General features: G+C 37.8%; 1 protein-coding gene across 1 annotated transcript; it reads left to right on the top strand.

Moving 5' to 3' along the window:
* Positions 1-17,303: 17,303 nt before the first annotated feature.
* On the top strand, positions 17,304-70,921 carry MTMR9 (myotubularin related protein 9). Its single transcript, XM_045799403.2, has 10 exons — positions 17,304-17,977; positions 30,520-30,628; positions 35,259-35,384; positions 42,743-42,916; positions 45,451-45,668; positions 46,516-46,677; positions 49,272-49,413; positions 51,184-51,404; positions 61,105-61,256; positions 66,562-70,921. Exons 1-10 carry the CDS (start codon positions 17,796-17,798, stop codon positions 66,723-66,725), a joined length of 1,650 nt encoding a protein of 549 aa, XP_045655359.1. The 5' UTR covers positions 17,304-17,795; the 3' UTR covers positions 66,726-70,921.
* The last annotated feature ends 1,168 nt before the right edge of the window (positions 70,922-72,089 follow it).

Genomic DNA, 72,089 nt, shown 5'->3' with positions numbered 1-72,089 from the left:
TGGCTGCACCAGTTTACATTCCCACCAACAGTGCAAGAGGAGTTCTCCTTTCTCCACATCCTCTCTAACACCTGTTGCTTCTTGTGTTGTTAATTTTAGCCATTCTAACAGGTGTGAGCCGATATCTCATTGTGGTTTTGATTTGTATTTCCCTGGTGATGAGTGATGTTGAGCACCTTTTTATGTTACCCATCTGGTTGTCTTCTTTGGAAAAGTGTCTATTCGTGTCTTCTGCCCATTTCTTAACTGGATGATTTGTTTTTTGGGTGTTGAATTTGGTAAGTTCTTTATAGACTTTTGGCTACTAACCTTTTATCAGACATGTAATTTGCAAATATCTTCTCCCATTCCATAGGCTGCCTTTTAGTTTTGTTGATTGTTTTCTTCACTGTGCAGAAGTTTTTGTCTTGATAAAGTCCCAATAGTTCATTTTTGCTTTTGTATCCCTTGCCTCCAGCAATATGTCTAGTAAGAAGGTGCTATGGCCCAGGTCATAGAGTTTTCTGCCTGTGTTCTCCTCTAGGATTTTGATGGGTTCCTGTCTCACATTTACGTCTTCCATCCATTTTGAATTTATTTTTTATATGGTGTGAGAAAGTGGTCCAGGTTCATTCTTCTGCATGTTACTGTCCAGTTTCCCCAACACCATTTGTTGATGAGGCTGTCTTTTTTTCCACTGGATATTCTTTCCTTCTTTGTCAAAGATTAATTGACCATACAGTTGTGGATCCATTTCTGGGTTCTCTGTTCCATTCCATTGATCTATGTGTCTGTTTTTGTGCCAGTATCATACTGTCTTGATGATTACAGTTTTGTAATATAGCCTGAAATCTGGAATCATGATGCCTCCAGTTTTGTTGTTCCTTTTCAGAATTGCTTTGGCTGTTTGGGTTTTTTGTTTGTTTGTTTGTTTGTTTGTTTGTTTGTTTGTTTGTTTTTTGTGGTTCCATACAAATTTTAGGATTGTTTGTTCTAGCTCTGTGAAAAATGCTGGTGGTATTTTGATTGGTATTACTAGTACATTGTTTCCTTTTTAATCAAGAAAGAGTGTTGGATTTTGTCAAATGCTTTTCCTGCATCTATTGAGATAATTATGTGCATTTTGTTTTTTATTCTATTGATACAGTGTATTACATTAATTGATTTTCAGGCATTAAACTAACCTGTTCCTGGGATAATACCTACTTGGTCATGGTGAGTAATCTTTTTTATACACTACTAGATTTGGTTTGCTAGCATTTCGCTGAGGATTTTTGCATCCATATTCATAAAAGATATTGGTCTGTAGTTTTCTTGTGATGTCTTTGTCTGGACTGGGTATCAGGTAATACTGGCCTCATAGACTGAGTTGAGATGTATCTTCTCTATTTTCTGAAAGTTTGTAAAGAATTGGTGTTAATTCTTCCTTAAATGTTTGATAGAATTGACCATCTGGTCTTGAGCTTTTTTGTAAGTAGTTTTTTTATTCCAATTTAATGCCTTTATCTGATACAGGTCTAGTAAAATTTTCTATTTTGCTTTGAGTTGTTTTCAATAGTTTGTGTTTTCTAGGAACTTGTCCATTTCATATAAGTTATCTATAGATCGGCATACAATTGTACATAGTATTGCTTTATAATCTTTTTTATTTTTGTAAAGTTGGTAGTAATGTCCCCTCTTTCAGTCTCATTCTAGTAATTTGAGCCTTCTTTCCTTTATTCTTAGTCAATTTTTGTTGATTTTGTTGATCTTTTAAAATGATCTACTTTTGGTTTCATTGCTTTTCTCTATTTAGTATTCTCTATTTCATTAATTTCTGCTCTAATATCTATTCTTTTCTTCCTTCTGTTTGCTGTAGGTTTAGGTGCTCTTTCTCCAGTATCTTAGGATGGAAGATTAGGTTATTGATTTGAAATCTTTTCTTTTTTTATGTAGACATTTACAGCTATAAATTTTCCTCCAGGCACTGCCTTAGTTGCATAAGTTTTGGTGGATTGTATCTTCATTTTCATTCATCTTGAAATATTTTTTTATTTCCATTTTTATTTATACTTTGATCTATTGGTTATTTAGGATTGTGTTGTTTAGTTTTCACATATTTGTGAGTTTTCCAAAACACTTTCTGCTATTGATTTCTAATTGAATTCCATTGTGATCAGAGAACATACTTGTATTATTTCAATAATTTTAAATTTATTAATGCTTGTTTTATGGTCTAACATATATAGTCTATCCTAGACAATATTCCTTGTGCAGCACCTGGGTGGCTCAGTAGTTAAGCGTCTGCCTTCGGCTCGGGGTGTGATCCCAGCGTTCTGGGATCGAGCCCCACATCAGGCTCCTCTGCTGGAAGCCTGCTTCTTCCTCTCCCACTCCCTCTGCTTGTGTTCCCTCTCTCGCTGGCTGTCTCTATCTTTGTCATATAAATAAATAAAATCTTTAAAAAAATGTACATTTTGCTGTTATTGAGAGGAGTGTTCTACAGCAGATTCTATTTTTAAAGTCATTACGGAAAATTTCAAATGAATACAAAAGTAAAGACAGCTTATGACGAACTCTTCATGTACTCACCACTCAGTTTCAACAACCTCATGGCAACTTTTAGTAGTTTTGACAGATAATACCTCAGTGGGTCTCAATCACTGCAACAATTTGGATTCTCTGACCAGTGATGGCTTTTCAAGGTGAGAAGGTCAAGAGGTATATGGACCTTTTGGCATATGGCCAAAATGTCCCCTGCTCAGAAGTTGAGGGGCAAGCTCTGAGTAGTAGGTGATCTCTGTTGGACTTCCAAAAACATTAAAGACAAAGGGACAATAGAATTGAGACTTGTCAAAATTTTATGGTATGTAAAGTAGATAGTCAAATAACAGATTCCCTGATGATCTTGGAGGAAAGATTTTTAATGCAGAACCAAGTTTTATATTAGGCTGTTTGCTAAACTAATTGCTTGTAAAGTGTTATCTTGTCTAAACAATAGTTAAGACTTTATGGCCATATCTTAGCATGTCTTTGTAGAGTGTTAAGCAGATACTCTGTAGTTTTTGTTTGCGTACTATCAGTTAAGTACGAATCTAGGCAGGTCTCAGTTACTGCTTATAAAGCTGGCAGAATGCTTTCTTATTTCCTCCAAGGTCATACTTCTAACGCCCCTTTTATTTCAATAAACATATTACAATATTTATTTTGCTTTATTTTCTAACATCTTCAGTCTTTTTTGAATGTTTCTATGGCTTCTTTTTTTCTCCTGACTCCTGCTCAAGTGACTTATTTCCTCATGTGTCTTATAATTTATCATTGTGAGATTGTGTTCCATGGACCCTATCTGTAATAGTTCTTTGACTTGGGTTTAAGGTATAATCCTCAAGTGAACATTTACATTTGCTTTTGCAGGCACCTAATATATTAGCAATGTAGGATGTCCTTACGGTAAATTATCAGTTTGGTGCTTCCAGGATTCTCAGACAGGATTCTGATCCTAAACCTGTGTGAGGGTAAAAATGCAAATTCTTTTTTTTATAATAATATTTTTTATTATATTATGTTAGTCACCATACAGTACATCCCTGGTTTTTGATGTAAAGTTCCATGATTCATTAGTTGCATATAACACCCAGTGCACCATGCAATATGTGCCCTCCTTAACACCCATCACCAGCCTATCCCATTCCCCCACCCCCTCCCCTCTGAAGCCCTCAGTTTGTTTCTCAGAGTCCATAGTTTCTCATGCTTCATTCCCCCTTCTGATTACCCCCCCTTTCTTTATCCCTTTCTTCTCCTACCGATCTTCCTACTTCTTATGTTCCATAGATGAGAGAAACCATATGATAATTGTCTTTCTCTGCTTGACTTATTTCACTTAGCATTATCTCCTCCAGTGCCGTCCATGTTGCAGCAAATGTTGAGAAATCGTTCTTTCTGATAGCTGAGTAATATTCCATTGTATATATGGACCACAACTTCTTAATCCAGTCATCTGTTGAAGGGCATCTTGGTTCCTTCCATGATTGAGCTATTGTGGACAATGCTGCTATGAACATTGGTGTGCATATGGCCCTTCTCTTCACTACGTCTGTATCTTTGGGGTAAATAACCAGTAGTGCAATGGCTGGATCATAGGGTAGCTCAATTTTTAACTTTTTAAGGGACCTCCACACTGTTTTCCAGAGTGGCTGTACCAACTTGCATTCCCACCAACAGTGTAAGAGAGTTCCCCTTTCTCCACATCCTCTCCAACGTTTGTTGTTTCCTGCCTTGTCAATTTTTGCCTTTCTCACTGGCGTAAGGTGGTATCTTAGTGTGGTTTTGTTTTGAATTTCCCTGATGGCTGATGATTTTGAACATTTTTTCAGGTGTCTGTTAGCCATTTGTATGTCTTTATTGGAAAAGTGTCTGTTCATATCTTCTGCCCATTTTATGATTTGTTTATTTGTTTCTTGTGTATTGAGTTTGAGAAGTTCTTTGTAAATCTTGGATACTAGTCTTTTATCCTTAGTGTCATTTGCAAATATATTCTCCCATAAAAATGCAAATTCTTAAATGTATTTGTCTCCTCTTCACTCAGAGGAAAGGTCAAGAGAGACAAGTTTCCTTAACATCTCAGGAGAGAAAGGGTGTTTTTTCCCTGGATTACCCAATTAGGTGTGGCTTTCAGAGTCCCAGCCTTATATACAAAGGTCTCCAGGTAGACTTCTCACTTGTGTGGTCACTAGACTTTGCCTCCCTTTCCCCTCAACCAAACTACTTAAATGGAAACTCCAGCCCCCAGATAGGGGTTTATATTTTTGTTGTATTCCTAAGAATGGAAAACAATAGTCTTGGTTTTTTTTACACTTAGAATTTTATTTCAGCTATGGGGTGCCTGGGTGTCTCAGTCCATTAAGTGTCTGCCTTTGGCTCAGGTCATGATCCCAGGACTCTGGGATCAAGTGCCGCATCACTCTCTCTGCTTAGTGGGGAGCCTGCTTCTTCCTCTGCCAGCCACTCCCACTGCTTGTTCTCTCTCTCTTTCTCTGACAAATAAATAAATAAAATCTTTTTTAAAAAATTTCATTTCAGCTAGAACTTATTTTTGTGATTAGTTCGAGTTAGGGCTAAATAGTACTTATGTAGACTCAAGCAGCATAAAAGGAAAAATACAATAGATAATTGGCACTGAATGAGTATACATTAGGAACTTTGATGAGTTCACCTTTAGGGACAAAAGCAAATATCGGGTAATACACAGATTGCCTTTATTCTTTGGTTCTGTCTGCTACCCACCCCAGTCCTCGTTCCTTTTGATGCAAAAGGTTGAAATGACAGTTGTTCTTTTTTTTTTATAGTGCTTTGCTCACTGCATTTCTTCTGTTCTCATACGCTAGCTTTTTCCTGATAAGCTGTCCTGTTAAGAAAAACTTCTACATGTTCTTCATTGTTTTACACCTGATTCCTCCAAGAAGGTGGGACCTGAATAAAAATGGGCAATTAGGATGGTGGATAGATCCAAAAATTTTAGACTGAGTTGGGTCCACATAAAAGTAATCTGAAGCTTCTGATAAGAGAGTAAATATTGAATATTCAACCCCATATAAATACAGAAACTTAGAACTCAAGATAAATCCCATTGCAATTAACTTTGAAGAAGCATCCTAATTCTTTGATATATCAAATATGTACTAAATAAACAAATCATTGACTAGAATGTAAAGGTGGTCTTGTTCTAGAGAGATTTAAATTACAATGCACAGCCTTTTCAGAAACAAGAGAATGCTAAAATGAAGACTATCTTCTGTTTAAAGATTAAAATATCCAACTTTGCATCCCTTCCTACCCTTTGATTGGAATAGAAATGGTTGCTCTCTCTCCTTTTCGAGGACACCCTGTTTTATTACATCCTAAGTATTATTATAATTAAGTTATATCTCTGTGATAGAAGTTCTAATATTCTATTTTTATCTTTTCCTGCAGTGAAGCCTAGATCCCCTTTCTTATTCTCTGCCTCTCTACTCAAAAGTTTCCTTGTTTACTTATCTCCACCTGGCTGGTTGTCAGAGAGCATTTGTCATTGTGTTTTCATAGTCCTAATTTACAGACATTCCAAGAACTACATACTCCTGATAGTTCTTACAGTTACTATTACAATAATTCTTAACTCTCTTTCCATGTCCTATATCTGTGCTTTGCTGGGCACCCCTGAATCATAGCAACTTCAGAGATGTTATCTAATAAGAAGATGACTTTCTCCCCTCCGGCTTTATGGAGTCATTAATGACATATAACATATGCAAGTTAAAGGTGTACAATACGATGACTTGATGCAAGTGTATATTGTAAAATGAGGACTGTAATAAGTTTGGTTAATCCCTCCCAGGTATGCCTTTTTAAGGCTGACTTTGAGATCTAGCCTAGATGTTTTTCCTACATAATCTTTTTTACTGAAATTGTGCAGAACTACAGTGAGGCCTCTAAATATAAGTTGCTGCTCTTATCTCAAGAATCGGCTTAGAGGGATGTTTGGCAATCACCTATGTCTTCTCAAGGTGTTCCAAGAATTTGGGAAGGACCTGACTTATCTCTGTCTATAGCCTGTCTTGTGATAACTCACTCAAATTCAGAAGCTGGACTTCTCACCTGTATCTGGGAAAGAAACTGAGAATGGCATCACGTTGGGACATTTTAATGGCCATCTCAGACATCTGAAAGACTGATAGGCTGTGACTAGTAGGATTCCTTTGGCAGGATTTATAGTTCAATCTGATGCAGAGCAAGGATCACAGGTCTTAAAACCAGATGGTCTTGGGTGCAAATCCTAATCCCTCTACCAGCAGTATGGTTTGCTACAAGTCCCCCAAAATATCCAGGTCCTAATCCCTGGAACTTGTGAATGTTACCTTATATAGCAAAAAAAGAGATTTAGCCGATGTGATTATTGGAGGGAATCCTTGAGAGGATGTGAGCCCATTAGCTGGACCCAGACAATCAGAGGGTCCTCACCCTCCCCCCACCCCGTGCTTGGAATATACATTCTGTCCCCATTTCCACAGTGGGAGCCATTTTCAAGGATGCAGCTTTGACAGAATAATGTGTTTTTGAGACCATCTGAATAATATATGTGATCAAACCCAGTTAAGGCCTCTGTATAAACTTTTTTTTTTTAAGATTCTGGTAGGCAAGTATAGAGATCTATCCATCTTGCAGCTGCTTGAAACAAGTCTTGTAGGAAGTTCCCTTGTTTATTACACTGTCACCTACCAATCTGGAGCAGTCTGCCTTTTTCTTTGGTCTCTCCTTGCCCTCTACATATGGGGACAAATTTGCAAAGCAATGGTAATTAAGTCAAAGATCTTAAGATGGGGAGATTATCCTGGATTATGTGTGTGGGCCCTAAATTCAATCATTAGTATCCTTATGAGAGGGAGGCAGAGAGTCGACTACAGAGAAGGCAATGTGGTTACTGAAGCAAGATGCTTTGCAGATGGAGTCAGGAGCCACAAGCCAGGGAATGCAGCTCTAGAAGTATAAAAAAGGCAAGGAAACCATTCTCCCCAAGAACCTTTGGGAGAGTGTGGCTCTGCCCACAAATACTTTGATTTTAGCTTAATGAAAATGATTTCAGAGTTCTGACTTCCAGAACTCTTAGAGAATAAATGTGTGTTGTTTTAAGCCACTAAGTTTGTGGCAATATGTTACAGCATCCATAGGAAACATATGCATCATATTAGGTCCTGGAACATAGCAAATGTTTGATAACTATTGTTGCCTCCTCACCTTCCCTGTTACATACATATACTAGGCACCATTAGTTGAAGACTCACTGTATCAAGGTAATAGCACCTGCAGCTTCAGAATCACCTAGGGAACTTGTGGAACAAGCTTAAGTTCCCAGAGGTTCTGATTCTGTAGGTTTGGGGAAGAGCCTGGGAATCTGCATGTTCCCCTATGAACCCCCACCCCCCAAAATTCTGATTAAATGTTTTGTACTCCACAGTTTAAGAAACACTGCCTATGGCCAAAAATGATCTGCAGTCACGGCCAAGGTAACCCCAAGGGGATGAAGACAAGCAGGAGGAGGCTCTCAAACAAAGGCAGGTTAAGAGCAAGCTGTAGAATCTGTCTTCTGTATGGGGATCCTCCTATATTCCAGACCTGCCTTTCTAGAGGACATATATGGGACACCTGGGAATGAAGTGGACCATCAAAATGCCCTTTCCTGGAATCTATAAAAATGGTCACAGGCAAGGCGTTGACAATCCTCCTAAGAACAGATGGAATCTACATTTCTTATAATCACAAACATAATTAAAATATATGAGAACAGTCCTAGGAGTCAAAGAGAAGGTGCCGAACTGAATTGCAAACACCAATGCCCTGTTTTCAACTTTATGACTTTATTCCTACTTGAGATTAGTTACATGGGGTGCCAAGAACATAGCCTGTACTGGGCACTTTATGTACTTTAAATAATTATATAATTTCATTTAATCTTCTTGATAGCTGGGAGGTTGGTTATTTTTCATTTTATAGGTAGGAAAACTGAAGCTCAGAGAGGTTCAGTAAATTGCCTGAGGTTACACAGTTGATAAGTGCTGAGGCAGAGCTCCACATTTCTTCTATGAACTGACTGCCCATAGAAGAATTCTGGATCACCACAAGGTACAACCTGACCCACACAGTGGCATTTCTCTGCCGCTGGCACCTGGTGTCCCTGGGGAATGCCTTCTGGTAAAGTAGCATGGACCAAGGGTCCAACCTCTGCTAAGTCCGCAGTATTCCCCAGGTTCCTTTATAGATTTGCTTCTCCCCTAGGGGACAGACATGGAAGTTTGTGTCCAGGATAAGACTACTGCCAGGATGGGAAGCTGTGAGGACAAACTGATGAGCTATGGCCCAAACACAAGACAGATACGAGAATCATGTTGCATGGGGAACCATGATGGAGGAGTGAAGGACACCAGAGCCATCTGGGTTTGTCAATTATTTCTTAATCTTTGGTGTTATATAGTTTCTGTTTTCAAATAAAAAGATGACCATCTGTATTAGTTTGCTAGGGCTGCCACAATGAAATACCCGAGTGGTGGGCTTAAACAACAGAAGTTTGTTTTCTCATAGTTCTGGAGGCTGGAAGTCTGAGATCAAGGGGTCAGCAGGGTTGGTTTCTGCTAAGGCCGTTCTCCTTGGCTTGTAGATGGCCACCTTCTCCCTGTTTCAGCACATGGTCTTTCCTCTGAGTGTGTCTGTGCCCTAATGTCCTCTTCTTATAAAGACATTAGTTATATGGAATTAGAGCCCACCCAATGATCTCATTTAAATTGAATTATCTTTTAAAAGACCTATCTCCAAATACAGTCACATTCCTAGGCACTGGGGTTTGAACTTCAACATTTGAATTTAGGGAGGACACAATTCAGCTTGTACCTGCCTTTGGTCCTATTCAAGTTTCCTACCTCCCCCACCAGCCATTTCTCCTCCTTATTCCCCCATTGTCCCTCTGAAATGCCCAGTCACCTCTGAACAAACTGAACTTGAATTCCATTCACTCTGGACACTTCCCTACTGCAGTAGTGTATTACTGATAACAATCTGTCCTGACCACTTTAACTCATGTCTAGCTTTTTAAATCTTTGACACTGATGATGACAGAATGTCCTCTTAAGTCTTAGGATAGGGGATGTTCTCAAATTCAGTCATGAAAAATAGATTTTCATTGCTCCTTAGAAACAAAATCCTGAGGGATACACACACACACACACACACACACACACACACACACACACACACACTGAAACTTTGAAACAAGGGACCAGAGACTTTTCACTAGGGAGGAACTGATTAAAAATTCAGCAGAAAACCAGCAGAGGAGGGAATTACCCCATCTTTCCTGGTGTCTAGTCACATTTACCTCCATGCCCCTGGGGATGAGCAGGTGGAGGAAGTGGAGACCAGAGGCCAGACCAAGAGACATGCCCTGGGCCATTAGCCAGTATCTGTAGACAAACTGGCTTTTCATTCTTTCTCTGTTCCCCATCTATCCTACCTCAAAGATTAAAAACTAAACTAGGCTTAATAAATGATGGGGAAGGAAGCATTGGCAGTAGAAAGATCTCTTATCAGAAAGTGACAAGGAAATGGATTTTCCTTCCCAGTCTGCCAGTCACCAACCATGTGATTTTAGGTAAGTTGTTTTGCATCTGAGCCTCAGTTTCCTCATCTGTAAAATGGGAGGGTTGGATTAGAAGATTCCGTTTCATTCAGATGTATTTATCAAATATTTATTATGCACCCATTACAGTGCTCAACTCTGGAGCTACAAAGATCAGTAGAACCCCTGCCTTCATGCAGGTGTGGGAGTGAGTGCTAGAGAGTCTCATGGAAGCTACTGGCCAGCGCATGGGGCCTGAGCACAGAGGGAGGTGAGTTAAAGAAGGCAAGTAGGGACTCAGAGTCTACCCGAGCAGAGCAGGGTTAGCGTACATGAAGGTCAGGAAAAGGAAAATGTGATCAGAAGGGGGAATTTCAAGATTTGAAAATTTCAGGTGTAGAGAAATTCTGGCTGGTGACAAGATTACATTGCATGGACTTTAAATTTTGAATGTATGATTTAGCAACTCATATTTGAACTCCTACCAGTAACCCTTTATAATAAAACAAAGTTCACAGCAGTAGCCACTGGTGGCCAGTCTTTCGGTGGTGTTTGATGAACTTTCAGAATCTAAACTTTCTCGGAAGGGTCTGCAGTTATGCTTCTCTGTGTCAGAGCTGTATTAACATTGAATTGCCCATCCAGGCCACTCCAGACTGCATATGATGCTAAGCCACAATGGCTGATGTGTTTAGCTGCCAGAACTTGCATTGATGACCCTCATACTGCCGCAGGTCCTTTTTATTTTGATTCTTTCAATCCTAATTTTGAAAAAATATCCAAATATAGAAAAGTTGGAAGATTGGTGCACTACACATCCTAAACCCTTCACCCAAATTAACCAATTATCAATAATGTGCCACTTCCATGCTGTGTGTGTGTATTCTCTATGTATGTGTGTGTTCCATGTGTATACATATATATACACACACACACACATATATATAATCAGTATATATTTTTCTGAAACATTTGAAAGCTGCAGACGTTGTGACACTTCATCTTTAAATCTTTCAGCATGCGTCTCTTAAGAAAAAAGACGGTTTCCTTTTATACAACCACATTATTATTATCCCATCTGAAAAAATTAACTCAATAATATCATCTAGTATACAATCCATGTTCACATCTCCCCCAAAATGTCTTTCATAGTATTTTTCTTTCCTGATCAAGGAGTTAATCAAGTTTCTTGCCTTGTGTTTCGTTATTACATCCCTTTAGTTTCTTCGAATCTGGAATGGTCCTCTTGCCTTTTGCTTCTGTTTTGGTTTTCCATGGCACTGACATTGTAGGGGAGTCCAAGCCAATTGCCTTGTAGAATATCCCATTCTGTGGATGTGTCTGATGGTTTCCTCATGCTAAGCATGTCTGGCTAGTGCACACCCCAGGTGAGGTTGTGTATCCGTTATTGACTCACATCAGGAGGCACAGAATATCTGAATGTTGCATTGACAATCATTTGATTATAGGGATGATCACCAGATCTCATCCATTGTAAAGATATGCTTTTCTTTCTGTAACTACTTAGTCATCTGGGGGGTGACACTTGTGGATCTGTCCTCTTCAGGTGGTCGTCTCTGAGAGAAACGGATGGGGGGTGAGAAGAGCAGAATAGGACCAGAAAGGAAAGGACAGTGGAGGAACGTCAAAGGAAGAAAAGTAAGGGAAGACGCAGGAGGGGAAATTGGAACAGTTGTCATAGTCTATTAAACAAATTAAAGGATTGAAAACAAAACTATTATGTCTCATTTAAAATTATATGTAAAGCTCCCTGTAAATAGTGTGGGGAAAGAAAATATGGAAGCTAGGGAGCTATGAATGAAAGAGCTGAGGGCAGACTGAGGTTGCTTCCCTACTTTACTGGACACTGACCCTGACTTAGGTTCAGTGATGATAAAATAACTCCAACAGCAATCACTGAATTAGCGTTGTTGACATTCCCACCTAGTAAATTTTCCTACTTCTTAATCATGCCTTTATTTTAGATGTGACTCTTTATTTTAATTATATCCAATTATATGTAATTGCATATTCTTAGTTCATTTCATTATGGCTATGAGCAGAGAAGCACTTTGCCAAAAAGAATGTGTTGACTTTCTGAATATTCTCTTTATTCCTCCTTCCAGCTGCCAGTGTGTGCAGGGGTGGTTGCGTTCATACATATATGTTTCCCGCTATCAAATGCATCCCTGTGGAATACATTCTTTGACATTGCTCCTATTGAGAGGTGAGATCCATGTCCTCTCCCCTTGAAACTGAATGGGTTTTTGTGACTGTTTAAAATCAAGAGAGTACAGTGGAAGTGACATTATGTGACATCTGAGGTCAGAAAAGTTGATGCAGCTTCTGCTTTGCCCTTGGGAATATTCATTCTTGACATCTTCAGCTGCTTTGTATGCCGCCTGACTGCCCTGAGGCCACCGTACTAACAGGAATATCAAATAAACTTGTGAGGAGACCATGGGAGAGACCCTGAGATTGCAGAGAGGGGTGTCTAGGCAGCCCCCAAATGTTTCAGCCTCTCCCCCTCCTACTACTCCAGCGCTAGCTACCAACTGTTGGATGTTGTTTTAAGCAATTATGCTTGCGCTGATTTATTTTATGTGCAATAGCAACAGTCCCTTGCCTTCCAGTTTGTCACCTTCTGATTGGTTTCAAAAACTAAAGTGGCCCAGACATAGGCAATGTGGCTATTACAATATTTCTGAATACAGGTCCATTGATTAAATCATTGTCCCCAGAGCTCTCCTTCGTGTTGTGGCTGTGTCTTGAAACTTTACCTCCCCTTTGCTTACTTAGCATTGGCTATCTTCTCCTAACACCCACGGGTCAGAATGTGAACAGACCGAAGTACTGCAGACTAAGTCTAATTTAAATTAGTGTGATGGCAAGGGCCTGAATTTTGGGCTCAGAAGGTTTGCCTTTGGGTCTCTGCCTCTCTGCTTGGTTTTGCCATTGAAAGGACATCGCCATCCCTTGAGCCTCAGCTCTTCCTCTCTGAACTGGGAACAATGCCTCTCCTATCTATTTCACCAGGTCATTGAGAAAGGTATATGTGATAATGTATTTGAAAATATTTTGCAAATTGTAACATAGTGACCAAACATAAGAGATGATCATCATTGCTGACAAGTTGTTCATCTGCTTTAATTTCCTCAGCTGCAAGGTGGGAGTAACATAGCATCACCTTCCTCCTCCTCTTATCATAACGCTGCTACAAACAGCTGCAATAATATCTAAAGTCAGTCAGATTGGGGTGGTGAGAGGAGAGGCCTGGGTGAAATGTGTTCAATAAAATACAGGGTGTCTTTCAACAAATGTACATTAAGTGGCTACTATGTTTAGGCACTAAGCTGGATGCTGGGCATACTACAATCAAGAAATGGTACTTTCTCTCAAGGAGGTCATTGTCTAGTGGAATGTTATGACCCATAAGGAGTCTATTTCAATATAGTTTATTAAGAGGTAAGATTAGAGAGAGCAACCAAGGAGGGCTCAGGTCTCATGGGTGGCAATGTAGCATGGCGGTGAAGAGCTCAGAGTCTGCACCCATCTGCTTGGGTCTGAATCCTGCTTCCACCACTTATTGCTCTCCAACCTTGGAAAAGCTATTAAGATCCTGTGCCTCCATGTCCTCATTGGTAAAAGGAGAATACTAGCTAATCTCAGAGAACTGTGCAAGGACTACATGGGCCAGTGCATGTAAAGCATTTAGCACAATGTCCAGAACACAGAGTAAACACTCAAAAGTGTGAACTATTATTATTTTTTAAAAAGATTTTATTTATTTATTTGAGGTGGGGGGAGGAGGAGCAGAGGGAGAGGGACAAGCAGACTCTGTGCTGAGTGCAGAGCTCAACACGGGGCTCGATCCCAGGACCCTGAGATCATGACCTGAGCCGAAATCAAGAGTTGGTCACTTAACAGACTGAGCACCCAGGCATCCCAGAACTATTATTGTTATTACATAGTGCTGTGGAGCCTATATAACGTGGAGCCCATGAGGTGTGGAATCAGGAGAGGCTTCCTAGAGGCAGTGACAGCTCAGAGAAGATCCGAAGGATGATAGAAATTAGGAGGTCAAGGGACAAGGTATTGGGAGTGAGATAGATGTATACCAGGCAGAAAGAACACCCAGATTCTTTAGAACAGTGCTTTCTCAAACTTTCATGTTCATAAAAATCATCTGGGAATCTTATTTAAGGGCAGATTCTGATTCAGTAGCTCTGGAGTGAAATATTTCAACAAAGTTCCCAGGGAATGCTAATGATGCTGGGCCCTGTTCTCCACTCAGTAGCAAGGTTCTAACTGGGTGCAAAATCTCAAAAGGAAACTGTGAGCTATTTAGGGAGAGCTGGTGTGCAAACTGCTGGAAATGGGAGTTGGGAGCTGTGGTGCCAGCTAGAGAGAGACAGCAGGAAAGATGAGATCTGTGATACTTATCACTGCCTAAGGGGCTAGATCACAAAGGGACTTACAAGAAAAGAAAAATGAAATTTAGAACAGTATAAAGGGCTTTAGCTGCCAGATGGAAAAAGTCTGGAGGGAAACCCTATTGGAAGAAATGAGACCAACTGAGAGGCTTTCCCCCTTAAGTACGGCGAGAGATGGTGGTGGCCTGAACTATGGCAATGGCCTTGGAGATGGAGAGAGGTGGGGGATTCAAGAACTATTAGAAGATGAGATCAACAACTTGGTGATTTATTTGCTTGGAGAATGAAGGGATGAAGAATACAAGGAAGACAGGCATGAGGTTATCAAGTTCGATGCGGCTGCTACAGTCAAGCACATGGAGAACACCTGCTCACCAATGGCACATACGGGCAATGTCTTCTCCATCTTAGATGCTCTTACTACTTTTGGCAATTGTTGACCTGCTTTCTTCAAACTACCTTCAAACTCAATTTCTACTAACTGCTCAAGACCTGGTAGAGAAACACAGAGCCAGGAAAGTAAAACTGCACTTCAAAATTTAGCACTTTCTAATTTTTTGTTCCTTAGTTGTGTAGGGTGTGTTGGCCTTCCCAAAGTAGCTATTACTTTTTAAGGGCAAGAGCTGTGTCAGATCTATTGTTTCTATTCCCCACGATGCTGATTTCCAAGTAGGCACTTAATACATGCTAGATGATTATTTGATAGAATAAGATGATTACACATTAATGCCATTTATTATCTCATAAAATAATGATGAAAATAATAATACCTGTAAGGTGTTGAGTGTTTTACATGCATTATAAATGCCATCATTGGGTTGCCTGGGTGGATCAGTCGGTTGGGTGGCCAACTCGTGATTTCAGCTCAGGTCATGATCTTGGGGGTCCTGGGATGGACCTCGAGCCTCACATTGGGCTCCATACTCGGTGGGAATCTACTTGAAGATTCTCTCTCTTCCCTTCCCTCCTTTTTGCACGCTCTCTCTCGCTCTAAAATAAATAAATAAATCTGTAAAAAGAAATAAATGCCATCATCTTCTTTTATTTACCTGAATCTTCTGAGACCCTTGCATCTAGGCAGTTTGGATAGTAAACTTGTTTGAGTACGGTCTCATCTAATTAATTAATAGAATGGAAGCCTACCCTATTACTGTCAAGCTCTACTGCCATCTACTGTTCATGTACTTATTAAGTTCACATAATCTGCATCCCCTCTATTCTTTGCTATTGAATATTTGTTTTCTGCAGATCTCAGGGGCTTTCTTTGCTTTGAGCTTCAACTCAGAGTAGATATAATTTTCTGATAGTTCCCAGTGTTTCCTTATAGTAATCCAGCATGATATTGACAATTTTCTCTTGAGGGCAAAAAGTTTATGCCTTTATGGAATATTAAACGTTTTTAAATGTAATGACACAATGGTTTTTTCATAGGCTCTTTTGTTTGTTTGTTTTCAGTTAAACTAAAAGAAAAGGTCATGGAATTTTTGGAGAATTTATCCTTACCTCTATCAGACATCATTAAATTAAGACAAGACATCTTGGCTACATTCCATTCAGGGTATAAATCTTACTCATCCTTCAAGGTCATTGTTTCAAATGATACCTTCTCCATAAAACTTTCCCTGATTCTTTATTCTGGAAGTAAATTCTCAATTGGTAATTGTTATAATGAGCCACAAGATGGAAGGACAACAAAAATCCCAATTAAAAAAGTAGCTTTATAGACCAGTTCCCTCATCTCCCCTTTCTGTTGGTTCCTTTTTTCTTTTGCAGACAAATAAAGCTGGACTCTCCGCTGTAACAATTTTATAAAGTGTTTTTGTTTTGATAAGGGAACATTTTAGGAAGGGCAAGGGCAGAAGCAGGGACACTGTTGGTGGGTGATGTGGTGAGATTTTAGGCAATGAACTTTGTCTTTGATTGCTGTGAGACTTTAGCCTTCTAGCTGTCTTTAGATACTAGATGGTGGAGATTTCAAAGTTTAATGGACTGACAGCAGACCAGGACTCAAACCCTTGCATATTTCCCCTCTAATTCTCTATTTTATATTGAAAATAGTTTGGGAGAGGGCACTAAACGAAAAGAACTTATTTGAGTAAATTTCTGGCATAATTGGGGTATCTGGGAGTAGTTCAGTGCCAATGTATCTGATGGGCAGGCTGTGTGGTGGTGTCAATGCCCCAGTACCTTGATTTCATAGATCTAGATTGAAGTTCCATCTCTGCCACAGATTAACTGTTTTAGCAAGTCACTTGAGCTTCCTCACTGGATAGGATTAATCTTTCCCTCTTCTGTGCATTGTATGTAATTTGTACCCAGGTCCCTCTCATAGGTGTTTGCATGCTTTTCCTTTTTCTTGCTCAAGGTCACAGAACCTTGGAGTGCCGCTGTCTGGGAGTCTGCGGCGCTCGGCCCTGGGTTTCTCCCTTACACCTGGAGAATTCTCTACGGTCACAATCAGTCATTCGATCCAACACTTGCCATCTCACGGCGAATGGACGAAAATCATCACAATTTACGACAGTCCCACCCTATGAAGAGCTCTTGGAGGAGGGATTACGACTCAAGTGCGCGGAGGCGGACAAGACCTCTTCTCGTCGTCCCATCTTCCCCGGCCTTTTCTGATACGGATATTTGAAGCGGGTGGAAGGTACGGCAGTGAGCATGAAGGTAAAGAAGAGCCTTTTCCTAGTAGGAACACAAACCTCGGAGGTCTGTGTTTCCGGAAGCACCCTCTTCGGAGAGGGGACTGACTTCCGGCTCTGACTTCCCTGGCTTCCGAGTTTCGGGCTCCACCGCTTCCGCCCGGAGTTGCCCTAGGCTTCGGCTCCCAGCAGCTACTTCCGCCAGGAGTTCCTAGCAGCTGGGTGTTGGAAACTGGTCCTAAAGCGACCTCCTCTTTCTCCCTTCAGCCTGTCCAGCCGAGGCCGGGTCCCCAGGTGGTGGCGGCTGCTGCTGGGCCTGCCGCGGAGCGTTCTCTCCACCCGAGACCCGGGCCTGGAAGGACCGGGAGTGCGAGAGAGACGCCCGGGCCTGGCCCAGCCCCAGCTCCAGCCCCAGCCCTTGTTTTCCCGCGGCCAGTGACGGTGACCGCAGGCCTCGCCGCGCCCACCGGAGCCTGGGGCGGGGCGCGGCCTCCCCGCCCCGTCCCCGCCCCTCCGGCCTGCCCGGAGCCGGGTCATTCTCCACCCCAGCCCTGCGGCGGTGTGACCGCCTCGGCCCTCCCGGACTCGGCAGTCCCGTGGCTGCGGCCGCGGGAGACCATGGAGTTTGCGGAGCTGATTAAGACCCCACGGGTGGACAATGTGGTGCTGCACCGGCCTTTCTATCCCGCCGTCGAAGGGACCTTGTGTCTGACTGGTCACCACCTGATCCTGTCCTCCCGGCAGGACAACACGGAGGAGCTGTGGCTCCTCCATTCAAACATCGACGCCATCGACAAGCGGTGAGTGCCCATTCTACCACCTTTCCGCAGGGAACCTGGGGGTCCTTAGGTGGACGTCTGAGGCCACGCGTCGCACTGTTTTCCTTGCGTCCCATCGCCTAACCCGCCAGCAAAATGAGCCTTCTCCGGCCTAGACTGAAGATACGAATTTTAGAAAGTAGAAAACCATCCTGATGAGTTGCCTGATTTCCATTAAATCTGGATGGAATTCTCAGGGTTATCATATGGTGGTTATTATCAGCCTGATTATAACATCATTTCGGTGGATTTTTACCTTTTTAAAAAAACATTTCTTCTTGCACCATCATATTCCTTGGATTATTAATTGCCCGCCACAGTTCCATGAAGTGTTTGAATGTGTTTAGGTACTTGCCTCTTTTGAGGAAAACTCAAAGAACTTAGTATGTAGTGTCTAAATGACACAAAATTTTTTTTTCTTTCCTTCAAAAATGTTTATCATGTTTCTCCTTTTTTCTTACCTTCTGAATCATCAATTGAATACTTCTACTATGGAAGATTATAATATCTTTTATTTTACTTTTTATTTATTTATTTATTTTGAGTACGTGTATTATTTTATTGCAGCACTTTTTTTTAGGGACAAAAGATTGGAAACAAAATGTATGACCATCACTAAGGAAATAATTGACTAAGTGGTGCAATATTCACGTCATAGAAGATTAAGCATATAATATCTTTTACTTATCCTTACTAAGGTCTGCTTTTGGGGAAAAAAAAATAAAAACAGAATTGCTCTTAAGCAAAGGTATTAAGTAGTTAGCCTCCTTTTTTTTTTTTTCACCCCAGACTCTGTCTTTCCAAGGTGGTGTCTCAGAGTCAAAAATTTATACTTCTGGGGCGCCTGGGTGGCACAGCGGTTAAGCGCCTGCCTTCGGCTCAGGGCGTGATCCCGGCGTTATGGGATCGAGCCCCACATCAGGCTCCTCTCCTAGGAGCCTGCTTCTTCCTCTCCCACTCCCCCTGCTTGTGTTCCCTCTCTCGCTGGCTGTCTCTATCTCTGTCAAATAAATAAATAAAAATCTTTAAAAAAAAAAATTTATACTTCTATCTGCAGTCAAAATTCTTATTGCCCCAATGGCTCTGTGTACTTAACTCTAGCCAGGAGAAGGTGAATTGATTATCCAGTTTACACTAAAGTATAAATGAATGACAACAGCTTTTTAAATTATCTCTCAGGAGAATTTGGATATTAAGATTCCTAGAGAGGTTATGCCTTAAAAGACGGTATTTACCAGTGGTAGAATTGGAAACAGTATTATGAATTGGTGACAGATTTATTTATTTTTTCAAGTAGAGGCCTCCTACTAGACTCCTCAGATCATCTTCTCCTGTGTAAAAGTTTTCAGCGATCTCTCCTGGCCTGCGCAATAGAGTATAAACCTTCTACTCTGTCATTCATGGTACTCCATCTGGCCCTAACTTTTTTTTCCCACCTTAGTTCTTGCCATTCTCTTTCATGATCCCCCCCTTTTTTTAAAGATTTTATTTATTTATTTGAGAGAGAGAGCTTGTCCAATCAGGGGTGGGGAGCAGAGGGAGAGGTAGAGAGAGGCTCCCCGCTAATCGAGGAGCCAGATGCCAGGCTCTATCCCAGGACCCTGGGATCATGATCTGAACCGAAGGCAGCTGCTCAACTGACTGAGCCCCCCCAGGTGCCCCTCATGAACTCTTTCCATTACCAGTCCTCACTCTTTTATTTTTGCTCACTATGTCCTGCATTCCCATGTCTGTATCTTACCGATGCTCTTCCTTCTGCCTGGAATGCTTTGTTCCTCCCAAGTTTGTTAAAGATTTATTTAATGTCATTATGTTCTTGGCATTTTGTGCGGCATGAAGAACACCAAGATGAATAAAGTGTAGTTCTTATCTTTCAGAAGTTCATAGGCTATCATCCAATTGCTACTCATTTATCAATATGTAGTATAACCATTTTAACCTCCCCCTCTTTTGTAGGTTCTTCTGTTAATTTCCACAACTAGAAGTAATTCTCCTCACCTTGAAATGTTATAACTCTTTAATTATGCCTCTTTGATAAGGATATATTTAATTTATATATTAAAATTTGTATTTTGATATTTACCCATATGTTAGATCCTTGAAGCCAGGACTTACATTTGGTTAATTTCTATCTCTTTCAAAACTCCTAACTTGGGCAGATAGGCACATAGGAAGTATAAGAAGGATTGACACCCAAATGATCAGTGATGCCACAGAATACAAAATAGAATTTCTCCTTACCACCAACTCCCTTTTCTTTTTTCTTATTTTATGGATGCTTTTCATACTTGCATTTCATATTTACCCAGCATTTACTACATGCTAGGCCTGGCAGGGCTTTAAAAAGTATGTAAGACATGACCTTTTAATCTGTTAGGGGAGAAGTGACAAACTGTGTATATATTTATCTTTTTCCCAGAAGCAGCATGATGTGATGGAAAGAGCATGAGCTAGGTGGTCAGATTAGAGTTTAGTTATTGCTCTCAAGAAATACTTCCATGTGTCTTCTGTGTGCTGAGCACCGTCTGGGCTCTGCATGACTAAGAGGGTCGAAGAGCTTGTGTACTAGTGGAGGAGATAGACATTCAAATAAATCAACAAATAAGTAAATAACAGTGTCAGGTAATATGTGCCAAGAGGGAATGGGATAGGCTGGTGATGGGTGTTAAGGAGGGCACGTATTGCATGGTGCACTGGGTGTTACACGCAAGTAATGAGTCATGGAACTTTACATCAAAAACTAGGGATGTACTGTATGGTAACTCACATAATATAAAAAATTATTATTAAAAATATATATATGTGCCAGGAGGGAAAATAGAGGAATAGGGGAGGATAGAGAATGCTAGGAAGCAGTGTTCTTAGAAGGAATTTCAGAAAAGACAAGTATCATTTAAATGAATGACATCTGGGACGCCTGGGTGGCTCAGTTGGTTAAGTGTCTCTTTTGGGCTCAGTGCGATTGAGCCCCACATCGGGCTCCCCGCAGAGGAGCCTGCTTCTCCCTCTGCCTGCCGCTCCCTCTGCTTGTGCTCTCTCTCATTCACTCTCTCTCTTTCTCTGTCAAATAAATAAAATCTTTAAAAATAAATGAATGACATCTGAAGGAAGAGAGGAAGCTAGCAATGTGTATATTAGAAGAAAGAGTATTCCAGCCAGAGGGAACAACCAATGCAGAGACAGGAATGGGCCTGCCATGTACTGGGAAGAACAAAGAGGCCAGTGTGTCTGGAGGGCAGTGAGTAGGGATAGAGGCTAGGGGTGTAGCAGAAATTGGTAGGAGGGATAAGCAGAGGGCAGATGGTCTAGGGCTTTCTTTGCCATTGTGATGGTTTTCAAAGGAAGCTCTTTGGAGAGTTGAAAGCAAGGAAGTAAGAGCCGATAAGACTTTTTTAGAAGCTGGTTCCAGCCATGGCAGAAGACGGATTGCAAAGGGGCACCAGTGGAAAGCAGCAGGCCTCGTTAGGAGACTGTTGAGTAGTTCAGGGAGAAGGTGACGGTGACTTAAGAGTGGAAGTGGTAGAAGTGAGCTCAGAAGCGGTTAGGTTTGGGAGGTATTTTGAAGGCTGAGCTGCCATGCCTTGTTAGTGAATTGTAAACGGTTGTGAGAGAAGTGCAGTATTAAGGATGACTCCTTTCGTTCTGCCTCTTGTTACACAGGTGTCCTTGGGCAAGCCGCTTAACCTCTCTGAACCTCTCAGTTCTATGACGTAGAGGAAGACAGCCCTTCTCATATCTAGTAGTAACTTATATTTGAGTGATGCTTTACAGGCTCATCGCACTGCATATATAATTTTATTAGATCCTTTCAGCACACAAGGTTTTACAAAAGTTTTACAATTACACATTTTTCTTTTCATGGGCCCCAAGATGTAGAAAGCTGAGTTAATCCTACTCATTTGATAACTTGTCGTTTTCATGATTGATTCATTGCAACGTTTTCTGGTTTTATTACATTTTATTCTTCTTCAAGTGCTAGCCTTCACCCCTATTTTCCACCTCATTCTCAATCCTTTCAGGCCAGTATGTTAAGTGTTGCTATTTGTCCTTAGATAAATGTATACTCTGTAAAATACATAGCACTATCATGTGCGAGTTTAATTTTCCCCAGTAGGATTATGTTGCAGATCTTGTTCTGTTTCCCAGCATTAACTCAGTCCTCTCCCTACTACTGCGTGTATATCATTTCACTACTTCTGACTGCAGCATAGAATTCCAAATTGTCTACAACATTTTACTTTTCTGACCCTTTAGATAACTTCCAACTCCCTCCTATCACAACATACTGAAAAAATATACTTGTTTGGGTCCACTTATAGTTTTGTACAAAAATTTCTCTGAGATTATGTCTAGCATGGGATCGAGCCAGAAAGCAGATACATAAAATTAGGTCACTTCACCAAGTGATGCTAAGGACTCTCCAAAATGACTAGTCCCTTTGCCCCTCCCACTGTGGTCCCTATTTCCGCCACATTCTTACCAACATTTGGAATTATTGTCTTTTTAAGTTTTGCTAGTCTGATGACTGTGAATAGTATCTCTTTGTTTTAGTTTGTATTTTTCTAATTACTGATGAGTCTCAGTATCTCTGTATAGACTTATTAGCAATTCAATAAATTTTTTTTCCTTTCTGTGAATTTTTTGACCCACTTTTAAAAATTGGGTTTGTTATCTTTCTAGCATTGATTTGTACCAGCTCCTTGTATACTTTCTAGGTTTTAATTCTTTACTTAGACATTGCAGATGTCTTCTCTTAGTCTCTCACCCATTTGTTGATTTTTCTGTGGTGGTCTTTGCTGAGCAGAAGGCCTTAATTTTAATTCAGAATTCATCGTTTTTTTACTTTATTGTTTGTGCTTTTTTTACTTTATTGTTTGTCCTTCCTCATCCCAAGATCGCTAGGATATTGTCTACATTTTCTTTCGTATTAGCTTTATAGTTTTACCCTTCACTTTTAGGTCTTTAACTCATTTAGATTCTACCTTCGTTTCAAGTGTTTTTCTTCAGGTAACAAGCCAGTTTTCCTAATACCATTATCTAGCAACCCATTCTTGATTGATCCATCATTTATCAAGTGATTTCATATGTGTATAGCTTTCTCTGTGTCCCATAGGTTTTGTAATGTGTTTGTTTCCATTTGTCTGTGTTTTCTAATTTACTTGTGATTTCTTTGCTCCCTTGGTTGTTTAAAAGTGCATTGCTACTTTCCATAATTTTGTGAATTTTTCAGTTTTCCTTTTGTTGTAGATTTCTAACTTCATCCCATTCTGTTCAAATATCTATCTTTTTAAATCTACTGAGACTTTGATTTATGACCCAACATACAGTCTGTCCTGGAAAGTGTCCGATGTGCACATGAGAAGAATGTGTATTCTGTTGTTGTTTGGTAGCTAGTGTATGTGTCTGTTACATCTGGTTGGTTTATTGTGTTAAGTGTCTATTTCCTTATTTATCTTCACTCTGATTGTTCTAGCTATTATCATGAATGCGGTATTAAAGTCTCCGAGTATTACTGTAGAACTATTTTTTCCTTCAGTTCTGTCAGTTTTTGCTTCATATATTTTGATTGCCTGTAGTTAAATGTGTAATTATTTATAATTGTTATATCTGCTTGCTGTGTTGAATATTTTATTAGTATATAATGTCCTTCCTTGTCTCTTTTAACCATTTTTTATTTAAAGTCTATTTTGTCTGGGGGCGCCTGGGTGGCACAGTCGTTAAGCGTCTGCCTTTGGCTCAGGGCGTGATCCCAGAGCTCTGGGATCGAGCCCCACCTCAGGCTCTTCCGCTGAGAGCCTGCTTCTTCCTCTCCTACTCTCCCTGCTTGTGTTCCCTCTCTCCCTGGCTGTCTCTCTCTCTGTCAAATAAATAAATAACATCTTTAAAAAAGTCTGTTTTGTCTGATATTAGTATAACCTTACCTGCTGTCTTTTGGTTACTGTTTGCATGGAATATTTTTTTCCTATCTTTTCACTTCTAGGTTACATTTGTGTCTTTGGATCTGGAGTCTCTTGTAAGATAGCATATAGTGGGATCATATGTTTTTATTCATTCTGCCAATCTCTGTCTTTTGATTGGACAGTTTTTTTTAAATCAATTTGCATTTAAAACAATTATTGATAAGGAGGGACTTCTGTTACTGTGCTATTTGTTTTCTCTATGCCTTATACCTTTTCTGTCCCTTAGTATTCTGTTTTGTATGTAATTGATACTTTAGTAGTGAAATGTTTAAATTCCTTTCTCATTTACCTTTATGTATATCCTATAGCTATTTTCTTTGTGATTACCATGGGAATTACATTAAACATCCTAAGATTATAACACTCAAATTTGAACTTATGCCATTTAACTTCAATAACATACAAAAAATGTGCTCCTTTATAGCTCTGTCCCTACTGTTTTTCATTATTCATGTCACAAAGTTACATCTTAATACATTGTATGCCCCCAAACATAAACTAATAATTCTTATTAATGCATTAGTCTCTTAAATTATGTAGTAAACAAAACTTGGAGTTATAATCCAAAGTTATAGTAATACAGTTATAATAGCTTTTATAGTAATAATTTTTTCTTTGAATGTATTAATCTGTTAAATCATGTAGAAAACAAAAAGTACGTTTACAAACCATTGTTACAATAATATTAGCTTTTATAACCACCCATGTATTTACCTTCATTGAGATCTTTATTTCTTCATATAGCTTCAGATTACTGCCTAGTGTCCTTTCATTTAACCTTGTGGGACTCCCTTGAGCATTTCTTGTAGGGCAGCTCTAGTGGTCATAAGTCCCTCAACTTTTGTTTATCTGGGACTGTCTTAATTTCTCCTTTACTTTTGAAGGACACTTTGCTGGATAAAGGATTCTTAGTTGACAGCTTTTGCTTTTAGCACTTCGAATATATCAACTCACTGTTTTGTGGCCTCCAAAGTTTCTGATGTGAAATCTGTTTATTATTTTATTGTGGCTTCCTTGTTGTATGTGACAATTCTCTTCCTTCTTGCTGCTTTCAAGATTTTCTCTTTGTCTTTTGAAAGTTTAATTAAAATGTGATTTGGTGTGGTTCTCTGAGTTTATCTTACCTGGAGTTTGTTGAGCTTCTTGGATGTTTATGTTCATGTCTTTCATCAAATTGGGGAATTTTTCCACCATTATTTCTTCAAATATTCTCTCTGTTCCTTTTTCTTCTCTTTCTGGGACTCCCGCAATGTGTATGTTGGTTCTCTTGTTGGTATCCCACAGGTCCTTAGGTTCTATTCACTTTTTTCCAATCTTTTCTCTTTCTGCTTCTCAGACCCAATAATTTCCATTTTATCTTCAGGTTCACTGATTTTTCTTCTGCCTTCTCACATCTGCCTTTGAATCCCTCTAGTGAATTTTTTCATTTCAGTTATTGCACTTTTCAGCTCCAATTTTTTCTTTTTCTTTTTTTCTTTTTTTTTTTGGTTTCTTGAGGTTTTCTCTATCGATATTTCCATTTTGTTCACACATCACATTCTTGACTTTCTCCACATCTTTCTTAAGTTCTTTGAGCATCTTTAAAATGATTGTTTTAAAATCATTATTGGGTATATCTGCCATCAGGTCTTTTTCAGGGAAAGTTTCTGTTGATGTATTTTTTTTCCTTTGAATGGTTCATACTTTCCTGTTTATTTGTATGCCTTGTGATTTTTTGTTTTTGTTTTTGTTGGAACACTGAACATTTGATCTAATGATGTGGTGACCAACTCTGGGAATCAGATTCTTCCCTTTCCCCAGGGTTTGCTGTTTTTGTTTGTTTGTTTTTAATAATTGTCATTTGCTTATTATAATTATTGTTGCTGTTGTTGTAAGTTTTCTCTATGCCAGAGATCAGCCTGAAGTGCAAATTTAAGGTCATCTAATAGCTCTTTTCTGAGCTGTTCCTTGGGCATTGATATAATATTCCTCATATATGTAATTGTTTTTGAGTGTCCTAGTCTTTAATGTCTGTCTCCTGAAAGGAGAAAAGGGAAAAATGAAATGAGGATTGGGAGGGGAAAGGGAACTGGCCTTTAAATTCCCTGGAAGTCACTTGTGGAGGAGGGGCTTGCAACAATAGGAAGAGGTGCAACAACAGTGGCTGCTGGCCTTTGCATTTCTGTGATCAGAAGCAGCAATCAGCGATCAGAGCATAGATCCCTGATAGTTGGAGGACAGGATCTTTTTTCTCTGATACTTGGAGGACGGTGTCTTTGTCCAACTTGGCTTCCTCAGGCTGTGCACAAGCTGCCCCAGGAACATGTGCATAGCTGCCCATCACATGGCTAGGATGTGTAGCTGCTGTTTTGCTAAGGTCTGAATTTATCCAAAATTGATCATTCAAGTCTTCCCCCTGGAAGTTGCAAGCCAATAGATTCTAGAGTTACAGAATAGTCACATCAAACAAATCGTGCCGGTGAAATTGTTGTCTAGGTGGGGAGACAGATTCCTGGTCCTTCCTACTCCACCATCTTCCCAGAATCCTTTCCTTTATTGAGTTTTGAGAGGTTTTTTTTTTTTTTTTTTAATATTCTATATACAAGACTTTTATCAAATAAGATTTGTAAATATTTTCTCTCAGTCTGTGGTTTGCCTTTTCATTCTCTTTAACAGTGTCTTTCAGAGAGCAAATGATTTCAGTTTTGAAGAAGCCCAGTTTATCAGTTCTTTTATAGATTGGGGTTGTGGTATCTTATCTTAGAAATCTTTGCCTAACCCAAGGTCACAAAGATTTTTGCTCATATTTTCTTCCAGCAGTTTTATAGTTCTGGGTTTTATCTTCAGGTATATGATCCATTTTGAGTCAGTTTTTATATATAGTTTATGGTATACATATATGTGTGTGTGTATATTGCATATGGATATCTGATTGTTTTACCCCTTCTTCAGTGAATTGTCTTTGCACCTTTGTCCATATATAAGTAAAACTATTTCTAGACTGTCTTTCTGTCCCTTTGATCTGTTTATCTTGATGCTGTTACATTACCACAGTCTTAATTATGGTAACTTTTTAAAAAAGATTTATTTATTTATTTATTTATTTATTTATTTAAGAAAGAGAGTGAGCATGTGAAGGGGGGAGGGATAGAGGGGAGAGGGAGAGAAGCAGACTCCCTGCTGAGCATGGAGCCCGACTTGGGGTTCAGTTTTACAAACCTGAGATCATGAATTGAGCCAAAATTAAGAATCAGGTGCTTAACTAACTGAGCTACCCAGGTGCCCCTACAGTAGCTTCATATTAAGTTGAAATTATGTAGCGTTAGGTCTCCAGGTTTGTTCTTATTAAAAGTTGTTCTGTCTATTTAAGGTCATTTGCATTTCCATATGAATTTTAAAATCAGCTCGTTAATTTCTTAAAAAAAAAAAACCCTATGTGATTTTCATTGGAATTGTGTTGAAGCTGTTGATTAATGAATTTGGTGAGAGTTGACATCTGATATCTTAATATTAAGTCTTCTGTCCCATGAACAAAGTACATCTCTCCAGTCATTTTATTTAGGTCTTCTTTAATTTCTCTCAACAATGTGTTATAGTTTTCACTTATAGATCTCAGACATTTTTTGACCGATCACCCCCATTTATTACACATTTTTTGATGCTCTTTCAAATGGTATTTTTAAAATTTCAATTTCTAATTGCTTTTGTATTAGTCCCGTTGTTTACTTTCTATATTTTATGGTACATTGACATCTTCAGGAGATTGACATCTTCAGGTACATTGACACCTTCTGGAGAGGGACTCCCCCTCTCAGAGTTAGCTATTTACTAGAAATAGCAGGAAACTTGCCTGCATGCACACCAACAGATCTTAAGTCCATACCCTCATTTACTTCCTCATATCAGGCTTCTGCATTCAGGACTACTATTCTTCTCTCCTAAATTATTCCAGGGCCAGGTATAGACAACCAGGGATCACCTGTATAACCCAGTGGCCCTGCATGACATAGTGTGTCCCCTCCTTTTGAGAACTGTGAGTCACAAACTGTCTTTTCAGTGACAGCCATCTCCTGATCTATCAGCCTTTCCGTCCTGAATAAAAACCAAGGCCTGAATATTTTTAACAATTGTTGCAATAGTATATAGAAATACTATTGATTTTTGTGTATTGAATTTGTATCCGGCAGCCTTACTAACCTCACTTTTTAATTCTAATAGTTTGTTGTATTTTTCATTAGTTTTTCTAAGTAGGCAATCATGTCATCTGCCACTAAAGACAGTTTTATTTCTTCTTTTCCAATCTGGATGCCATTTATTTCTTGCCTCATTGCACTGGCTATTGACTATCAGTACAGTATTGAACAGAAGTGGTGACATTGAACAATCTGTTATTCCTGATACTAGTGAAAAAGTATTTAGTCTTTCATCATTAAGTCTGCGATTAGTGGTAGATTTGTTTTGTTGTTTTTGTTTTTTTGTTTTGTTTTGTTTTGTTTTTGGTAAATGCTGTTATCGGGTCGAATATGTTTCCTTCTGTTCCTGGTTTGCTGAGAGTGGGGTTTTTTTGTTTTTATTTTTTAAGATCAGGAATAGATGTTGAATTTTGTTAAATGCTTTTTCTATATCTATTGTGAGGATCATATGGTTTTACTTTTTCAGTTTGGCAATATGATAAATGGCTTTGCTTTCAAATGATAAACCCCAGTTGTTCATTATGTATTATCCTTTCTATATATTGTTGAATTTAATTTGCTAATATTTTGTTTAGAAATTTTACATCTGGGTTCATGAGGGATATTTGTGTACAGTTTTCTTGTCGTGTTTTTGTTTGGTTTTTGTATTAGGGTAATGCTCACCTCATGGAATGAGATGATAAATAATTGCCTCTTCTTCATCTTTCTGGAAGAGTTTGTCCTGAATTGATAGTATATTTTCCTTAAATGTTTTATAGAATTCATCAGTGAAGCCACCTAGACCCAGAGGGGTTTTTGGTGGGGAAGATTTTCATGAATATTTCCGTTTATTTAATAGCTATAGAACTAATTATGTTCTTGAGTTTGTGTCTTCTGAGGAATTGGTCCATGTCATTTACCTTGTTGAATTTATTGGCATAAAGTTATTCCTGGTATTTCCTTATCTTTTTAATGTTATACAGTCTGTAGTGATTCTCATTTCTCTTATTTCTGATATTGGTAAATTGAGACTCACTTTCTTTTTGCCTGATTACTTTGGCTAGCGGTTTATTGATTTTATTATTTTCAAGCAATCATCGTTGCTTTTATTATTCCCTATAGTTTTCTTTTTTCTGTTTCATTGATTTTGGCTCTGATATTTATTTAATTTCTTCTGCTTTGAATTTGACTTGCTCTTCTTTTTTTTATCTAAATCTGAAGTCACTGATATGAAGTCACTAACATGAAACTTTCTTTTTTAATGTAGATGCTCTCCTCAGACTATCAGCCCCACCCAGCTTCCCTCTTCTATAGCCTGGCATCTCTCAAAACCCTAAACTCAGGCAATTGTAGGATTCACTTGTTTCCCATCTCCCAGAGATCTCTGTTCTTTGTTGCTGGATGTCCAGTGTCTTGAAAACAGTTCTTTCTTTTATATTTTGGCCAATTATTTTGGTTTGTTTCAGGTGGGAGGGTAAATACAGTCCCTGTTATTCTACCTTTGCCAGAAGTAGAAGTGCTAAGAGTGTGAGTTTTCCAAATAAATTTTATAAGAGGCATTCCAATGTGTTGATAGGTTGTGGATTTTTGGTAGAATTATCTTTAGTAGGATTTGACCCGTGTTCACCTGTCCAAATTAACAAGGCAGTGATGTGAGGCATAGGGAGGATTAGCAATTGAGATGGAGCTCAGGAAGAGTAGCTGTAGGAGTGGTCTTTCTAAACTGGACAAAATGTAAGTAAAATGAACAGCATTTGGTCAATCTAAGAATTCCTAGTTTAGGGAATACTCAGAAGTATTAATGGAAAAGAAAGGGGCCAACCAGTGGCAAAGCAAAAGAAAACTCAGAGCTGTCAGAAAGTATAGACAAAACAAAACAACAGTAGTATAAGGAAGACAAAAATTCCAATTAAGGTTAAATTACATTTGTACAAAATTTATCGATACAAAACTTATGAGTAGATATGCCATTGATTTAGAATAGAAATTGTAAATTAATAGTGTTTGAAGACTGAAAGAAAGATACTTACATTTAAAATCAACTACAACAAGCTTGGAAGTAAATAAAATCTGAAATGAAGTGTTTTCCTATGCTATATAAACACTTAACATGTTAATTACAGATCTTTTTTTCTCTATTCTTTGAAGTAAGACCCCAAATAATCTTCATTAAATGAGTTGGCCTAGTACGAATTACTTTATGAATTTGAAAAATTTTAAGTATATGTATTTAAAATAATTTATGGCTCACATTTTAATAACACAGTCTTAACTCTTCCTTAATTAGACCATAGGGGAGAAGAAAGTTGACTATAGATGGTAATTACAACTACATTCTCTTTTCACGGAAATAATCGTATGTTTAAAGATAGAACTATGTATGTTCCTAAGCATAATTTGTAATTTTTTACAGATTTGTGGGACCACTGGGTACCATCATCATAAAATGTAAAGATTTTCGAATAATTCAGTTGGATATTCCTGGAATGGAAGAATGTTTGAATATAGCCAGTTCCATTGAGGTAAATATTTCAGAAGCAAAATCTGATGAAAATAAATAGTAACAAAAAACAACCTTATGTTCCGACTCAGTAGAGCTCATATGTTTTTTTAGTAGATAGTTGGTTATGTTTTGTGACTCACATATTGAAAATTGACAGGAAAAGCCTCACCCTGATTCATTGTTATAGGAGTGTAATAGGATTTTATTGACTTATAACAGTTTTTAGTGTTCCTTTTTCCTCTAGGTTCACTCGCTGTAGCATTTGACAGGATTTCCTTCTCTTTTAAGACTCAGTAATAGTCCATTGTATGTATTATAGGGTAAGGCTTTTCTAAAAAGTTATTTCTTTTATAAAGTAAGTGATTATCACAAATAATTATAGTCTTTTGTTTGTCTTTAGTAAGTCTGAATTTTCCGTACATTAGGTTTGTTTAAGACAGGGGGGTGTTTGCATGAAAAAATGTTCAAAATCATTAGCCATCAAGGAAATTCAAATCAAAACCACACTGAGATACCACCTTACGCCAGTTAGAATGGCAAAAATAGACAAGGCAAGAAACAACAATTGTTGGAGAGGATGTGGAGAAAGGGGATCCCTCCTACATTGTTGGTGGGAATGCAAGTTGGTACAGCCACTCTGGAAAACAGTGTGGAGGTCCCTTAAAAAGTTAAAAATTGAGCTACCCTATGATCCAGCCATTGCACTACTGGGTGTTTACCCCAAAGATACAGACGTAGTAAAGAGAAGGGCCATATGCACACCAATGTTCATAGCAGCAATGTCCACAATAGCTAAATCGTGGAAGGAGCCGAGATGCCCTTCAACAGATGACTGGATTAAGAAGTTGTGGTCCATATATAGAATGGAATATTACTCAGCTATCAGAAAGAACGAGTTCACAACATTTGCTACAACATGGACTGCACTGGAGGAGATAATGCTAAGTGAAATAAGTCAAGCAGAGAAAGACAACTATCATATGATTTCTCTCATCTATGGAACATAAGAACTAGAATGATCAGTAGGGGAAGAAAGGGATAAAGAAAGGGGGGGTAATCAGAAGGGGGAATGAAACATGAGAGACTATGGACTATGAGAAACAAACTGAGGGCTACAGAGGGGAGGGGGGTGGGGGAATGGGATAGGCCGGCGGTGGGTAGTAAGGAGGGCACGTATTGCATGGTGCACTGGGTGTTATACACAACTAATGAACCATCGAGCCTTACATCGGAAACCGGGGATGTACTGTATGGTGACTAACATAATATAATAAAAAATCATTATAAAAAAAAATAAATAAAGTGGAGATAAGAACTAAAAAAAAAAAAAAAAGACGGGGGTGTTTTATATTTGTATCAACGATATTGAATATCTGTTCAGATTACAAATAATAGACATTTTACTTGGATAATTTAATATTTAAATCGAGGCGCTCACACCATTTTCTTCCTCACTCAACCAAACTATTTTGATTTATACTCAAATTTTAAATTGCTTTGTTTTAAATCATTGCCACTAAATTATAGTAATTAACTTTATGTTTATAGTATTATCTAGATAATTATAGACACATTGATTTTTTTTCGTTGGTCTTTGAGTGACTAATCTGGTCTTTGTATCCAAAACAAATGCTATTGGCTTAACCATTAAGAGGAGGCAGAAAGGTTTAAAAATCTGTAATTAGGATCTTGTTTGGTTTTTAAACAAGAAAGAGAAACAAAACAACTGTTGTGATGAGAAAAATGGCATAGAACTGGTTTACTTTCTGCCTTTGCTAAATTTTACTTAGAGGAAATGAGAAGATGAGTTGAACTATTTGTCTTACATATCTTGTCATTTGGAAGTGATGTAGTAACGTTGATTTGGCCAAATTTGCTAGCATGGCTAAGAAATGCACTGTGGTTTCTAGGCTGTTCAATTGAAACAGTGTCCTGCTCTTTGGGCAGGGGAATGCTACTGACCCATTTCATTTGATCATGGGTTTGTTTTTGTTTTTCCAGTTGTGGGTTTGGATTTTCACTGAACAGTCTGCATTTTTTTTCTTAGCCCTTTTATAACTTACAAGATAGCTGGTTGGTGGGTGTTAGTGAAGTTGCATACGGTGAGGGATAACAGTAAAGGAAATATAGGGCAAAACCTGTTACCCACGTTCTGATTGCATTTGCTTTGTTTCGTTAGCATCTGACACCAATCAGTTGTTTATTTGGCCGTATATAGTACCTAAAGTACTTTAGAAACTGAATATATGGAAACCCTTGACCTTAGGAAGCAAATGCTCTACTGATTGTTTTACAACATAGTAAATATACATCGTGAACTTGGCCTCTTGCCTTTTCCTGGTGTCCAGTTCCTTCCCCACTTCAGCTGTACATCTTGACATAACTTGGGAATAGTAAGTGAATTTCTTATATAAAACAGTTGAGCTATTCTTTCTAATCAAGAATCCACATACCCTAATATATTCTGCTGCCACAAATAGAATCCCTTTGGAAGAATAACTGGCAAGTGCTCAGTTTTCTAAAATGTAGCAGAAAGTCTGATGAAGCTTTTTTCAATGTAGTTTCCACTGTCTTTTGGAATTAAAATGTTTTCAGTTCTTTCAGCATCAGTGTGTTTAAAGGAAAACTCCTGTCTCTAGTGACATAGTATGTGATCACAAGTCAGAATATGAGTGCTTATTACCTGCTAAAGTGGCTGCTAACTTGCATTTAAAATCGTGGTTGTACCAGGCACTATGGAAAACAGTATGGAGGTTCCTCAAGAAATTAAAAATGGAACTGCCGTATGACCCAGCAGTCCCATTTCTGGATATATATCCAAAGAAAACAAAATCATCTCAAAGAGCTATCTTTACTTCCATGATCATTGCAGCATTACTCATAATAGTCAAAATGTGGAAATAGCCTAAGTATCTGTCAACAGATGAATGGATAAAGAAAATGTGATGTTTATCTGTACATACAATGGAATATTATTCAGCCTTTAAAAACAGTAATCCTGATATTTGTGACAACAGGGTGAAACTGGAGGGCATTATGCTAAGTGAAATAAACCAGAGAAAGACAAATATGGCATGTTACTGCTTATATGTGGAATCCTAAAAACCAAAAACAAAACTTAGAGAAACAGAGTGGAAAAGTGGTTGCTGGGGGCTGAGGGAGATAGGGAGAGGTTGGCAGAAGTTACAAACTTGCAGTTATACGATGAATAAAGTCTTAGGATCTAATGTAAAACATGGTAACCATAGTTGATAACACTGTAATATTGTATAATAGAAATTTTCTAAGAGAGTAGAGCTTAAATGTTTTCAACAAAAGGCAAACATGTGAGGTGATGGATGTGTTAATTAACTCCCTGGGGCGTCCTTTCACAATGTTTCAAATCATCACTTGAAATATCTTAGTTTTATTTGTCAATTTTACCTCAGTAAAGATGAAAAAAATTTTAAATACTGCGAAGAATATCTTAAAAATAAACCAATAAAAAAAAGTGAACCAATTAAGTAAAATAATGTTTGTACTGAACAGTGACAGCTCGGGCCTAGGTCAGATGTGGACATTGGCCATTCTGCTTCTGTTTAGTGTGATTGGCAGCCAAAGACTATATAGAAGTGGATAATGGATTATACAGCCATGCATCTCCATATTTTCTGCTTTATGAGCTCTGGGGGAAAGGTGTCATGATTTATGGACAGATGGAAGAATAGCTTTGGATGAAGATGTTTTTGTTAAACTGCTAAACTACATATCTAATCTGTTTTTTAAATAAGTCTTGGGCCCATTCTTTTGCGAGCTTGGTCCTTCTGTGATCTAGAAAGGGGTAGCTTTATTCTGAGAGTTTTGGGGAACTAGCATGATGTTGGGCTCCCGCCCTCCTCCAGGTGAGTGTCTCCATGATTACTGAAATTTGAATTATGCTAATTGATTTTGGTACCTTTTTTCCTAGCCATAGAAGTGGTTTTTATAATTCCCCTGTCAGAAGGTTGAAACTGCCCAGTGATGGAGGATGTTCATCTGTCTGTTCCTCCCTTTTAGTCAGGTTTTCCTGGTGTTGTTATCCAGAATTCAAGTGTTCCAGATGATTATAGGCTCATTTGGGGACCACAGAGTTATTGCCCCAACTTGAGAATGGGTCATTGTAGCATAAAGGTAATACGATACCTGGCTACCAAGCTGTAACACCCTTATTTATGGTTACTAACAGACACTGATTTTAAATAATGTACATACGTTGATATAGTCGATAATTGAAATTGAGCCAAGACCTTGCTTTCTAACCAGAACCTGTTTGTTTTCTGATCCCCAGAAATATTTGGACCTTTTTATTAGGCTTTGTTAAGTGGTGTCAAAAGGAGTTATTTAATTTTTCTTCAAGAATAGGTGTGCATACTTTTTTTGTTCTTTTGTTCATTCAGCAAATGTTAATTTAGTATAAGCTATGTGCCAGGTACCTTGTTAGATGCTGAAAGCATGGAAATAAGCTTCAAGAAGCTGTAATTGTATCTAGTGGTAAATACAACGTTAGAGAAACATATTGAATGTGCATCATTATTAGACCATATTTATTTAATACCAATTTGGCAGTTAGAAAGTATTTCAAATTGTGGTATGTTCCTTTTTCTTTCTTTTGTTTCTTTTTTATGCCCTAGGCATTGTCTACCCTGGACTCTATCACTCTGATGTACCCTTTCTTTTACCGGCCCATGTTTGAAGTGGTAGAAGATGGCTGGCATTCTTTCCTCCCTGAGCAAGAGTTTGAACTCTACTCTTCAGCTGTGAGTAACATTTGAGACACTGAGTGTATCGAGAAATAACCCCATACCTTACTTGTTAAATGATCACTTCCTTCTGATGACTAATAAGGTGTTGTTGGCTTATCCATGCCTGAAAGAAATTTCTGTTAGCTGTTAATACTGTAGCTTCTGCCATTCAGAGATTTGCACAATTCGTTTTCAATGCTGTGGCTCAAGGGATTTTTCTTCTAGTGGATTTCAGCTGTATTCCAGATGTTACTCTTTTAAATTTTGAAAAGATCTTGATAAAGATAGTCCTGACCTGTTTTGAGTTCATTGTTGATTGTTTTAAAAGCGTCTCCATAGAAACAACTTTATATGTAGTAATTAGGTTCTGAGCCATCCCAAAAAAGTCTGTTGAACCCACTGTGTGCCTAAGACAGCATTAGAGAAACATAGATCATATTTGTTTCTGTAGGATAATTTTTGTGTTTTTATAATTTGGGTTATTAAGACCAGGTTACTAGAACCAGGTTTTCTTTCTCATTCTTCACAATTTTACTTCATTCTTCTTCCATCACACCTATATAAATGGGCCCCAGTGAGGGGGGGGGTCAAGAAGTAGAGACCAGGGTACTATGTAATTTAAAGAATAAAGATGTCCATGTCAGCAAGGTGATAAAGGAACAGGAAGTTCACATTTTTATGTGTGGGACATTTCTATGTAGTTTGTGAATAACTACCTGTATTTACACTTACATTTAGTGTTTTTATTGCATTAAAAACTGCATAGTAAACATTCTTAAATGCATGATACTTTTTTGTTGTCATCAACTACCACCAAGGGTACCTTAGAGGAATCCTTAATCATTTCCTAGGTGGAAAATGGCAGTCACATGGTGATCAGGAAGGACTGTCACGTGGACATCAGGACATCTCTGGTGATTTGTTTGGGTACCCAAAACTGTCTGTACAAATGACCTGCCTGTGACTTATCTTGGAGTTAGGTGCCATAAGTGAACCAGTCTAAGTCTACATTCTATAGGTTAATATTCAAATCAGTCTCCTATTCTGTGCAGAGATCCCCTGTGCTAAAAACATCCATGATGTGGTCATTTAGCCTCTGCTTGAAATCTTAGTGTGGGAGAATTTGCAAAAACACAGTGGTGTCCCATTTGGGGACAGCTCTAATTCTGAGCTGACCTCTGTTTCCCTGTACATAGAGCCAATGTTTCTGATGTTACCTTGTTATTCAGTTTATCTTATTCCTCTACCATGAACTGTTCTTCAAATTAGGAACTCTTATGTCCCCGTTAAGTTTTCTTTTCTGCAGATTAAATGTCAGTATTTACTTCAGCTTTTTCTAGTAGTGGTGACCTCAGGGCCGCACACTGTCCTGGTTGCTCTTCCCAGCAGGACGTTTGTTTTGTCATTTATTCTTTTAAAATATGGTACCCATAATACACTTGGCATTGATTGGAACTATTACTGATACTTTAAGGCAGCTTAAAGTTGCATTAGCTTTTTTGAGAATTAAGTTACTAATGAAATAAACTAAAATTTATACATCTTCTCATATGTGTTACTAAGGGATCTGCCCTATGTTTTTGTTATTGTATTTACGTACTAATTTTTATTTAGATTCAATACTTTTCCTAGTAGGCATTTTCTTTTTGGTTTAGCTAATTATTTAAGCAATTCGTATATTTGAAGTTCTGGTATTTTCCTGCAAATTCTGTAATCCGCAGATTTAATGAGAACATCTTTAATGCCTCGTTTGAGGTATTCAGGTACAATTACTAGATGATGGAAATTTAAGATGGGCAAAGCATGGTTCCTTCCTTCTACTTGTTCAAATTCTAACAGTTATTTAAGTAATCAAGCACAATGAAATAAATGCTGACAAAAGTATCCACAAGTCACAGGGAAAATGACATTATTAGATTTGTGTTATAGAAAATCAATTCTGATGCAAAATGCTAAGAAACTGCTTGAAGAAGCCACAGTCATAATAAAAAGAAGATGGTTGGATATAATGCAGAAAGATTCAGAAAGTAGAATTAAGAGGCATTGGTGACCCACTCCCTGGATGTGAAAGGTAAAACAGGCAGTGACATCTGGGATGATACCACTGAGATGGGAAGAACAGAAAGAGAAATGTGTTTAAAGGGAATGAGTTAAGTTCAGTTTGGGGGATGGCAATTCAAAGGGCCTGTACAGTACCTGTCATTGAATATCTACAAGAGGTAGTCTAGAGCTTATTTGAGAGGTCTGTGTTAAAAATGAAAAACTGAGGGTAATCAGCAAATACACTGTGGAAACCATGAGGAGAAACCGAGATTGCCTAAGGAAAGCATTTAAAGTAAAAAGGATGCCAAGGATTGAAGGTGAATTGAAGAAAAATCCAAGGGAAGAGTCAGTTTCAAGTAGGAGGGAGTCAGCAGTGTGGAAGACTTCTTATTCATTATTCGTTGTCTCTTTCCTGGGCTAGAATATAAGCTGGAGGGCGGGAACCGTGTCGTTCTTGTTTCCTCCTGTATTGCTAGCACATGATAGGCAAACGGTAAATATTTGTCGAGTGAATGAATGTAGGCGTGTATTTATTCAGGATAGGGCAAAAGGGTGGTAAAGCCTTCTATATACCATTAGAAATCCTCTGCCACGCTACACCTCTGTCACTTAATATTCTTTGAGTAAGGTTTTGTTTTTTCTTTTTTTTTTTTTAACCATCTGAAAAGCTTTTTAATTATAATATTAGCCAGTCCCCCCTTCATTATTATGTCCAAAAGAGATATGTGGTATTGAGAGGACAGTACTAAAACTAGCTATCAAGATATCTTGTGTTCCCAGATATGTTATTGGCTGCTTCACTTTTTGGGACTCCCGTTTCCATGTCTACAAAATGAAAGTGTTGAACAAAACTGGTCTCTATAGAGTTACTCCTACTTTAAGCATTCTTTTTTTTTTTTTTTTAAGATTTTATTTATTTATTTGACAGAGATAGAGACAGCCAGCGAGAGAGGGAACACAAGCAGGGGGAGTGGGAGAGGAAGAAGCAGGCTCATAGCGGAGGAGCCTGATGTGGGGCTCGATCCCATAACGCCGGGATCACGCCCTGAGCCCAAGGCAGACGCTTAACCACTGTGCCACCCAGGCGCCCCTTTAAGCATTCTTTTATTCTAGGATATCATGAAAGATTATTTCAGGTACTTTGATTAAATATTCATACACAATATATCTGTACTTCCTCAATCTACCACTTTCGAAATTATATATAAAGAAGGTGATAAGGTTCTGCTTATGATTGAGTAGCTCCTATCTAAGACTTCTGCAGAGATCAGTGACGAACTATAAATAAAACAAAAAAAAAACTACCACCTGAAAGCTCTGGTAATTGAACAGAACGCATATTTTGGAGGGGATCAAAATGTAGAGAAAGTGAATGGCAGAATGAAATTCCTATTTGGGGGGCTTTGTCCTGAGGTCAGCATAGTTGTGGCATTGAGGAACGGCTAACATTGCAATTGAAAGCCCACTTTCTGTCTGGTGGGAGGAACCAGGTGAATGGGTTGGGGTAACCAGAGAGCTAGAGAAGGGGAACTTTGTGGTATACAACCTTGAACCTCTGGCTGATCCTGAATGTGCTTGCATGGAGCCAACTGAGATCAGTCAGAACCAAGAGCTGAGCTGCCTTGCACCACAGGTGTTAACAGAGTTCGAAATTTAAAGCTAACAAAGTTAATTGCCTACTAAAACAAAAAACATTAGCTCTCTTCAAAAGAGTATAATGGAATGCAGAGTTTCCACAACACAACATTTGCAATGTCCAGGATACATCTAAAACTGAGCCAAGATATTGTGACCCATTCTGAAGGAAAAAGTTGGCAAGTATCAATCCCAAGATGACGCAAATGTTTATATAAAATTTTTTTTAAAAAGATGACAGTTATCTCCAAATTGATATATAGATTCAATGCAAATCCCATCAAAATTCCAATAGGTGTTTTTTATAGAAATTGACAAAACTATCGTAAAATCTATGTGGATATGCAAAGTTACTATAATAGCCAAAACAACTTTAAAAAAAATAAATGATTTTCTTTCCTTGATTTTAAAACTTAATATAAAGCTACAATAATCAAGAGAATGTGGTATGGTATAAGGAAGACCTATACATGGATGAAATAAGAGCTAATACCCTATTGGATGAAATAAGAGCTATACCTATTGGTATAAGGGTAGACATATACATGAATGAAATAAGAGCTAAAACTATAAAACTTCTTGAAGACAACATAGGAGAAAACTTTTATGACCTTGGATTAGGCAAAGATTTTTTTAGATAAACACCAAAAGTGACTGAAAGCAGATTAATGACTTCCTAGTTTGGGATGTGGAGGGGAAGATAAAGATTGCAAAAATACACGTGGCATTTTGTGGGAAACGATTGAAATGTTTATTATCTTGATTGTGGTGGTGGTTTCATGGGTGTATACAACTGTCAAGATATGTAATCATGCACTCTAAACGGATCTAGTTTATTTTTCATACAAATAATAAAATCTGAAAGTTGATTAAAAAAGAAGAGAAAAAACTTAAGGTTTAAGTAGCCGATTAGAAACAGAGAATTAATGATCTGAAATATAGATCTGAAGTAATTGCTCAGAGTGCAGAGCAGAGAAACAAGGAAGGTGGGAAAAATGATAGAGAAGTTAGATACATACATGGATGATAAAGGAAAAAGATCCAACATTTATTAAATGGGAATTCAGGAAGAAGATAATAGAGAAAAAAGAGAGGCACGATTCAAAGCGGTAATGGTCGAGAGTTCTCCAGAATGAACGGAAGTCACAGGCTCTTAGAGTGTCTCGGCAAACACCATGCAAGACAATAAAAAAGAAATCTTTATTTAGTTGTGTTGTAATACAGCTATTAAATAGTAAGGCAAAGAGAATATCACAAAACTAGTCAGAAAAGACAAATTACATAAATGGTGTAATAAAAGTAAAATAGAAAAAACCCAATCGGTTAGAACTAAACATCTATTCTTGATAAGAGCTCTTAGCAGAATTGCATTTGAAGGGAATTTACATGATCTGATAAGTGCTACCTGATACATCTGATAAAGCTACCCAAAGTAAAAACAAACAGCAAATCTTTTATCATTCCCTTTGAGTTCAAGAGTGAGACAAGATGCCCACCACCACTGTTGCTTCCTTGTTCGGTAAGACAAGAAGGAAGAATAAAAGGTATAGGGATTGAAATGAAAGAAGCAAGATTGTCATTGTTGCTTATGTGCTTGAGATTGTAAGCATTTCTGTACACCAATCACAATTTTGAAAACATAACGAAAATGCAGCAAAAACATAAGGTTTCTAGGAATATATCAAAGAAAAGATATGCACGGCTGTTATTGAGAGAATTATACAGCTTTATTGAAAAAATTAAGAAGCTTTAAAAAGGTGAGAGACTATGCTCATGGACAGGGAGATTGAATATTTTAAAGATTTAACTGTCGGGGCACCTGGGTGGCTCAGATGTAACTGTCGGGGCACCTGGGTGGCTCAGCTGTTAAGTGTCTGCCTTCGGCTCAGGTCATGATCCCAGGTCCTAGGATCGAGCCCCACATCAGGCTCCCTGCTGGGCAGGAAGCCTGCTTCTCCCTCTCACACTCCCCTTGCTTGCGTTCTTTCCCTCTCTTGCTGTCTCTCTCTGTCAAAATACATAAATAAAATCTTAAAAAATAAATAAATAAAAATGTAATTGTCTTTAAATGAATCTATAGAGCAATCTTATTAAACTGCAGTGGGTTTTAGTGTGAAATTTGATAAAAGTTGCACAGAGGAGCAGAGGATTGAGAGGAGCCCAGGTACTCTTGAAGAGCAAAAAAAGGGAGAAGGAGACTTAGCCTACTAAGTATGAGGTCTATTCTAAAAGCTGTGAGACTTATTACAAATAAACCAGTGGGACAGAATAGAGAGCCCTCTATGTATGGAAACTTAATATATGCCAGAAAGTGGCATTGCAGGTCAGTGGACGATCAAACTATTTTCCAGAGTAGGAAATCAATAAGTGATGCCTAATAGTGAAATTCAAGAAATAACAGTATAATCATATTATTTAGAAATTTGGAGGTAAATGCCAGAGTTAAAGCCAAAAGAGTTGAAAATGGTTGCCTCTGGGGAAAAGGAATTACGAGATGGAGGTGCGCAGGAAACAGGTGAATTCCTTTTATTAAATAATAAATCTTTTGGAAACTGTCTTTAAAATTGGTAAAGAGAATAACTGAAAAGTGAAAATGGTTTAATTTAAAAATATATCATGTAAAAGGTTTTTTTTTTTAAAAAATTCTCTTTTTCTACAGTATGTTGAACATACTTTGATTTTATCTTCTTGGTACTGCAACCCATGACCAGCATGTTAGGCCAACTCTGATTTATTAGAACATACCAAAATTTGCGTATATGTAATTTTATTTTTTTGACTGTACAAAGCTTTTATAGTCTTCAAGTGGTTTTTATTTTTGATGTTTGAAATAAGTTGTCATTGGGTAATTTTATGTTGTATACTTTTAGTCCTTAGTGTAGTAGTGAGTTAGAAATTATGTCATTGGTTCCTAAGTATAACTTTTTTTTTAGAATTATGTCATTATTATTTTAAGAAATATATTACCAGTCTTTCTCCATTTTCCTTTTTTAATTTTAATTTAATTTAATTTTATTTTTTAAGATTTTATTTATTTATTCAACAGAGAGAGACAGCCAGTGAGAGAGGGAACACAAGCAGGGGGAGTGGGAGAGGGAGAAGCAGGCTGCCAGCGGAGGATCCTGATGTGGGGCTTGATCCCAGAACGCTGGGATCATGCCCTGAGCCGAAGGTAGACGCTTCACGACTGTGCCACCCAGGCGCTCCGATTTTCCTTATTTTTAAATAACAGAAAAGAACAACGGGTTTGATGTATGTAGTAGCTATATTCTCATCTGTTCTGGTTAAGCATTATCTAGAGTATTAATAGTCTTCCTGTTGCTATACTGAAGAGTACCAAAAAAAAAAAAGTAAATGGTACCCAAAAAGGATGAATGGGATGATGTCAGCTAATAGGATGCCATATGAAATAGGAACTTGTGCTGAAATCACAGTAAAAACAATAGAGGAAGTTACAAAGCCACATTTTGCTCAATAGAAGGAAGCACTTTCTAGGAACAGAGGGTCCCTAGCAGAGCAGAAAGCTGATTCTGAAGAATAGAACTCCTTCTAGTATAGGTTAGGTATCCGTATATTAAATTCCTGAGATGGCTTCTTCATTGTATGAAAGTTGATCTCTAAGTCCTTTAAAATTTTCCGATTATTTTGTGACATTGAGATACTTGCTTAGCTTTGAAGTATTTTGTGTTTTTCAGACCAGTGAATGGCGGTTAAGCTATGTCAATAAGGAATTTGCTGTCTGCCCTTCTTACCCGCCAATTGTCATAGTTCCCAAACCCATTGATGATGAAGCTCTTCGAAAGGTAGCTACATTTCGACACGGAGGGCGCTTCCCGGTACTCAGCTATTATCACAAAAAAAATGGAATGGTAAGTGTATGGTACTGCTGCTTGATCCACGGAAAGCCTTAGTTTATGGATCTTTTCTTAGAAATATTCCCTTGTCTGTGTACTTGTTCATAGATGTGACTAGTCTCTCGTGCTAAGACTTCCTTCTTTTAAACTTTAGGGAATCAGGAGTAGTATGTTTTGTGATTAGGATATGATTTTGAATTCTTTTCATAATGTTGCTCAAAATTAGAAAGGCCAGATAGGCTTATCTTCAGGACTCAGTACAAAGGGAGCTAATGTTCATTTGACACTTAAAATAATAGTGTTCAGTAGAAAAATAAATTTCTCCAACCGGAATAATGGTAGGATACTTTATTTTAATTATCTTTATGAAATTTCCCCATAAAAGGTTAATTGAGCAGACATTTTTATTTTCAAAAGGGAGAAGAGTGACACATGTTATTGTTACAACTTTAGTAAACCCAGGAGTCAGTAATTGAATAGGCAAGCATTTGCTGTATGTATGTTTCCTAAAAAAAAATTTTTTTTTTGAGAGAGTACACAAGTTGAGGGTGGGGGTGGAGTAGAGCAGAGGGAGAGGGAATCCTAAGCAAGAGCAAGGAGCCCAACTTGGGGCTCCATCCCATGACCCTAAGATCATGACCTGAGCTGAAATCAAGAGTTGGACGCCCAACCGTCTCAGCCACCTAACTGCCCCCTAAATATTTTCTAAATCTGTTTCTGTTCTCTTATTTTCTCAGTCAATAACTCTGCTTCTCATTTTGAAACCAATAGTAAATTAGTGGATAATTTATAGTCATATTACATTTCTCTTTTTTCCCTGCATAATAAGTCAAGTATGGATATTTAGGATAAAAAGATTTCTAAAGATTTGCTGCTTTGACATCAGGTCATCCTGTTTGCTCAGTAGTATTTCTGTTAATCAGGGTTCATTACAAAGAATTTTAAAAACTGATATTAAATATATTATGTGACCATTTACATGGTTAGCGCGGTCTGGCAGTAAGCTGTTGTCATCTTCTGGATGACTTTTCTTCATCATGTTAAATTTCAAGGTAGTTAAGATAACAGCATATATTATGGGGTGAAATGGAAATAACTAAAGTTCACCAAGGAAGAGACCAGTATAATACCAATTTCTTGAGAAAAGTTTCAAAATCAAACGTTTCTTTTTTTTTTTTTAATTTTATTTATTTATTTGACAGACAGCAGCCAGTGAGAGAGGGAACACAAGCAGGGGGAGTGGGAGAGGAAGAAGCAGGGTCCCAGCGGAGTAGGGAGCCCAATGCGGGGCTCAATCCCAGGTTTCCAGGATCACACCCTGAGCTGAAGGCAGACGCTTAATGACTGAGCCACCTAGGCGCCCCCAAAATCAAACCTTTCAAAATATATAGTTGATGGTCTTTGGAAACAAGTTTCTAAGTCTTGAAATACTGAAAAGGATGAAAGAGGTCCATAGGAGAATAAGTAACAGAAAAACAGCTTTCAAGATATTAAAAATGATTCCCACAAGAAGAAGAATAGTGCATAAACTTTCTTATCTTACCATTGGTCCCTTTTCTCTTTATAATTCTTTTTTTTTTTTTTAAGATTTTATTTATTTATTTGACAGAGACAGCCAGCGAGAGAGGGAACACAAGCAGGGGGAGTGGGAGAGGAAGAAGCAGGCTCCTAGCGGAGGAGCCTGATGTGGGGCTCGATCCCAGAACGCTGGGATCATGCCCTGAGCCGAAGGCAGATGCTTAACGACTGCGCCACCCAGGCGCCCCTATAATTCCTTTTTTTTAAAAAAGATTTATTTATTTGAGGGGAGGGAGAGAATCTCAGGCGTACTCCCCACGGAGCGTGGAGCCTGACGTGAGGCTCCCTCTCAAGACACTGAGATCACCACCTGAGCCGAAACCAAGAGTCAGACACTTAACTGACTGAGCTACCCAGCCTCCTTCATCATTGTATTTTCTATTTTCTTTTTTACTTTTTCTTGTTTTTTAAAGGTATCTTTCTATTTGTCAGAGAAAGAGAGAGCACAAGCAGGGGAAGTGGCAGGCAGAGGGACAAGCAGGCTCCCTGCTGAGCAAGGAGCCCGAAGCAGGACTCGATTCCAGGACCCCGGGATCATGACCTGAGCCAAAAGCAGACACTTAACCAACTGAGCCACCCAGACGCCCCTGTAATTCTTGATAACACCTGCCAGCCCTGTTTATGTAGTTGAAGTAGAAGTTTACCAGCACATAGGCCCTTATTGTTCTATTACAAGACCCTGTCCAGTAAACAATGTACTGACTAAATGAATTGTAATATTTGGTCTCTTCAGCAAATACAATGTATTACGTGGAAGTATTTTGAGATAGTAGGAAAAATAAAACTGTTAAAGTGCAGGGCTTATTTTTGTTTTACAGTTATGAACTATTTTTCTTTTTTTCAGGATCAAATTCATCTTCAAAGTGTCACACGATTATTTTTGAGATACTCTTAATCTAGCTAATTCATTGCTGTTTTCAGAAACTTTCAAAGCAGCTGCTCTTCAATTTTTATCTGCATTGTGCTTCTAGGTGATCATGCGAAGTGGTCAGCCCCTCACGGGCACAAATGGGAGAAGGTGCAAAGAAGATGAAAAGCTCATCAATGCTACCCTCAGGGCAGGCAAACGAGGCTACATCATTGACACCCGATCTCTAAATGTCGCTCAGCAAGCTAGAGCCAAAGGCGGTGGCTTTGAACAAGAAGCTCATTATCCCCAGTGGAGGCGGCTTCACAAGTCCATTGAGAGGTAAAAGACTCTGGAGACAGGAATGGACTCTTATTTGAAGTGAATTAGTGAGTGAGCCCTTAGATGTTCAAAGATCACAAGTTCTCAAATGAACCTACCCATTAACTTAAAGCCAGAAATTGGCTGGGTATCCTCTCATGTTTTATAAGATAAGCAGGAAACTTCATCCTGGATACCCAAAAGTGACTTTTAATTTCATCACCACAAGGTCTGGTCCTCTGCTTGTAGGTCACTGGTCACCACATTTAGTGAACAGATAGATACGCTACAGATAAGTATATTTTCCTAAGTCACAAGACTAGAGACTTCCTTTCCCCCGCCCCCCCCCTGTTCTCACAGCCTATTTCCTCCACCTAGATCTTTTGTTTATGCCTGCAGTGAGAGGTTTATAAGAGCTTCTGGATGGGTGGGTGGGTGGGGGTTGGAGCTAATAAAACAATGGGGTCTGAGCCGGCCTTGGCCACCCCTGCTGAAGGTACCCGGTGTCTACTGTTCGATCTATGGGAACAGGATTGCAGATATCCCAGTGGTGTGACCTCGTGACTTGTCACAAAATGCAGTGTTCTGGCCCACTCCCTAGTCAGATAATTCAGTTATGTGAACTGGTTTAATCTGTTCATCTGAGGAATGATTTACCGTGACAGGCATTTTAAGCTGCTTTGCAGCCATGTTTAAATATTAGATTTTCAGTGTTTAATTATCAAGTCACTGTATAGCAAGGTAAATATTTTTATACTATTTTGAACTACGTTGCCTCTTAGATATAGTGGAGGTTGGGGTTTTGGTTTGGTTTCTCCTTCATCATTGTATTTTCTATTTTCTTTTTTACTTTTTCTTGTTTTTAAAGGTATCCCATTCTTCAGGAGAGCTTAATCAAACTCGTGGAAGCTTGTAATGACCAAACACATAACATGGACCGGTGGCTCGGTAGATTGGAGGCTTCGAACTGGCTGACTCACATCAAAGAGATTCTTACAACTGCTTGTCTAGCAGCTCAGTGTATTGACAGGTAAAGTGTGTTTCAGTGTTCCAGATTGGGACACGTACTGCTAACTAGACTTTGCTTTTATCCAGACTATGCTTATATACTGTGGTAAAGTTTGCACCTAGTTTGTACCTTCTGTTCAGATCATTGTAGAAATTACTACGTAAGGGAGTCATTGCCATTCAGTTATTGATGAATTATGAGCATAGAGTCTGGTATTTAATTGATGATTAATGAGCCACATACGTACACACATCTTCAAAGACACAAATATTTTTTAAGTACTAAAGGAACTGTTTTTTTTTTTCTATAAAATCCTTGAATTGTGAATCTACCAATTTTCCTTTTCTTAAACCATGAAAAAGAATGAAAAAAAGATTTCTTATTTGCTCTCAGAAGGCCAAACCTGCCTTCTTTCCTTTGAAATATCAGTGAAAAGAAACATGTAATTCTGTTACACAGTAAAATGATTCTAATTTCTCAGGTATCTTATTACAAGCTACTTGATATGTATAGTTATATCACGATCTCAAATTGAGCAAACCTGAGGGCAGTGATGTGAAGTATGTGAAGTGATTTTAGTTTACTCACTCAGTTAAAGGTTGCTAATCCTTGAGACCTGAGACAGAAGACTTGGACACAGAGGCAGAAGCATTGGTATAAGTTGTTGCAGAAGCTTAGAATGCCCTTTGTAAGAAGGGAATGCCTCTGAAACAATAGGTATAAGTATCACCACCACATATTTGGATGGCACTTTTCCTTGAGACTATAATTTGTTTTATTGATGCTTCCAAACTAAGGAAATATGTGTGTAATGTTTTTATGGTTATTGAGAAATTGATCATAGAGAACAGGTTGCTTAAGATTATGTGGTGCGTTAATGACAAAACCAGTAAGGGGTGGAGATTCTTGGCATTGGGATTCACAGGCTGTCACTGTTCTTTGTTTTAGGCGTTACGGGATATGTAAGTTAAAGAAGAGGTTCTGTGACAGAGAAATCAATATTATGGAATGAGATGTTCATATGAAAGGTTTTGTTTCTTTTTAACCTAAGTTAAGATTTCCCCTTGCATGGTGAATACAGCGGCTGCTGTTTTCTTATGCACTGTAAATGATAATGAACACTTACCACCATGTTGTCTGAGTTTGCAGCCATAATAATGGGGTGCTGCAGGTCAAGGCAACCCGAGGTGCAGAGTGGTATTTAGCTCCACCTTTGTCTAGACTCAGCCGGCCACCGGAAACAAACAGGGACTTCCACATTCTTATAAGAGTTGAAGGTTTTGGTTTATTTTGTCATGTTTGGGTTCCCTCTCCTGAGATATACTGACTTATGATTTATACCTACATAAAAATCTGCCTGTGTAATTAATTGCTCAAAATGTAAAAATGGACCTTAAATGAATTGAATTAAATGTAAAATATACCACAGATTAACCAAGATATATCAATTCAGTGTATACATCAGAAGCCTTAAAATATTTGCTCATACCCTTCTATCTAGCCATGAGATTTCATCCTAAGAATGAGGTTGTTAACCTAACCATAGGTGAATGACAGGGAGTCTTATTTTCAAATTAAGAACTCTCAAATCCACAAAAGACAAAGAGCTAAGTACTGTGTAACAGAAATTGGCAATGACCTAAATAACTCAGACACTCGAGTAAATGTTGACCATCTAATAGAATCTAATAGCATATCATATAACCATTAATACAGTACTCCTAGAGGTGAGATGGAAACACGGGAAAATGTTTGTAATAAAAGCAGAAATAATAAGGAATTACCTTTTGTTAAAGCTGCATAAAGGATATAAGTACATGGGAAAAGAATTAATAGTAGTCACTAAACTTGAATTTCTTATGGGAAAGTGGTGAGGTTATTTTCCTTTTTCTTAAAAAATTCTTCGTTGTCATTTCAATATGAGAGTTGGAAGAAGGGGAGGGGAGATGTACTTAATTTAGTTTTTGGTGTTTCTTTCCACGGTCTTTAGAATAATGGGGTCCTAGATTCCTCCTAAGTATCATGGTATAGTAGTATCATTGCCACTGACTTTCTAGATTGACAGTTTGATGCTTGTTTTTTGTTTTTGGGGTTTTTTTTTAATGTTTCTTCTTGTTTTCATGTTTCTGAAAGAGGGGTTCATGTCTTGTTTCCTAGTTCTATTACATTACAGTTAAAAAGGCGTCCTTATAGTCTGCTAATGGTGAAAAGGTAGACTCAAGGTCAGAGAGATACAGAAAAATAACTTAAAGTGTATGTTTCTAGGTTTGATGAGAAAGGCTTTAATCAACTATTAAGGCAGGAAAACTAAGTGATAAGGACTGCTTTGGGATTTTGTTAAAGGAGAAAAAATTGAACTAAAATGTTTTGCGAAGGTTGTTGTAACTTAAAGAGGTTCTTGCCATGTGAAATTTGGAACTCATAGTTTTGTTTTGTTTTGTTTTGTTTTGTTTCCTAAGAGAAGCTCTCTTCGTGTGCCTTATTTCAACTCTAAACCCTACTGGACGGAGCAGAATGCATGAGTTTGAAATACTGTACTCAATAAATGTTTGTTGTAACAGAGTTGGTTGACCGTGTTGGGGGTATCCCATTTGTACTCTGGATTTTCCTATCAGGGAAGGGGCATCCATATTGATTCATGGAACAGAGGGAACTGATTCCACACTTCAGGTTACCTCCCTGGCCCAGATCATCTTGGAACCCAGAAGCAGGACCATCCGTGGTTTTGAGGCCCTGATAGAAAGAGAGTGGCTGCAGGTGAGAAAAGCTGCTTGGTGTGCACAGGAACTGCTAATAATTGATGTGATGCCAGTTTGCAGGAGTGGAGAGAATGTATGAAATTTTGATTGATTAAAATGCTTAAATTGTATGTTTAATTTTCTGGGAGCAGTTAATCTGTCCTCCTCACAGGAAACGTTTATGATCTTCACTGGCTCTCAATTTTTGTGCCTCTCCTTACTTATTTTGCTCATTTGGCATTTCATTCCCTTAACAAACTCATTAATTGTACTTTGTTACCCACAGGGGAAATAACAAAGAATGTAAAACAGTCTAGAGATAAAAAACACAAGGCAGGAAGGGGGCGTGAGGACTTGTTATTGTAAGGCACAGCCTTTAGCACTTTCTGCCTTTTGCTCATCAGGCTCCACCCTCTCCTCTTGCCGCGCCAGGTGAAATCCTTCTCATGCTTTAAGATATAGCTAAATGTCGCTGTTCTCTGGGACCTTAACCTTCTTCACAGCTAAAAATCCATCCATTGTCTTCAGGCCTTGTTCCCTAAACCAGACCCAAATAAAGTGACTCCTTTGAGGTCAGGGAACCATGCCCAATTTCTCTTTTATCCCTAGGACATAATGCAGTGCTATTACATAATGCTGAATGACAACTGAAAGGAAGGCCTCATAAAATAGATTGAAATCCTCCAAGTCAGAAGTTAACTTATAAATGTGTATATACTGTGTAACTTAGTAAATAATTGTGATTAAGAACAAATGTTTAGATATATCTTGAAAGTAGAATTATCTCTGGAGAAAAATCATTTCTGGCCCTTCTAGTTAAAATTCAGATTTATTATGTGTTAATGCTGTTACATTACCATGTCTGTCTACCCTGCCTGACGACTAACCTGTATCCCTGTTCAAGTCAGACCGTCCCAGATATTTGGTAAAAATCTCTTCAGCGACATTCCTCATGATGCATAGCAAACAAATAAATGAATGTGATTTATTTACTTATATATTACCATTTTAATGAGTATCAAAATACCATTAGCCAGTGGAAAATGTTCATGACATTTTCTTGGTCAGGTAAGGTAGTATAAGGACCCAAAGCTAAAGCAAGTGTGTGAAATCCCTAGAAGGGTGTGAATTGGGGTAAGTTCAGTAATCGGGTTCTGGGTGTGCCAGAGACCCAAGTGATTCTTAAATATCCTTTAGTCAGTAGAGGTCAGACTCTTCCAGTTCTTTTCGAGAGAAGAGGGGAACTAGGGACAGTTTTATCTGCAATATAAAAGTATGCATAAAGATTTCTTCATGACAATAACTTTTTTCCATATGTAATTACAAATTTAATATCAGGAGTGACCTTATAAAGTTTGTGTATGAGAGCCCCATATTTATTTCCATTAGTGATGAGGCTTGTGCAACTTATAATAATCTGCAATGCTTTGGATAGATAAAAGGTGGTAGCTGTGGTTTTTTGGTACCTAAAGACCTCATATTCTTTGACTTTGCTACAAATTACAGAGACCTAGAAAATTGTATTTTATAGAGTTCACCAAGGATAATTGCAGTTCTTATTGTTATGCCTTAACTGCATAGCCTTGTTAAATATTTGGAAGTCATGTTTTTTTCCTTAGTTGCTGAAAATTGTTTTAAATCAAGAAATCATTGAACAGCAGCCATCCAAATTATATGATGTTCCATTTAATAAGAGTTTTGTTGCAACTGTGTGAAATAATGTTAATAGAATGTGCTATAATGTGCTCTTACTAGGCTATAACTGTCACATTTCTATCTTCTGTCTTAGGCTGGCCACCCGTTCCAACAGCGCTGCGCACAGTCAGCCTATTGTAATAGTAAGCAGAAGTGGGAGTCGCCTGTATTTCTTCTCTTCTTGGACTGTGTGTGGCAGATACTTCGTCAGTTTCCTTGTTCTTTTGAATTTAATGAGAATTTCCTCATCATGCTCTTTGAGCACGCATATGCCTCACAGTTTGGAACATTTCTGGGCAACAATGAAAGTGAAAGGTGGGTATACATGGGATGGGGGCCACTTTGTCTGTAATTTTGGTCACTTCCTAAAAGAGACTGGGATTTGGTTCTACATTAATGTTATTTATAAGATGGTAGAGGTTAACAGTTAGTATAAATTAAATTACATGAAGTGTGTTCTTATTATGAGCCTACCGCATGCTACGTGAGAGCATGTCCTAGACTTTGTTCTGTTAGATTAAAATTAGTCCATACACTGATTTAAAAGCTTTGAGTAAATTGGGCAACCATTTTAAATGTTAATTTTCTTATATAAGATCATGGTAATCTTACATCTAGAAGAAGCCTTAACATATAATCCAACTCCACCCTCCATCCAGTTTTATAGATTGGGAAGGGAATATTCAGAAAGTTAAATGACTTCACCAGCGACACACAGCCAGTTGGTTACCAGCAGTAGGGCTGTAATACAGGTCTTCCTACTCCTGCTCCAGACTTTATCTGTTACCCCTGGTAACTGTCCTCAGGCCCAGAGTGATGCCATCAAGTTTATAGGTTTATTTAGAAGATTCCTATCAGAATGATCTTTAAAAGTGCTTAACTGGTAATCTCAGTTGGGTACAGTCAGAAGGCTTCCTCTGCTGTTTTTTCCTTTGTCATTCCAGCTAAAGAACAGTTTTGTTGGTCTTTTCAGAGAACCAACTTTTGGTTTCACTGGTGCTCTCTGTTGTCTATTTTCTATTTCATATACTCTCTCCTTTTATTTTTTCCTTCTTTCTGCTAGCACTGGTTTAGTTTACCCTTCTTTTTCCAGTTCCTTAAGGTATAAAGTTACTGATTTAAAAGTTACTAATGTGAGATCTTTTTTTTTTTTAAGATTTTATTTATTTATTTATTTATTTATTAGAGAGAGACAGTGAGAGAGAGCACAAGTGGGGGTGGGGCAGGGGAGAAGAGAGAGAAGCAGACCCCCAGCTGAGCAGGGAGCCCGATGCAGGGCTTGATCCTAGGACCCCCAGATCATGACCTGAGCCAAAGGCAGACATTTACTCGACTGAGCCACCCAGGCGTCCTGATCTTTGTTCTTTTTTAATGTAGGTTTTTACTGCTATAAATTTCCATCTGAGCACTGTTTTCACTGAATCTCCATGTGTTGTATTAGCATGTCGTGTATTTGTTTTCATTCATCTGTGTTTTTTCTTCTGTTATTGATTTCTAACTGCATACTGTTGTAGTTGGAGAAGATACTTGTATGACTTCAGTCTTTTAAAGTTTATTGAGATTTGTTTTGTGGTGTAACCTGTGATCTATCCTGAAGAATGTTTCATGTACACTTAAGAAGAATGTGTACTCTGATGTCGTTGAGCGGAATATTCTATATTTGTTTTACATTTTGCTCAAGTCCTGTATTTCTTTATTGGTCTTTTGTCTAGTTTGATACATTATCAAAAGTGGGACATTGAAGTCCTCAACTACATTGAAGAATTGTCTATTTCTCTATTTCGTTATGTTGGTTTTTGCTTCCTATATGTTGTGGCTCTGGTGCAAAGTATATATATGTTTATAATTATTATATCTTCGTGATGGATTGACTCTTTTTCCAGTTTATAATAGCCTTCTTTGTCTCTTGTAAGAGTTTTTGTCCTAAAGTGTATTTCATCTGACATAATATGTCCATTCCAGCTCTCTCTTGGTTACTACCTGTATGGAAAATCATTTTTCATCCTTTTATTTTCAGTCTGTTTGCATCTTTGAATCAGAAGTGAATCTTTTGTAGGGGCGCCTGGGTTGCACAGCAGTTAAGTGTCTGCCTTCGGCTCAGGGCGTGATCCCGGCGTTATGGGATCGAGCCCCACATCAGGCTCCTCCGCTATGAGCCTGCTTCTTCCTCTCCCACTCCCCCTGCTTGTGTTCCCTCTCTCGCTGGCTGTCTCTATCTCTGTCAAATAAATAAATAAAATCTTAAAAAAAAAAAAGAAGTGAATCTTTTGTAGACAGTATATAGTTGGATCCTGTTTTTTAGTCCATTCTGTCAGTCTCTGCATTTTGATTGGAGAGTTTACTTCATTTATATTTAAAGTGATTGCTGGAAAGGAATAGCTTATTTCTGCCAGTTTGAGATTTATGTTGTTTGTCTTATACCTCTTTTGTTCTTCATTTCATCCATTATTTGTCTTCCTTTGTGTTTGGTACCTCATAGTGTACTATCATGATTCTCTTCTTACTTCGTTTTGTGTTATGTTAAAATTTTTTTACTGGTACCAGGTGGATTCCAACTAACATCCCAAATTTATAACAATCTACTTTGAATACAAACTCAGCTTCAGTGTCATACAAACTTTGCTCTTCCATAGCTCCACTCCCCTATATGTTGTTATCACAGATTACATTCTTATATACAATTATATTCTTATATGCCCATTGACACGGACTTATTATTATTTTTATCCATTTGTCTCTTAAATTATGTAGGAAATAAAAAGAGGAGTTGCAAAAATACAATAATAACTTACATTCATACCTTCGTATATAGTTAATCTTTTCTGAGTTATTCCTTCATATGGCTTTGAGTTACCATCTAGTGCCCCTCAGTTTCGATTGAAGGATTCCTTTTTGCATTTCTCTTGTAAAGCAAGTCTTCTAACAAAACTCCCTCGGTTTTTATTTATCAGGAATGTCTTAATTTCTCCTTCATTTTTAAAGAATAGTGTTCCCAGATGTAGAGTTCTTTGTAGGTAGTTTTTGGGTTTGTTTTTTGCTTTTGTTTTTTTCCTTTTAGCACTGCAGAAATATCATTGCTGTCCCTTCTGGCCTCCATGGTTTCTGATGAGAAATCTGTTGTAGAGGGATGATGTAGGATCCCTCTACAGGATGAGTTGCTTTTCTCTTGCTGCTTTCAAGATTCTCTCTCTCTGCCTTTTGTCAGTTCGATTATAGTGTGGCTCAGTATGGATCTCTTTGCTTTTATCTTTCTTGGAGCCTGTTGAACTTTTAAATGTGTAGACTCATGTCTTTAATCAAGTTTGGGGAGTTGTTAGCCCTTAATATTTGTGCGTGTGTGGTTCTTTTTGTGATCACTTTTTTCTATTTGTATTGAGGTATAATTGACCAATTGGCCATTAATTCTTTATATATTCTTTTGTTCCCTTGCTTTCTGTCTTCTCTATCTGGGAGTCCCATTATGCATATGTTGGTACCCACAGGTTGCTTAGGCTCTGTTCATTTTTCTTTATTCTTTTTTTGTTCTTCTCAGAATGGGGAATTTAAGTTGACCTGTCTTCAAATTTGCTTATTCTTGCGCCTGCTCAGATCTGTTATTAAAACCATCTATTCGGTTGTTTTTGTTTTTGTTTTTGTTTATTTCAGATATTGTACTTTTCAGTTCCAGAATTTCTATTTGGTACTATTTTATAATTTTGTCTCTTTACTGATATAGTTTAGGTTTTGAGACTTGTTCTCCTGGTTTCCTTTAGTTCTTTGTCCTTAGTTTTTTGTCTTGTTTTTGTTTTTGTTTTAGCTCTTTGAACATATTTAAGACTGTTGATTTAAAGTCTTCATCTAGTAAAAGCAAAGTCAGTACTTTCGTAGGGACAATTTCTGTTAATTTTTTTCTATGAATGGGCCATACTTTCTAAGGGTTTTTTGCATCATTTGTAATTTTGAATCTGGACATTTAAAATATTATAACGTGGCTCTCTGGAAATCAGATTCTTCCCACTCTTCTTGTATTTATTGCTTGCCATAAGCTGTAACTGTTAATGTATTTAGACCTTTTTAAAACTATTTTGTAAAGTGTATTTTTTTCTCATGTATAGTTTCTGAAGTATCTGTTCTTTTAGTTTGTGTTCAGCTAGTGTTTGACAGTGATTTCCTTGAATGCCTGGAGCCGAAAGAGAGAGAGGAAAAGGGGGAGGGAAAAGTGAAAGGGAAAACCACTCAAGACAAAGGAAAAAAATCCTTTTGCAGTCTTTGCAGATGGGCTTTATGCTGGAATATCCCCTCAGTGCTTAATCAGGCCTCAGCCTTCACTTCTGGCCTTCACTGAGCCTAGAGATCAGCCAAAACCAAAATCTTGGGATCTTCTCAGGCCTTTTCTGAGCCTGTTTCCTGCCTTAGGCGTGCACATAGCCTTTCTCAATTTCTCAGTATACATGGGTAACTTTGAGTACACTGATTTTCCACAGAATCTTTTTCCTTGGGCTTTTAGTGCTCTGTTGTACCCCTCAGTCATAATCTTTTCCCCCAGATGGCTACAGGTTGTCCATTCACCTTATGTTTTCTAGGAATGCCCACTACTTTTCTGCCCATGGTGATTTCCAAGTTAGGCATAACAAAGACAAATGCTTCAGGTAGCCCTTGGACAAGTTAGAACAGAGAGACAATTCTTTGTGAATAAGGACTGCTCTGTTCCCTCTGGAACCAGGGACCAGGGTCCCATACGAAGAACATGGGCTGCCATCTTCATGAGCTAGGGAAAGGGTGGGGCAAGAGTAAATAAAAATATCATTAAGCTTTTTTATTGTTTTTCAGATTCCCTTTTCCTTGATTCTTCATTTGCTTGTGTGCTCTAAACTCCTATTTCCCAGAAGTCTGACAAGAATAGGTTCTAACAGTTTCTATTTGTGTTTTCAATGTTTCTCTGGAGGGATGGGCATTTGGAGCTGCCTACTCTGACATTTTTGGTGGCATCAGTCTTCTTCATTTTTAAAGCATAGTTTTGCTGGTATACACGTCTTTGTCAATAGTCTTTTTTTTTTTTTTTAAGATTATTCATTTAGAGGAAGAGGGTGTGGAGCGGAGGGGCAGAGGCAGAGGGAAAGAGAGAATCTTAAGCAGACTCACACTGAGCACAGAGCCCAGTGCAGGGCCTGTTCTCATGACCCAGAGATCACCACCTGAGCTGATCCAAGAGTTGGACACTTAACCAACTGTGTCACGCAGGTGCCCCAAATATGTCATTACCACTGCTCTTTGGCCTCATGGTTTCTGATAAGTCAGTCATTACTTTCATTGAGGGTCCCCTGTACGTAATGGGTCATTTTTCTCTTGCTGCTTTTACAATCCTCTTTTTCTTTGGCTTTTTTACTCTTTGACACTGATGTGTCTTAGTGTGGACCACTTTGAATTTATCCTACTTAGAGTTCCTTATCTCCTAGGGTGTGTAGAATCACATTTGAGAAGTTTTCAGACATTATTTTCCAAACATTTGTTCTGCCTTTTTCTCTTCTCCTTCTAGAACTCCCATTGTGCATGTTGGTATATTTGGTGGTATTCCATAAGTTTGGAGATTCTTTTCAATTTTCTTCAATTTTTCTTTCTTTTTCTCAGAAGTTAATCATCTCAACTGATGTATTTTCAAATTCACTGATTCTTCTGCCAGCTTAAATCTACTGTTGAGCTCCTGTGGTCATTTTTTCATTTCAGTTATACTTGCAAATGAGGATTTCTATTTGGTTCTTTTTTATAATTTTTACCTCTTTACTGACATTGTCCATTTGGTATAACATTGTTATCATACTTTCCTTTAATTTTTCGGGCATTTTTCTTTAGCTTCAAACCCATTTATGACAGCTAATTTAAAGTCTTTGTCTAGTGGGGCACCTGGGTGGCTCAGTTGGTTAAGCGGCTGCCCTCAGCTCAGGTCATGATCCCAGAGTCCTGGGATCGAGCCCCCTTGTGGGACTCCCTGCTCAGCAGGGAGTCTGCTTCTCCCTCTCCTTCTGCCCCTCCCCCTACTTATGCTTGCTCTCTTCTTTCTTCTCTCTCTCAAATAAATAAATAAAATCTTAAATAAAGTCTGTCTAGTAAGTTCAATATGTCCTCCCTCTCCAAGGGGCAATTTCTTTTGACTGTTTTTTTCCCCCTGAGTATGGGCCACACATTCCTGTTTCTTTGTCTGTTTTGTAATTTGCTTTTTTTGAAAACTCATGTTTTAGATAATATAATACAGCAAATTTGGAAATTAGATCCTCTACCTTCTGAATGAATAACCCTTTCCTCCTTTGCTGAGGGGCCCTATGTATGTATTAGGCACGACTGCAACGCTCAGTTTACAGCTCTGTTTTAGCCTTCAGCTTACACAGGGTATCAGGTTCAGCCAGAGGAGAATGAATGGGGGCTATCTCAAGCATTTCCTAGGCATTTGCACACCCTTTTGAATCCTCAGGAATATGTCAGATCTTTACAAAGCCCCTATCTTACCCCCTGCTGCCCATGGACATCTCATTCCCCAAATCTTTTATTTTTCCTAGGCTCTTGTTTGCCCCAGCTGGCATGGCAGCCTCAGGCAACTGTGATGTTAAATAGTTTCCGCTCATTGTTTTTGACAAATAACCTGGGGAGTAGGGCTTTTCCCTCTGAGAAAACTGTGAGTCAAGTCAAATAACACTCAACAAAGGAGGCTTTACTGGGGAGCTGCAAGACACATCAAATAGTGACAGTGCTCTGGGGGTGGTGTATTTTGAGGACCTCCAAAGCTGGTCTGCCCCTCCAGTGTTGACAAGTCTGCTGGTTTGCAGTGATTCTGCAGAGCTGGGGAAAGGGTGTTGGCACTGGCCAAGTTAAAATGCTCCGAATCCTATTCTTTCAGAGGGTCATTAGTTTTTCTTAAATGAATGTTCGTCAGATTGTCACAGCCTTTTGTTAATTTCCAGAGTTGTGAAAGTATTTATTTTGACTGTTTTGCCACTCTTTTCACTACTTTTTGGAGAAGATATACAGAGGTCCTCACCCTACCATTCCAGAAGTCCCACACCTACATGCAACATTTTAAACTATGCTCTGAGAAACTTTAGGTATCTTCTTTTTTACTGTCATCAGCTCCTTCTTCATTCTCTCCAATGTACTTTAATGGAAAATATTCAGGACTTGAAATTAGAAGATTTGAGTTTGAATCTCCACTATGCCACTTACTAGCCATTTGACTTCTCTGAATCTATTTCTGCTCGTGTTAAAGGCAAAAATTCATCTCTATGACACTGAGTTATAGTGAGGATCAAATGATGCATATGTGAAAAACCAGCATAATACCTGTCACATAATAGGCATTTGAAAAAATATCAGTTCATTCATTCATTCTTCCTTGAATCTTCTATCACCTGCTTAGCCACAAGCCTAGAACTTAACCACTGATGGCATTTTGACACAGAGCCACAGTATTACTCTGGCTGGCACACTGATTCTACTGAATGTGACAGCAAGTACTTCATGCTCTATGTCATCTGATGCTTAAAAAAAGGAAAGATAATCGGTAACCTTTAAGCAGTTGGAAGTCAGCATGTGAAATGAAGTGTATTTACAATTTCTTTGATAGACATTAATACCAAGCAGTGTTAAAAGGTATTACACCAAAAAGGATTCATGGTCAGATATGCTTTTAAAATGCTGAACAAAATAAAGTTGTACATGTCAACAAGGCTTTGCTGTTTTATTTTGGTTTTGGTTTGTTTGTTTTTTAGGTGATTAAAGATTACATACAGTGATGTGATGAGCACTGGGGGTTATACGCAACTGATAAATTATTGAACACTATATCTGAAACTAATGATGTACTGTATGTTAGCTAATTGAATCTAAATTAAAAAAAGATTACATTCAAATGATCATCACAAAGGCAATGCTTCATGGCACTTAAATGTGTTAGAAATTTAATATCTTATCCTGCCATTTCTTTTTTTTCCTTCTTTTTTTTTTTTAGAGAGAGAGAATGTGTGTGTGGGGGTGCATACATGGGAGCTGGGGGGAGAGGCAGAGGGAGAGGAAGAGAGAGAATCTTAAGCAGGCTCCTCGCTTAGTGTGGGGCCTAATGTGGATTTTGATCTCATGACCCTGAGATCATGACCTGAGCTGAAATCAGAAGTCGGATGCTTAACCAACTGAGCCACCCAGGCGCCCCTAATCCCGCCATTTCTTAAAGCATGTTCGACTTAACCCCTGGACTATACTCTTATGGGGGAGGGGAGAATTGGTGATTTACCTTGGTTAAGTTTGGGGAATGTGGTATAATGCAGTCCCCTCTCAAAAAGTCACAAAATAATTGTTAAAGGCCTTAAGACATTCTTCAGTAAAGCAAAATATATAACTTTAATTCAGCATTTAAATAATACATTTGACTATGGACTTCTTTTTGGTGTTATACTTATTAATATCCCCCAGAACTAGCCTTTAATAAAGGGATCACAAATGCATTTTATCTACCATTCTGATTGCCATTTGGTAGAGCCTACCAGTAGGCCTGGTTGAGAAGGATTCTGAAGCTCTATGGGGTGGGCTCAGGTGGAGAACAGTTCAATGATTGGCTAGTCATAGGTTTGGGGGGGGGCAGGGCCAAACCACTGACTGCAGGAGCAGTGGATACAGTGGTTTCCCATCCTCGCCATGCCTGGTTCCTGTGGACATAGTATAGGACTTGCTATCCTAGCAACTAAATTGCAGTACTACATGGGGGTTCTGTGATTATGTGGATTCTTTTTATTGCTAGCATAAAAAGGATGCATATAATTAATATTCAAGTAGTTTCAGAGACAAAAGCAATTTTATTGCAAAACTTCAACTTGAGTAGAATCCTGTGAAAATTGAATATATTATCTTTTTGGTTAATGTAAGGTTTACCACAAATTGTCTTTCAGTTCTTGTTAAAAATTATTTTTTTGAAAATGTACCAGTTTACTTTCCATCCCTGTGAGTTTATTCTATGATAAAAGAGTGTTACAGAATTTCACGGTTATTGCTTGTGTAGCTTTTAACTAAGCTGCTAGATCAACTAGGGGAGAATTTATAACTTTGAAATAGACCTTTAATAATTTAAAAACATAACCGTTTTAAACCTGTATGTTTTGCATTTTGGTACTAATGTACTTATCTATTCACTTATGCATCCTAAAAACACTTGGTACTTGTTTAAATAAAAAAAGAATTTCAGGGTTATTATGAAGGCTTTTCATTGTATATAAATAAATGTAGATTGAATCCGTATTTACATCAAGATACATATTCATTTTTAATCTTCAACAGTCCGTCTGCATTTTACGTACATGTAATTTATTTGTCCTAAAAGCTAAGTCTCCAAAAAATTTTAGGCTTTAAGATTTGACTCAACCTCCATTTTTAATATGTCTTTAATCTTTGTTCTTTGCATTCTAGACTTTTCCAAAACAAAAAAGAAAGTTATTTTTATATTTGGCTATTTTAAATTAAAATACAGTGCCAAGAGTACCTGGGTGGCTTAGTCAGTTAAGTGTCTGCCTTCGGCTCAGGTCCTGATCTCAGGGTCCGGGGGTTGAGCCCCACGTTAGGCTCCCTACTCAGCGGGGAGTCTGCTTCTCCCTCTCCCTCCTCTGCTCCCCATGCTGGTGTTCACGTGTGCTCGCTCTCTATCAAATAAATAAAATCTTTAAAAAATGAAATACAGCGCCAGATACAATAAAGGATTTTGCATATAGTAATGTTCTGTTCTCTGGATTAATATTTAACACTATACCTAACATGACCAGATTCTGGTTTTATCCTATTGGCTGGCTTTGAAAGCCTGTGAAATAGTTTTGTTGTTATTGAGAGTTATAATGCTGGTTGAATTTTCTGACAAATATTTTTATTTTACAACATTTTATTCATCTTTTAAAAGTTTTGTGTTCTGCCTTCTAACATACAGACAGAAGAAACGGTCCTCTTGGGAGGAGCATTTAATAGTGGTTGTTACCATTTCATTGCTTTAATGGCAATTTTCTTCCTTAATCAGATGTAAGTTGAAGCTGCAGCAGAAAACGATGTCTCTGTGGTCCTGGGTCAATCGGCCCAGTGAACTGAGTAAGTTCACCAATCCTCTCTTCGAAGCCAACAACCTTGTCATCTGGCCTTCAGTTGCCCCACAGAGTCTTCAGCTATGGGAAGGTAAGCTGTGCGTCCTTTGCACACTTTCTGTCGCTAGTCAAGGATCCTCTCTGAACTGCCTCTGAGTACCTGCTGTTGTTGGTATTTGAAGATGGTGAGTGGACCTGACCCTCAAACCTGTGTGTGACTGCTATTTTTTCTCAGTGTGGGCATGGTTCTCTCTTTCACATCCATTATCTAGTCACATTCTTTTGTTCAGTCCCCATTTCAGAAATTGGCAGTAATTATTCGATGGATACTGCTGTTTATATTGGATATTTCCCCTAGGTAGGAAGCTACATGACTATTTTTAATTGTGATTACAAATTTACCAACTTAAGTATGTTTAGGCATACAGTTCATTCTTGTCAAGTATATTCCTATTGTCATGAAACAGGTGTCCAGAACTTTTCTTCTTGAAAATCTGAAACTCTATACTCACTAAACAACAACTTCCCATTGCCCCTGGTAACTACCATTCTGCTTTCTGTGTCTATGAGCTTGATAACTCTAGATATCATCATACAGTATTTGTCTTTTTGTGACTGACTTCTTTCACTTAACATAATGTCTTCAAGAGTCATCCATATTGTAACCTGTTTCAGAATCTCTAAGTTTGAATAGTTTTCCATCAGATGTGTTTACTGCATTTTGTTTACCCATTCATACACTGATGGGTGCTTGGGTTGCTTCCACCTGTTGGCACACAGATGCACAAATATCTCTTTAGGAAGCTGCTTTTGATTCTTTTGGGTATGTACCCAGAAGTGGAATTGCTGGATCATATGATAATTTTGTTTAATTTTTGAGGAACCACTGTACCGTTTTCCGTAACAGTTGCACCATTTGACCGTTCCCCCAACAGTGCACAAGGGTTCCAGTTTCTCCACATCCTTGCCAACACTTGTTATTTTCGGATTTTCTGCCCCTTTGGTAGTGGTCATTCTAATGGGTATGAAGGAAAGTACATTATTTTTTGTGTAAGAAAGTTGGTAGGTAGTTGGGACAGGAATAAATTGTAAATTCCAAGGAGATGGTTTCTGTTTCCTTTATTAAGCAGCCATTAGGAAAGGTTCCTCTGTTAAACACTGTTGAAGGGTTAGTGAACTAGTCATTCTAGTAAGGTGCTGTAAGCATACATAATGCTATCAATGCAGTGATGCACTTATCTCATTGTTCATGTGGAACAATATATACTTAATTTTCAAATCCATTATAAAGAAGGTATTTAACCTACATTAATTTTTCAGACTCCTGAAATTTATCTCCATAAATACCAAAGCTTGTTTTTAAAAATCTAAACAAAATCTAAAATATATTAGCCATCCATTACACAAAGACTACAAAATGCCATTTTTTAATCATTTTGAAGGTGATAAGTATGTCTTTATTCATCTTTGTATTTTTTAAAAGATTTATTTATTATTTGAGAGAGAGAGAGAGAGAGAGAGCATGGGCAGGGGGAGGGGCAGAGGGAGAGGGAGAGAGAGAATCTCAAGCAGACTCTTGTGCTGAGCCCAGTGCAGCGCTTGATCCCATGACTCCGAGATCATGATCTGAGCCGGACGTTTAACCAACTGAGCCACCCAGGTGCCCCTCATCTTTGTATTAAATGGCACAAAGCCTACACATAAGGAATGCTAACTGTTTAGTAATTAAACTGAATTACCATAAATGTCAGTTATTATACCACGTTTTAATATGTTATGCCCACAGGGCAGTTGATGTGTGGGAAACTGTTTGCCCTTTATCTGTAAAAGGGCCTCGGATTGCTTTGCTCTCTGAGACTGAAGTCTGTTCTGTCACTTCTCTGAATGTCAGCTCTCACGTCTCATTCCTCTTGGCATATCTGTCATTAGCTTCTTCCTTCCTCCTCAGTGTATGCTTCTAATCTTATCTGTTGAGGTGTCCCCAAGTTAGAATTGGGGGACAGTGGCCTCAGATAGTCTCCAGATTCTCAGGAGTCTGAGCTTTAGTGCTCTGGGAATTTCTGGCTGCTCAGAACTTCTCTTTGCTTACTTTCTCGATTGTTGTAGACAGTAACCGGTACAGGGCAAGTGATCTCTTAAGTGAGAGATTACAGCCAAACTTTTTGTTAAAGATTTCTGGGACAGTTGACCTAGAAGCCACTGTCATGTTTAATAACTGAAGTAAGAGACTAGCTATTTGGGAGAAAAGCCAGATTGGGAGTTGGATGGCCTGGAGGACAATTTAACTAGTTTTTACAGAGAGTTTAGAGATGAAATGATTGGAGGAAATCTTGTTGTTACACGAATGAATTCCTACCATTCCATTAACAACAGAGTTTCCATATGTGTTTAGTGCCCCGACTTAGAACTGGAAGAAATTCTGTGTGATGTAAAATCTTCTCATAGTAGGTGTACGGGTTGTATAATGACACTACTCTTTGACCTTATAATGGAAAAATCAACAAAGTCCAGTTTTTTAAGCTATGTTTCTATTTTCCCTCTCTTGATAGAGAGTAGCTTTAGGGTTCTGGCAATTTGGTTTATAGAAAGTGTTTTAAAGAGTCATTAAAACCTGGGGCGCCTGGGTGGCTCAGTCGTTAAGCGTCTGCCTTCGGCTCAGGGCGTGATCCCAGAGTGCTGGGATCGAGCCCCGCATTGGGCTCCTTGCTCCGCTAGGAGCCTGCTTCTTCCTCTCCTACTCCCCCTGCTTGTGTTCCCTCTCTCACTGGCTGTCTCTCTCTGTGTCAAATAAATAAATAAAATCTTTAAAAAAAAAAAAAAAAAGAATCGTAAAACCTTTGTGAACTTACCAGCTACTGACATAATTGCTGCCTGGAAAGTTTTTGTACTTCCTTATTTGAATGTCTTTAAGCCATGATGCTGGGATGATATAGTTGATGTAGATCTATGCAGACAAGGAATGTCTCCTTTTAGTCTGTAATAAAAGGATAATTATTATTGGGGGAAAGAAGGACTTGTCTGTAGAATTGGAAGACCATCTCTTAAGTAAAGAGATAGGGAGAGAGCACACTGAAGTTTAGGCTTTTACTATTTTCCTTATTGAGGTGTAGTTGACATATGTTAGTTTCAGGTGTACAACGTAGAGATTCAACATTTACATACATTGCAAAGTGATCACCATGGTAAGTCTAGCTACAGCCTGTCACCGTACAAAGTTGTTACACTGTTGACTATGTTCCCTAAGCTATACATTGCATCCCCATGTCTTATTTATAACTAGAAGTTTGTACCTTTTGATCCGTTTCCCCTATTTGTCCATCACCCCATCTCCCTCCCCTGTGGCAACTATTAAATTGTTCTCTGTATCTGTGAGTGTGTTTCTATTTCATTTGTTTGTTTGTTCTGGTTTTGTTTTTAGATTCCACATCTAAGTGAAATTATGTGGTATTTATCATTCTCCACCTGACTTATTGCACTTGGCATAATACCCTCTGGGCCCATCTATATTGTTGCAAATAGGAAGATGTCATTCTTTTTTATGGCTGGGTAGTATTCCAGAGTGGTGTATGTATACCACATCTTCTTTATCCATTCATCTATTGATGGACACTCAGGTTGTTTCCAAACCTTGGCTATCATAAATAGTGCTGCAGTTAACATAAGGGTGCATATATCTTTTTGAATTTCTGTGAAAAATGCCTTTTGATAGGGATTGCATTGAATCTGAAGATGCTTTGGGTAGTATGGGCATTTTAACAATATTCTTCTAATCCATGAGCATGGTATATCTTTCCAAATATTTGTGCTGTCTTCAGTTTCTTTTTTCAATACCTTATAGTTTTCAGAGTACCTCCTTAATGAAAGGTCTTTCTCCTGTCCTTAGGTATTTTTTTATGCAACTACAATTTTTCTAATTTCTCTGGTAGTTCATTATTAGTAAATAAAAGTGTGGATTTATGTGTATTAATTTTGTAACCTTCAACTTTACCAAATTTATTAGTTTCAGTAGTTTTTTGGTGGAGTCTTCAGGATTTTTTATATATAGTATTTTGTCATCTGCAGATAGTAGCAGTTTTACTTGTTTTCCTGTTTGGGAGCCTTTCATTTCTTTTTCTTGTCTGACTTCTGGGCTAGGATCTCCAATATTGTGTTGAATAAAAGTATTAGTAAGAATAGGCCTTCTTGTCTTGTTTGTGATCTAGAGGAAGATCTTTCTGCTTTTCGCTGTTGTGTATGTTAACTGTTGGTTTGTCATGCATGGCCTCTAAATCCAGTTTGTTGTGAGTTTTTAATCATAAATGAATGAATTTTATTTTTTATTTTTTTAATAATTTTTTATTATGTTATGTTAGTCACCATACAGTACATCCTTAGTTTTTGATGTAGTGTTCCATGATTTATTATTTGCATATAACACCCAGTGCTCCATGCAATATGTGCTCTCCTTAATACCCATCACTGGCCTATCCCAACCCCCGCCCCCTCCCCTCTGAAGCCCTCAGTTTGATGAAATGCTTTGTCTGCATCTGTTGAGATGATCACGTGATTTTATCCTTCTTTTTTTTAATCTGACATATTGTGTTGATTGATTTGTGGGTATTGAACCATCCTGGCATCCCTAGAATAAAGCCTGCTTGATCATGGTATATGATGCTTTTAATGTATTGTTGAATTCAGTTTGCTGATATTTTGTTCAGGATTTTTGCATCTATGTTCATCAGAGTTATTGGCCTATAATTTTCTTTTTTTGTGCTGTGTTTGTTTGGTTTTAGTATCAGGGTAATGCTGGCCTCATGGAATGAGTTTGGAAACATTCCTTCCTCTTCAACTTTTTGGAATAGTTTGAGAAGAATAAGTATTAACTCTTCTCTGAATGTTTGGTAGACTTCACCTGTGAAGCCATCTGGTCCTAAGCTTTTGTTTGTTGGGAAGTTTAGGTTTTTAAATAACAATGTGTATGGTTCAGCTGTTGCTGTAACTGTCACTTTTCTAGTGAAAGTGATTTTACATATGTATGAGGTCCTAGGGGTCTGAGTAAAGTTCTATAATTGAAAAAAAAAAAAGGATTTGTATTGTGAAACTGGAAAATTTATGGCATTGTAAGTTATCAACTTATTTATAATCCTGGATATATCAGAGAATAGTGTTCTAATCCATTTCATAATTTTGTGGGGGGGGTTTGAAGAATGAATGATTATGTACAGAGAAATAGTGATGTTTTAAATAGTGTAGTTACACTTTCAGTACCTCAAGATTCCTGCATATTTCAGAGTATAATAAAACATAGATGTGAATTGTAAAAAAGAAAAGAAAAAAGAAGGTATAATGTATGGAATAATGTTAACCCATTGTATGTATCTTTTTGCCTTCTGTCTTCCTTTCCTGGATTCCAATAGGTATTTTCCTGCGTTGGAACAGATCCTCCAAGTATTTGGATGAAGCTTATGAAGAAATGGTTAACATCATTGAATATAACAAGGAATTACAAGCAAAAGTAAATGTACTTAGGAGGCAGTTGGCAGAACTGGAAACTGAGGATGGGATGCAGGAGAGTCCCTGAAAAATCTCCCCACAACCTACGTAAATAAGGACCTTCTTGGACCTGAATCCCACCTCTCTCTCCTTAGGCCCTTCATTTCACTTTTACACAGTAGCCTTGAACCTAAGGCTTTAGATGTGAGAACCCTCTAATGTAGTGGATTTCTCAATACTTTATGAATGAAACTTACTGTAATTACTCTTGTTTCATGTGGCCTGTTTGGCCTCTTTACTTTGGGAGCAGAAAGGAGGTGCTAGGCATTTAATTTTATGTGAAACAGGTGATCTATTTAATGCCATTTGTGTTATATGCCATTTAATCCTAAAATTTTTTCTGTGTCTACTTTCCAAACAGTGCTCCAGACCAGTCAAGGATATGATTAATCTCTTTAGGGAATATTTGTTAGTTTTAAAAAAGATCAGACTTTTAAACACTCCAAATACAGAAATATTTTTCAAAACTGAAACGGTTGATAAACTAAAAATTTTGTGATTAACATGCTATTTCCAGTACCTTTGCCCTTCTCTTTAAAATAGCTTTGGATTAACAAAGCTGAATTCATTCTCATTCTGCTTTGTCAAGAAAGGAAAATCTGAATATTTATTCAAGGTAAATATTTTTACAAGGGTTATAGGTATAATCCTCTGATATTTACATTAAGAAGTAAATTTTAACAGTAGACAGTAAAAGTATGTGCAATATAGAAGTAAAATAGGAATTTGTTACTGATAGTGTCATTACTGTTGAATTGGTTTTTTAGGTTTTTGACCACACATATTAAGTGTGTATCAAATGCTGGATATCCCATTAAACCATCATTTAGGATAGATGTTAGTTTGTTATAATTAAGCTACAAATGCGGTTTCCTTAAACCAGAAATGCACTGCCCTTGTCTGAAGTTCTTACTGCACTGTTTCATGTATGTATGTGTGTTAAGTTTTATTGTGTTTTATTTTAAGTATTCTAAAAGTTTATTAATGCTAAACTTAAACCTTTCACATTGGCTTGAGCCTTTTGAAAATTTATCTTGACTTTGCTGATTTGTTCATTATATGTTAGGCAAGTCTAATTGAAGTGGAGGTGAAAGTTTATGAACATGACACAGCGATGTTTTAAACTGTAGAAACAGCCTGAATTGTTTCAATGTTATGACTATATTTATGCTATGCTAGTTTATGCCTGCTACTCTAAAAGTTTGTGGTTCAGTGCTTTCTATATACATTTCTGTTTTGTGGCACTGTTCATTTTAATAAATACTATCAATTCTAGTTTTCTATTAAAAGGATAGTTGAAGAGTAAATGTTTAATACCATTTCCACCCCGTCTGTATATAACATTTCAGTGTAGAGCGCACCAAAACTGAACCCTGCTTTAGAGCTATGTATTGAGCTAAAAATACAATTTTAAAAATATCTAGTCTAGCATTATCTATGGCCACATTCAGACGCCTTAGAAAATAGCAAATACTTTCTCCAGTTGCCCAAACTTCATCTTTTTTCTGTTTTCTCAGACTGGTAGCAAAAAGGTTGGACAACAGCACATATCAGAACTCTCCTTTGGTATATTTGCCTGCCTTTTCCTTTAAGCTCAGATTTATTCTCGACTTATTTTCTTGGCTATAGTTATGAGCCTTCAGGCTTTAAAGCCCTCACAAAAAGGGTACAGCAAGGAGCAAAGGATCTCTTGCTGTAGATATCTCCGTGTTGTGTGAAATGTTTATATTGATAATTGAAAAGAGGAAATACTCTAGCTTTTTTATCATCCCTTAAAATTGCTTGCTACATTTGTTCATGTAGCTGATCTTTTTGTTTGCTCCTATTTTGGTCTCAAGAGTAGATATGAAGGAGCCCTTTTCTTCTCAGTTAACCCATAAGGAAAACGATTTAGTTTAGTTTTGTTGTTGTTGTTTTTAGTGATTCTTTAGAAGTGGCTCCCACTGGTGACATTGAATGGCCACAGGGCTTCCGTGGGTGGGAGTTTTTATTAGGCTTGGTCATGGAGAAATTGTATGCCTTCAATTTATACCTGTCTTCCTGATGAACGTTTTATGTGTGAGCCAGAGTCCAATAATAGCATAGTGTTTCTTTTTCTTTCTTTTATTGAGACAGCAATCTTAAGCTATTTGGACAAGTTTGCATTTCAGTATTAATTTATAATTAGGGATTGTGCAAACCTCAGTTCTGTTTATAGGTCATAAAAACAAACTTGGATATTAGTGCATTTTCAAAGGGGACATCTAATAATGCAAATATTAGGGTTTTCCCAAACTCAAGAACTGTATCAAAGGTGCATTATCAATATAATTTAAAGAGGGATTTTTAGTAATACTATGAAGTTACCCATTCCTTGGATGAGCAGAATACATACAATGGATATACTCATGAGAAGATGCTTGTTAAACATTAAGTTTGGAGAATTATCTTTGATAAATGTGGCCTTAAAAACTGGAATGAAGAGAGTGGTGGCAGAATTAGCAAATGAATTACACCATAGGAGCCAATAATAATCAAATGAGATATAATCAAGTTAAATATATTAAGCATCTTATGTATTCATTTATAGTAAAGTCTCATTTACATTTTGGGGATGCAAAAAGTAGGTCCTACAGAGAATATTCTAAAAATACAAAAGATTGCTACAGTCTTCTATCGGCAGTACAAGGATCCTTAGATTTTAAATTAACAATTTTTTTTTAGAAACCACGCGAACATAGGTGATTATATTAAGATTTTGAAACTTTTTGGGTGGTAAGACTTTTCTGTAATTGTCGAAATTTTTCTTTCTGGTTTTATTAAATGGGAAGAAAACAAGCAGAAACTACAAAATCTAGTAGGATTAAAACAACCTATAAATATATTTTATTTCTAAGAAAAATCAGGTCTTTGAAGCAAGATTTTAAAGTGACTTTTGGGAAAACTTTGGAAGACAACAGTCATTTCAGATCCCATGTGGGTAATTTAAAAGCTTTTCTTTGAACTCTGAGGCCTGTTTTATAGAGGTCAAATGTCACTGCTTTTCATTTTAAAGGATGAAATTTAGTGATATTTTAGTCTTTGATTCACTCAGTGTTTTTATTAAATTAAAAAATCAGTATCATGGAAAAGATCTGATCAATAGTTTCTCTCTTGAAGTAAAAAATAGAAGGAACATTTTGCTGTATTAAAAAAAAAATTGCGGGGTGCGTGGGTGGCTCAGGTCATGATCCCAGGGTCCTGGGATCGAGCCCATGTTGGGTTCCCTGCTCAGTGGGGAGCCTGCTTCTCCCTTTCCGCTGCTCCTCATGCTATCTCTCTGTCTCTCTCCCTTAAATAAATAAATAAATATTTATTTATTTAAGTTTTTTTTTTTTTAATCTGCCTAGAGATGTAACTCTTACAGTTAGTCTGGTTTCAGAATTAACTGAGTTAATTGTCAGTTTTAACCAGGTCATCAGGTTCACTTATTATCAGACCCCAACCTGAGGCAAAATTTTGGTATTCACCCATATCCAGATTTAATGAGTGAAAACTACAAGAGGGTATCATGAGCACCCTTTATCAGAAAGTTATTTCCTGGACCAAAAAAAGGGCAAATTTTAGAATAGTTGATCCGCTGTTCTGGCAGCTTTGAAATTTACCAGAGCATGAAATCATTCAGTACATCTGATACAGGTTCATTATACCTCAAGACAACATGGATTAGTTATTTATTATTCTTTAATGTGGGTTAGATTGTCTCCCCTCCAGAGCTGATATCCGAAGTTGTTACCAGATAGTATTTTTATGTAATTCACCATCTTAACAAAAAACATTTAAAGACTGATTTCTCAGATGATATGAAATGCTGATTTTCTTATAGTATCAGTTTTCTGATTTTTTTCTTGAGTAAACTATTTCTACTGTTGCTCAGTCTTTCTATCGTGTCCACAGCATCTTCTTCCTTTAAATCAATAGCTCAGATGAGACGCTATGAAACTGTAGGATGAGGTTTTAGAAAGTTTGAACTTCTTATCTAAATTCCCCTTAAGAAAGTCCTATTTTTGAACTCCATTGTGGAACTGTAGTTTGTGCTTAATTTAGTGAAAGATAGTGGGGCTCATGTAGACACTACATTGTCCTGAAAAATAATTCCCAATGAGAGCTTCCTGATGTTTAGAACCATTCTGTTTTAACCATCTGTGAGTATACAGATTAACTGTATTGGTAATTTGTAATAAAAACAAGTTGTGCAACACTGCCTGTGTCTCTGCCCAAGACATTTTCCATTTGCTTCACTTTTAAAATGCACATATCTTTGGAGACATGAATTATTCTACACAAATACATCAAGTTGTGTTGCTTAGAATCCTTATAGATCTATTACCATCTACACTAAAAAGGTACTTGCACAATTTAGTTATATAAAAAAAAGAATATGTATTTCTTCAATAGCCGGGTATTTGGATTGTATTCTTGATATATTTGAATGTGACTCTTGGATTTAAGTGCACTATTATTCATGTCTTACACAATAAAATTGCACTGTATGGCAAATATGTCTATAACGTATCCTTTGCTAAAACCTTAGAGTGCTGTAATGGACAGGTTTCTATTTTGTGAACCTGTCTATATATAGTCTTAGGGGAAAATTCTAAACTTTTTAAAGTCTCTGTAACATTTTAATATTATTTGTTAAGTTCCCTATGTGATCAGTTCACTTATGTCCTAAAACTGGAATCATTCATCGTGAGTGGGCTGCTTTGTCAAGCTTGGTTTACTTAATCATGAAACAGTCTTGTCGAACATGGTACTGTTCTCTTAGTATGTAAGATTTGTGTGGTGTGCTCTCTGCCTCAGAGGACTGTTGCACAGATGCTAGTGTTAAATGTTTCCAGACAATGGTAATAAAATTTGAATATATTCAAATGCTGGTGAATTAAATCTGTAGGCTGACTTTAATTTTTTTTTTCAAATATCTGTGAAGGTTTTGGCAGTGTATCTCAAAACTCCTATATATAGACCTTATATTTTGAAAAAATTCAGATCCACAAAAAAGTTGCAAAATAGAACAGTGATCTACCATATACCATTCAACTAAGATTGAATAATTAACATTTGTCACATTTGACTTGACACTCCTGATCATGTGTGTGTATTATTGCTATTACTTTGGTGAAACATTCAAGGGTAAGCCACAGACATCATGACATTTCTACATAAATATTTCAAAGGTATCTCTCAAGATTTAGGAGTATGTATCATACATTCTCTTTACTCAGTTTGTATTGCCATGAATAAATTAATGAAGGAAAAGGGAAAGCTCTCTGTTAGAATAGATAGCCAACTATGAAACATAGGAATGACAAAATTAGAAAGTCACTATTTCGCAGCCACCGCAGTAATAATTGATCTCAGCAGTCATCATCTG

Source organism: Ursus americanus, chromosome 13, assembly GCF_024610735.1.
Source record: "Ursus americanus isolate L20-20 chromosome 13, mUrsAme1.1.p, whole genome shotgun sequence".
In the NCBI taxonomy this organism is placed as follows: domain Eukaryota; kingdom Metazoa; phylum Chordata; class Mammalia; order Carnivora; family Ursidae; genus Ursus; species Ursus americanus.
The sequence above is the reverse complement of the archived record's forward strand: the minus strand, read 5'-3'. Positions and strand labels throughout refer to the sequence as shown.

What these genes read in the sequence shown, in the direction of transcription:
- MTMR9 (XM_045799403.2), top strand. Translation starts at nt 17,796, where the DNA reads ATGGAGTTTGCGGAGCTGATTAAGACCCCACGGGTGGACAATGTGGTG. An exon ending in TAGAAAGAGAGTGGCTGCAG is followed by an intron (nt 49,414 to 51,183) that starts GTGAGAAAAGCT and finishes CTTCTGTCTTAG; the next exon opens with GCTGGCCACCCGTTCCAACA. An exon ending in GGCAACAATGAAAGTGAAAG is followed by an intron (nt 51,405 to 61,104) that starts GTGGGTATACAT and finishes TTCCTTAATCAG; the next exon opens with ATGTAAGTTGAAGCTGCAGC.